The 72089-nt window shown below is 39.5% G+C and overlaps 1 pseudogene; it reads left to right on the forward strand.

Moving 5' to 3' along the window:
• Positions 1-31049: 31049 nt before the first annotated feature.
• On the forward strand, positions 31050-41971 carry LOC128113096 (ferritin heavy chain-like; annotated as a pseudogene).
• The last annotated feature ends 30118 nt before the right edge of the window (positions 41972-72089 follow it).

Here is a 72089-nt window from a genome sequence, read left to right on the forward strand (position 1 = left end):
TAACATGGACTGAAACCATGAGTGCACACAATTCATCTCTCCCTGGAACGTTATCTCAGGTACTTGTATGTTAACAATGGATAGCTTAAATGTCATCCCAAGTACTTGTTAAATCAACAGAACGCTGACAGAGAACAGGGCTGGCCTATCTCCAAATCTGTTTTCTTCCCTTTCTAATTCCATGCCTTTATTACTAGAACCCAAGGCTTGAACCTTTACCTCTCTATCAATAGCAAAAAACAAACAACAAAAACAAAACAAACAAACAAAAAACCTGGAAGGCAGAAATAGGCAGAAAGTGGGTCTTGAGAAATGAGAGAGGCCTCGACAAGGAGAGTGAAGGTCTCTTAAGGTTACCCAACAGGCTACAATGCAGGAGCAATCTTTCTCTGTAGAGCTTCTCTCTTCCTCCTTCTCTTGACTTTCTTCGTAGACCTGGAAACAGGATCGCCTATGAGCAGCCCCTGCATCTTCTTTCCACCCTAACCCTTTACTTTTCTGCAAATCAATTTATATGTGCTGGGGTGAGAGAGGAGCATGTTACAGACCTCTCTTTAGAATTGGACCATGTGAGAGGATGAGTTGTAAAGGGCTGGGGAGGGCAGGAGAAGTGAGAACATTTTCTCCCTCTGAGACATCTAACCTGGAAGTGCTTGGCCAGATCCTGTGTGTATCATCTATGTGAATAATCTCAGTTACCAAGTGGGAGCTGCTTGGTTCGGTAGCTCATCTCAAGTGATGCTCTCAACTGGTCAAGTGTGCGGGCTTTTGTGCCTTCCTTAACTGGATATGGGTTCAGCCTGTGGCAACAGACAGGGCACATTAGAATCAAATTCTTCTGAGTGTAACAGAACCACTTTAAACAAGGTGTCTATCAGATGGTTTTGTGAACTACAGAAAAATAAATCTGTTAAAGGGTTCGATTCAAACAAAGGAGCTTGCACAAAGGCCAGAAGACAGAATAGAAAGAAAAAGATGTTGGAAAAAGCCTGAATATCTAACTTAGACTCACACTTGTCAAAACCCACTTTATTAATTATAGCATACTCAATCAGAGCAGGCATAAAAATAGAAGAATTTAAACTACCATTTCACTGTGGAGTCACAGTTAAACTGATGATTGAGGGTGAAGTTCGGAGTTGCTGAGATAGGAATATTAGTGTAGGAACAGTGAGGGCTAGCAGCCTGGCATGGGACAAGAAAAGAAATCTGAACATAATGCATTTAGGTAAACCCTCTGTAATGTACAAATAGACCCCTAGTTCTACCAAGTCAATGGCTAAGAATGCCATCAGATAGGATCTAAGGCCGATCTGATGGTCCCAAGCTTTTCTGTGACTTGCCTACCTGATGTTTCCAGCAATGCATTTGAAAAGCATCCTGATTTATTATTTTCTTTTTTCCGTTACTATAAAATTTCATAGAACTGTTGCCACATTGGAAAGTGAAATTTGGCATAACCTAAATTGTTCCAGGGCCATGGTCACTTATATTTGGCTCCAGAATAAACTATCTTCACCCCTTTAAGGTGAAAGTTGCATTTTTGCATAGACATCTCTTTTTAGCTATCGGACTACTGTTTCAAATCCCAATGAATTGGAATTTCCTCAGAATCTTATGCTAGAGGAAGGAAAAGATTGAAACTCTGAACCTAGCCAGTGGAAGAACTCATCTCCCAGGAAGAAATTCGTACAGTGCTGACCATTTCCCAGACCACCTTGCAGTGGGCAGTAGAGTGAAGGCAGTGATGGATTAGTGATGGAGGGGGACAAGATGATGACTAGAACTACTTAGTTCTGCATATCTGTTCTCTGCCTAAGCTTAAACCTCATGCCAGGATCATGAAGAGACTGTGTGGGTGGGTGGAGGTGACCTCTTGATTTGTTCCTTCATCTGGTAGGATCACATTGAACAAATATCATTTCTCTGATTTTCCCTATTACTCCATCCCTATACCAGCATATTGAGAAAGAGTGGCCCTGGCTCATGCCTTGAAAACTCCAGTAATAATATCTGAACCATCAGCTCCATCTGAAAATTAAATTCCAGGAGAGCAGAGCAGATTTCACAAGACTTGTAGGAAACCAGCAATCAATCATGGATTGCCTAAAGTGGCTGCAGACCTTATTAACATTCCTTGACATCCTTGCCACCACCCAGTGAGATGGGCACCATAATCCATCATCACCAAGAGAAAACTGAAGGCAAACAATGGCCCCGGGTCACACTCGAATGGAAGAACGTGGCTTTGCAAGCCAGCACTCTTCTGCATTCCACTCAAGCCCCATAGAACCTAATCATTTTTAAATGTGGCAAAAAAAAAAAAAAGCCACATTCATACAAGCAATAAATAGCACCCAGAGGCTCCAGGTTGCTCCTTATGGGACAGAAAACTCCAGGCTCCTGGAAAAGAAAAACAAAAAATAACCCCAAAGGCTTGGTGCATATTTCAATAACAAGACTCTGCAGTAAAAGGGGCTAATGCTGCCAAAAAAAAAGAGTCCAATTTTCTCGAAGCATCAAGGTAAAGACAAAGCCCTCAGCAGCATTACACATAATGAAAACCATTAGCAGGTTCCCGCCTCCATTGCCTCTCGTTAATTCTTTTATCATGCAGATTACTTTAATTCGATTTGGGGAATTTTTTTTTTCCTCCTGTTGTTGCCAAGAACCATAAACACAATGTGATATGAGAGGGAGATATTCTGGGTCTTTACTGACATTATTATGCTCATTTAGTTTAGGATCCAAGGCTCGTCTTTGCCAGCCAAGAGCGCCAGCTCTCCATCGTTTCGTGTAAGGTGTGCCACTCAGAAACCACTTGCCACTTGCCACGTCAGTTCTGCTCATCGGCTTTGCAAAGCTGCCCTGGAGGAAAAGCTATACCAAACGGAAGACACCTGGAAAACTCATTAGAGGCTCTTGTGGAGAACGATGTTTCTCTGGGATCGAGCCACATTTATTAGGTGATGAACACACCCTCTGGGCATTCAATTTACTGGTAAAGTATGCTCTCTTGCTCAAGTCTCCTCACAGCCCGTCCTGTCTGCCTGTCATTCCTCACATAAGCATCTTTGATTTTAAAAGGCAATGTCATAATTAGGTGAATTGACCCTTGTAATAAGGAGAGGAGAATGTTGGGCACACCACAAGATTTAGAGCCTTTCATCCTTAGCTATCCAATTTGCCTTAGGCCCTGACCTGAACCAGCTAACCATTCCCAGATGAGCTACTGAGTCTCTCCTGAATTCCCACCCATGAACTGCAGCTTACAGCGCCTCAAAGGGCAGTTGTGAGTGTAAAATGAAAGCACATCTTTTAAGCACTTAGCACAATGCTTGGCAACTGTGCAAACTGAGAACAAACCTGTTTGTAACCGTATGAAAATTTAGAATCACAAGAAAAGTGATAAAGCACCATCCATTTCAAACAAGAGGACTGCATGGCCTTGTCTTAGGGTTTTTATTGCTGTGAAGAGACACCATGACTATGGCAATTCTTATAAGGAATTTAATTGGGGCAGTTCACTTATAGTTTCAGAGGTTCAGTCCATTATCATCATAGCAGGAGCATGGCAGCATGCAGGCAGACTGTAGCTGTGAGTCCTACATCTTGCAGGCAACAGGAAGTCAGCTGGCACTCTGGGAAATGTCCTGAGCATAGGAAACCTCAAAGCCTTGCCCCACGGTGACACACTTCCTCCAAGAAGACCGTACCTACTTCAGCAAAACCACACCTCCTAACAGTACCACTTCCTATGAGATTATGGGGGCCAATTACATTCAAACTGCTGAATTCCACTCCCTGGCCCCCATAAGCTTGAAACAATGTCATAACGTAAAATGTATTTAATTCAACTTCAAAAGTCTTCATAGTATATCACAATCTCAACAATGTTTTGAAGTCCCAAGGTTGAAAGTCTCTTCTGAGATTCTTGCAATCTCTTAACTGTAATCACCTATAAAAATTAAAAATCAAAAAGCAGATCACATACTTCCAACATATAATGGCACGGGAAATACATTACTATTCTAAAATGGAGGGAAGGGAGCATAACGAAAAAATATTGTACCAAAGCAAGACGAAAAACCAGCTTGGCAAACTCCAAATTCTCTATCTTCATGTCTGATGTCAAAATGCTCTTCAGATCTCCAACTCTATTCAGCTTTGTTGACTGCAACACACTGCTTTCTCTTGGGCTGTTCCCACTCCCTGATAGCAGCTCTCCTTGGCAGGCATCCTACAACTCAGGCATCTCTAACATCTGAGGTTCTCCAAAACAATCCAGATTTCAACTTTGGAGCTTCATGCAATGGCCTCTCCACTAGGCCTCCAGGGATACCCCTGTCATAGGCCTCAGCAACTTTATTCCATAACTCCTTTCTTCTATCCTTAACTCTACAGCCAGAACCACATGACCAAAGCTGCCAAGTTCTGCTCCTCGCTGGGGCTGGAACATGGCCCCCTCTTTCAAATACATCTTCACCAGCTTTCTGTCTTTTACTGCATAAGCTTGAATTTAGAGCTCTGTAGACCAGGTTGGCCTTAGACTCAGAGATCTGCCAGCCTTTGCCTTCCTAGTGCTGGGATTAAAGATATGTACTATACCCAGCTCTAAGTTTTTCTTTAGTTTTTTTTTTTTCACAAATTAGAAATTTAGCTAGGTGGGATCTTGCCCTGAGGATCACTCCCCATATTAAATTTCTTAATCTGTTTATCTCCTTGAACATGGGATTTAGCTCCATTCCACTTACTGGTGCTCTTTTTTCTCCTCAAAATTCACTTTTTGTAGTTTACCTGCTCAGCTTGCTCCTTTTCATTATCAATCTTTATTAGAGTTTCCACTAATATCCACATGACAAAGTCTATACCAGGCTGTTTTGAGATTTCTTCTGCTAACAAAACTAATCCAAAACTCTTCACTTTAGCATCAGTCAGACTCTTTGGACAAGGGCAAAAAGGCAGCCATTTTCTTCACCAAAATATCACAAGAACCATCTCTAGGCAACATACTAAAATTCTTCTTCTCTGAAACCTCTTGAATGAGTCCTTGACAGTTCAAATAATTTAGCACCCCTATCTTCCAGGCTCCTTCTAGCATGGCCCATTAAGCAATGCTTAAAGTATTCCACTGCTTTCATAACCCAAAGTACAAATTTGCTCCAAACAAACACATGGTCAGGCCTATTACAACAATACCCCAGTCCCTGGTACCACCTTCTGTCTTAGTTTGAGATTTTATTGCTATGAAGAGACACCATGACCACAGCCACTCTTATAAAAGGAAAGCATTTAATTGGAGTGGCTTGCTTACAGTTTCGGAGGTTTAGTCCATTATCATCACTGCAGGAGCATGGCAGAATGCAGGCAGGTGATAGCTGAGAGTGCTACATCTTGTAGGCAACAGGAAATCAACTGAGACGCTGGGCGGTATCCTGAGCATAGGAAACCTCAAAGCCCACCCCACAGTGACACACTTCCTCCAACAAGGCTACACCCACTTCAACAAAGCCACACCTCCTCATAGTGCCACTCCCTATGAGATTATGGGGACCAATTACATTCAAACCACCCCAGGCCTGGTAAATTGGGGAATGTTATACAGACTTAAATAAAATGAAACTGATTTCTTTATTTAAAAATTTCTATACTTTTTACTCGAATAATATACATTAGGTACCTTCTAAAGAAATGTATTAAGCTGTCACTTAAAAAAAAAAGTTTCAATGAAGCCATCAGTCAGTTGAAGAGAGATGCCCAGATGTTAAAATGGCATTCTGAAAGGCTGTCACAGAAAGACATCTCCTCTAAAGGGAGATGCAGGCCAATTCTCTATTCAATCTGAAAGAAAAGACATTAAAAACAAGCAGAGAAAGTCTGTAAGACACTTCCAGCAGATTCAGAGAAAAACAAAATCACCTAAATTGAGGATGCTACTATGCCACTTAGCCTGTGAGGCAGGGGAGTAGGGCAGAATGGGTTTCTAAAAAACTTGCACAAAGCATATGATGCATATGATAAAAGAATTTGGGAAGTAGGGAGTCTGGGACATCCTCCCACACCACCAAGATGAACTCAAACCAGCTCAACCACTGACACAGGTAGAGAGGGGCTCCAAAGTGTCTGCCAGTAGTCTGTGACTCAATATAATAATAAAATGCATGCCCCTGTGTGAAATTTAAGATGTTAATGAGATATGACATTCATGCAGTTGTATGTAGAAATACAGGAAAATGGTAGAGAATGGTTAAGAAAGTGTGCTAGGCAAATGAGCCAGACACCCCCAATCTTCTGTTAAGTGGATTCTTGGAGCTGCTCAACTCTTCTCTGCTTCGGCCTACTTCCTACATTAGATGGATATTCTTTCCTAATAAATACCCTTACTCTGCTTGCTTCTGTCTACGTGTCTCTGTCCAACTCTTTGTCCTAGGACACAAGAACCTGGAATTCCTCTAGAGGCACTGTCTTGGTTTGGGTTTCTATTCCTTGCTGCGAAGAGACACCATGACCACGGCAACTCTTATAAGGAAGACATTTAATTGGGGCTGGCTTACAGTTTCAGAGGTTCAGTCCATTATCATCATGGCTGGGAGTATGGCAGTAAGCAAGCAGATAAGGTGCTGGAGTAGTAGCTGAGAGTCTTGCATCTTGCAGGTAACAGGAAGTTAGTTGACTGAGACACTGGGCAGTATCCTGAGCACAGGACATCTCAAAGCCCATCCCCCCAGTGACACACTTCTTCCAACAAAGCTATATCCACTCCAACAAAGCCACACCTCCTAATAGTGACGCTCCCTATGAGATTATGGGGGCCAATTATATTCAAACTACCACAGGTACCCTACAAACCACACAAGCTATTATCACCTGGATGCTACCCTAGTTTCTTGAGGTAGGCAGCAGAGAGATGAAGAGGGAGAAATGGTTGGGCTTGTCTCTGTTCTCCCTTGGGGCCCTTTGTCTAAGTGAGCTAAACAGCTTTCCAAACTTACTGAGGATGATGCTGTGAGGATTAAGGAGAGTAGGTGGATGTATTTGTCTCTTTGTTTTGGGTGGCTTTGCTGTTATGTCCATTAGAAATGGCTATACTGAATTTAAGCTTAGGGTGCTTATCAACACACAGATGGAGATAAAGTCAGGTTTTCCTCTAGAAACAAGACATAATGAAATGGGCCCAGAGTTTTGCCTTATCTGAGAACTTGCTGGAATGTCCCAGACTTACAGAATTACAGACAGCATTTTCATGGGATTCATAAGTGATTCAGACACACTTGGAAGAGTGGGAAGTCCTGAGGAGAAGCCTTTCTACAGAGCACACTGAAAGCCTGGTAAAAGCTGACTGTAAGTGGTACCAGAAATTTGGGAGTCTCCCACAATAATTGTCACATGTTACCAGGAAATTTGGGGGTCACTCTTTTTCTTAGTCTCATTAATAAAAGACTTTAATAACAGACTCGGGGGGGAAAAAAGCTCAACAATTTTATTGGAGTTTAAAAGAAAAACTCCAGGGCAGCAAGCTGTAAATTTCGGCAGCTGCCCAGGGAGCAGAGATGAAGATGCAAGAGAGAAATACATGCTACCCTTTGTAAGCAGTGGGGAGGAGGGCTTCAGAGAAGACTAAAAAAGCTCAACATACCAGAGGAAGCATGCTTAGACTCTGACCAGCCTTCAAATGAAAGAGACAAGACAGAAGGCAAAGGAAAAGGTGTGCCTTTCTGAGTCCAGACACAGAAAAGTGGGGCAACTTAGAGAAGTTCTGCAGTAACTGCACAGGGTGCACGGGATTCAAAGAAGAGAAAGTACGCTGTCTCCTTAAAAGGATAATTATTCCTCCCATCCTTTTAGCATGGCTTAAGGTTAATCCTTTCACCAAGCACAAAAGGATTGGCTCTTCATGGAGGATAATGACATGTCTCTAACAGGTCAATTCTTTTTTTTTTTTTTTTTTTTTTTTTTTTTTTTTGTCCAAAAGGAAATAACTTTCCCTTAATGGACCTCTAATGCTATTGTAACATAAGGAAATGAAACAAAGAAATAAAACCATACCTTTCTGGGTAGAGTGTTTAAAATTCTCCCTCTAATTATCCGCATGTCAGAAAATAAATAGAGCTACAAATTCAGAATCGTTAGAAAATGATTAAGTACCATGTCTTCACCACGCAGAACATATAAAATACAGCTAAAGCGTTCAAAGGAAAGTCCAACATGTTCAATGCTTCACCTCATAGTGGGGCAACAAAGGGCATGGAGATAAACCATTCCAGAGATGGTTTCAGGGACCAGCATCTGCTTTACTGCACATGAGCAACCACCTGTACAGTAGAAGCCTACAGACTGTGATTGGTTAGCACGTCACCTCGGATTGGATAGTGAGTGCTCACACCACCAGGGTCTTATGCAGAATCTGCACATTAAAGGAGACACAGAGAGTGCAGATTCATCCTCAGGCCAGCCACTGGTTACCCATGCTACTTCAGAACTCTGAAGCATGGTATGCCATGCTTCTTATTTAGATGCCCAGTGTGCCAAGTAGGATGGCTGCTAGGTCATGCCTGCATTTTCTCTTACAAAAGCTCATCATAGTAAATATGTAAGATATTTAAGGAAATAAAAATTTGATTGCCAACTTGGTTGGATTAAAAATTCCTAAAAACACAAGGGAGACATACCTTTGAACTTATCTTTGAGGGTGTATCTAGGGAAGATCTCGATACACCTAGAAGGTGTGTCTAGAAGACAATCTAGAGGAGAATTGCTGGGATCCTAGACTGAATAAAGGGAGGGAGGAGAGGACCAGCTAAGTTCCAGCATTCCCAGCATTCCCTGCTTCTTGCTTTCTGCTCTACACAGACATGAGCAAGTAGCTCATGCTTCTGCTATCCCAGCTGCAAGCCACTACTACCACCACATCTCCCCCACCATGGTGACTGTCGTCGAACTATGAGTCAAAATAATTCCTTCATCCCTTCAGAGGTTCCTTGCCAGGTGTGTGGTCATATAAGAATTTAATGACTTCATCCAAGTGTATAGGAAAACCTTGAGATGATCAATTTCTGCTTGGTAACCCATTACAATGGTAGGGATAGGATAAACACAGAGTTCCATTCAAACAAGGTTAATGAATGTTGGTCAAGTGACTCTGGAAAAGAGCTGTATCATCAGTACAGCGTCGAACGCAGCACAAACAAAACTGTGCCCCTGCGAAAGAGAAAAGGAAAATTTACCCTGTCAAACTTGACATTAAATGAAAGGAAAAAGAGAGCAAATAACAATAATAACATAAAATAAATTTGAACTGGAAATAACTCAATTTATAATCAATAATCACTATAGGTTCAGATAGAATACCCATCCACCTAAAACACAGTGTTAAGTCAGGTTGGTTGTTTATAAGTATCCAAGTGTATATCTGCTGTTAAAAATCACATGTGAAGATCAAGAAGAGCACAGCAGACTGTAGGACGATTGTCCTGAAGACTGCAGACTGAGGTGGTTTTAACACTGGAGCAAAGTGGCCAAGGAAGTCTAATCATCCCTGGTGACTACATCCCAACAGGATGGCTTCCAGCTTCCTGAAAAAGATATTCTCGGGCTGTGAAAATGGCAAGAAGCTTTTTTAAAAAAAAAAAAATCTACATTTTGAGGAGGTTTAGGAAGAACCTACAAATTTGCTAAAGTGTGTGCTCTAGGAGAAGGAAGAAATCTCAGAGCCGGAAGAAAGCCCAGTGGTTTACTCAGGCAGGGAGCACCCTAAAGACCATCTTCTTTTTTTTTCCCCCTAGGTTACAGGTAATTTATTAAGGGTCTTCCCTCCAAGCCCTTGCAATCATTGTGTCCCTTTCTCTGATTGTAGATCTTTCTCCACAGCCCTGAGAAGATGACCAAGGGCCAGGGATGCAGCACACTGTTCTATGAGGCTTTAGAGGCTACGTCTGTCTTCCGACACAGGATTTCACCTGTGCCACTATCTTTAGGTTCTTCTGCCCACAATCCTCGTCTAAGATCACTGGAGACTCTTAGCATCCCGTTTCCTAGGCTCCACCAGCTCCAGGAATGTCTGCAGCAGAGTCAAACCTGATTGCACTGGCCTCCTTTGGTGTTGTATTCAATGACACCCTTGAGCCAAATAATAGCATCGTCTGTCTCTGTGTGTCTTAGCTCATCCCCAGTCAACACCTTGATGACTTGCAGGAAGGGCTACATGATATCCTGCCTTTCTTGAGTTCAAATATCCCATTTCTGGTTTTGATTCATTCTGAGAGAAGAACATATTTCTCTGTTCCTAAATGTGGGGTCAAAAGGCCATCTTGATAGAAGTAAAGAAAGCAACAGCTGGGACAAATATCACTGAAAACAGAATATTCAGAGTATCACACGTTTCACTTAATGGACATGAATAAACTGTTGTAAATATCAGTTGTGGAACTGCTCCTTGCAATCACTTTTATAACCTTGCCAGACAGAATAAATATAATCCAAAAAGACAATTGCACCCTGCCCCTTCCTTCAGCTATCAGACTATTGGGCAAATGGACACCAAAGTTTGCACATTTCCCAAAAATCCCACAAGAGACAGATACAAAGACAGACCTCATTTATATAATTTACAGCGGTATAATTCTGATTGTATTGTTAGTTATTGTTTTCCATCCCTTTCTACAACCGATTTATAAATTCAGTATTATCATGTGTGTTTATACACACCAAAGCATGTGGTAGATAGAGGGTTTAGTGTACTCCATGGTTTCACACGTTCAGTTGGTATTTGGATAAGGAAGGACTACAGTAACAGCTATTCCATCTGCAGGAAAAATGAGTTTTGATTCTGTTCCACAAATTGATTCATCAGTCCTATTTCTTTTCTTTTCTTTTTTTTTTCTTTTTTGGTTTTTAGAGACAGGGTTTCTCTGTGTAACTTTGCGCCTTTCCTGGAACTCACTCTGTAGCCCAGGCTGGCCTCCAATTCGCAGAGATCCACCTGCCTCTGCCTCCCGAGTGCCGGGATTTAAGGCATGCGCCACCACCACCGAGGTTCATCAGTCCTATTTCAACAGCTTCATTAGTAAAGAAAAAACACAGTTTGGATAAAAGTACTATCTTGCTTTTGGTAATTTTATTTATAAAAATGTAATTTGACTGAATCATAAATATATATACTTCTATTGCCTATTATTTGTCAATTATACCTCCACAACACTTACGTGTTCATCCCATTCAATTTTGCCTCTTACCCACATTATGGCATATTGCTTTTTTAAAAATCTGACATACCATAGGGCTGTTGCCCTGTTGCTAATTACCATTCGCTGAAAGAGCTCAAGGAAATCTGTGGTCTTGCAGCCAGCTGAGCAAAGAACTTTGTCACAAATGGCATTGAGTTTAGTCCAGAGAACTGACCTATTTATTTCATAGGCTAATAAATACAAAGGTGCAGTTCTGTCTCTGCTAATGTGGCAGAAACTAAGAAGGAAGCAAAGCAACATGGCAAAAGATTTTGTTCGTCTTAATGTCTAACTAAGGATGTGGAATATGATCAGACATTGCTGCTTGGAAAGTGATGCATCTGTTTTCTCCAGAGAAAGGGAGCATAATGCAAGATCATTCAGGTTGCTGTTATTCCAAAGAGAGGGTTATGTGTACTCCAGGCAGCAACTTAGTTTAAGGTTTTAACAATGACAGAATGTCAAATATGCCTCCTGAGTACCTTTAGACATTTTCACATACATGACTGGCTCTTGAACAATGTATCTTCAGGCAGAAGCTCCACTTTCCAACAGGCTGGTTGCTTCACCTTCAACTAAGTCTCTCCTTCCATTGTGTGCCTGGTTCTTACAGCCTGGCACCAGTCCTAAGCATCAGTCTGCTGCTTCTCAAGAACAGCTGCCATGGATTGCATTGAACTCTAGATTTTGGAAGATCTTGCCATTTGTTACTTCCTGGAAAGAAACAGAACCAGAGAGAAGGAAGCATCCACACATAAGCTATATATGCCCAGCCAGAGCTCTTGCTAGCATCTCTCACGAGCCAGCTCAACAGATGGAAAAGATTCTTTTTATCTCCACAGCATTATTATAAAGTCAATTCCTGAAATAAAGCATGTTTGCTCTGTCTCATACCATTTTCACCGATTATGACTTATTTGACCTTGAGTCTTCGGAAGTATGCTGGCTCTAAAAAAAAAGAGTAAATTTGCTTCCTCTGGAGCCCTTTAATCTTTACTGAAAATTTGCTCTCATTATATATATAATTATATTATATATATAATATATATATAAAGTCTTAAAAAGTAAGTGAAAATTTTTTAATTTAAATATGTAAGTTCTATATGAGATCACAAATCTTCCAATGGATTTTGAGTGAAATAACAAAACTTAAATGTAAAGGATGTGATACAAACATACAATTATTCTTTTCTCTCTATCAGCACTAAGAATTCTTATTTATACCCAAGCTCTCCATTATCCATCTCAGAAATGTGGGATCTGATTAGAAACATATAAAAATGTTTATTTTTCTTTCCCTTGATATCAATGATTTTAGGTCAGAATCCATTAGGTGAATGGAAAAGGCTATATATGACCACTGAAAAAATAGCTATAAAAACTAGAATAGTAGGGGCTGGAGATATGGCTCAGTGGTTACTAACACTGGCTGCTCCTGCAAAGGACCTGAGTTCTGTAGCCAACTCCATATTAGGCAGCTCACAAACACCGCTAACTCCAGATCCAGGGAATCTGATACCTTCTTCTGGCCTCCACAGGCACCTATAGACATGTGCCATGCACAGACACACACATACACACACACGCAGCCCAATTTTTTTTAATCTGAAAAAGGAGATTAATATCAAAAAAGAATCAGTTGATAAGGAAGTTGTGGTGATATTGTGTTCCCCAAAATATTGAGCACCCTAATAAACTTATCTGGGATCAGAGAACAGAACAGCCACTAGACAGACATAGAGGCCAGAAAATGCCTTTAATACTAGCATTCCAGAGGCAGAGATCCACCTGGATCTCTGTGAGTTCAAGGCCACACTGGAAACAGCCAGGCAAGGTAACAAGAGCCTTTAATCCCAGGAAATGATGTCAGAAAGCAGAAAGGTATATAAGGCGTGAGGACCATGAACTAGAGCAGGTTAAGCTCTTAGGCTTTTGAGCAGCAGTTCAGCTGAGATCCATTTGGATAAGGACATAGAGGCTTCCAGTCTGAGGAAACAGGAAGCCTTTGGGGAAAACCCCAATTCAGTATAACATTACCACTTTAAAGCATCATTGTTTAATTAGTAGAAAATATTTCTAAGAAAATTTGAAATCTTATAGCTATAAGAAAAGAATCTTGGAAACCAGTTCAAGCATGGCACTTCTTGTGTCTTTTGAACAAGGGATGAACAAGAAATATGGACATTTGTCACTGGGGAGTTTTGGGGGTGCCATTCCAAGAAATTTACCTCCTCCTAGCATTCACCGCTTTCCTGAAACATTCCACATTTCAAAACTCTTTGCTTCTCTGTCATTTCAACAGCACATTACTCTGTTCCAGAAGGATCCTAATGCCAGGCTTTCCTCTGGTTTCCACATCAAGCCCTTCAGCATCTCCTAACTCTGTGTTGCTCTCTTCACCACCGAGAAAAACATCCATCTTCCCTAAATACCTCCTTTTCCTGGACAAACATGGAGCACAGTTTTTCAAGATGAGCTTGCTGTTCCGTTTTTGTGAAGAGTGGAAATTGCTGAGTAAGAATGGAGAGAGATGCATATTAGCCCAGTGTAAAATCTCACAGTTCTGAGGTCTAATCAAGCAAGACTCTGAACCCAGACAACTTGTTCATCATTGAGATGTGATTAGGAACTAGTGACAACAGGAATTGGTCATTCCAGATACTTTATGTGTGACAATGTGACAGTTGTTTCTCAGCGTATATGGCAACATTAAAGGCTGAGTGTTTAAAGTGATGATGTTTCAGCAAATGGTCTGCATAATAAGCCTTTAAGTAAGACCTGAATCTTGTTTGTGGAGACATCTGCTATCAGGATATATTGCATTTGAGGAATCCTTTGCTTCTAGTTTCTGAACGTATTTTTAATATAATGAAATGGAAATCCCACAAGGAATATGGAAATTTGACTTCAAAACAATGGGAAAGGAGGGAGTGAAATGTGAGTAGGAAGGCAAACACAGCGGCTGTGCGTGCCTATGTGGTTATTTCTTGGGCTGCTTGGTGGGCACGTGAATGCGCTATGCATTACTGGACTGTGTGAGAGTGGTATATACAACTTCACCAGAACTGTTTGTGGAAATTTTAATAAAAATGTAAAGACTCTAAAAAATGGCCCAAAAGATATACAGCGAGTAAAAAAAAATACAAAACTAAAAATTTACTAAAACTTTTTAACAGCAGTAATAATCTATAACCCATTTTTGTGGTAGTGCAATATTATGAAAATATCTCTTACATGCTAAGAGACTGGAATCTTTGCTGGACCTCCTAGCTAAAGTTAATGATTTAAGATTGCTATCCTACTGTGTACCCAGCCTGCTTGTTTAACCCACTCTTAAGAGAGTAATGAAGCAATCAGCCTTACTTGCCTTGAATTTCCCATGTAATCAACTTTTATAACCTAAGCTAATGCATAGCTATAATCTTAATTATGTACTCTTCCATAACCTTGACTGAAAATAATGCATATCTATCATTTGCTAAAAACAACAAAAGGAGAGGTTGAAAGAAATCTTATAATATGAATATACACCATAAATGTTGAGCACAACAGTTGGATGGTGCTTAATAAACAATAATGTTTGCAATACTGTTGGTCATGTGGGTCATCTGAAGTCAGTGATTTAATGCCTTGTAAAACTCCATTAAAGAGTTCTGTAAAGTATCCTTCATTCTCTCTTTCTGTGATGCTTTCTGTGATAGTCAATAAACATAAAACAGTCTTTTGTTAGGGACAGACACACACAGTCACACAGAGAAAGACATACACAGTCATACAGACAGACACACAGAGACAAACAGGGACAGACACAGACACGGTGCTAAATTCACAAGACAGCCTTCAAGCAGACACAGAATCAGACTCACACAACAGACAGACAGAGGACACAAGACACAGGGAGCATGAAGTGAATAATTCAAATCTGGCCTCACTTTTGGTTAAAGGACACCAAGAGGAAATGCTTTTATTTCTCCTTAATCATCAGTATAGTATTGGTGACTCGGAGTTAATGGTTAATTCAAACCGATTGAATTTTGGTGCCCCAAGTGAGAAATGTGTGAGACTGAGTGAGAACTCTTTCATGTGTTTAATACATGCACACTCACTTCTACCCTTTCCAAGCAGTTTTCAGCAAGAACATGAGCTACTTTTACTCCACTTTCCAGTCAAGGCAATACAGAATGACCACACCTTTCATACTGCTGCAGGTTACACAACCAAGTTCCTAGTGCCTCCAAAGGCTTGGAGATATCCTTTTCCTCAGCCCCTACTTATAAGCCAAATGTTCTAAACATATGCCTAGCAAAGCATATTAGGGTACTGGTTATCCCATCCCTGGCCATTCAGAAGTCAGACGTTCCAGACTGCAGAAACCAAGCAAAGAAACCAGATGCTACCAAGCCCCACCTACTTCCAAGAAATCAAAACAAGAGCATCATTCAGAGGAAAATCTACTAAGATCTTCAACTCCAGATCCAGGAGGAGAGGCAGGCTATGCACTGAGAAGCACTGAGGTTTTAGTGAACAGAAATTAAGCACACCCTGTAACCTCATTACCGACCAGCCATCTACATGTCAGCCAGTTTACCATTCAGAACCAGGGCAGAGGAAAGCTAAGGACAGCTGCTCCCCTGGAGTTAGAACAAACAGACATGGTCCTCAAACACTAACCCTGTAAAGGAGCCTGGATTTAGATCACTCTGGAGACAAAGGTGTGCTCCACAGCATTATTAAGAAACAACAGAGTAATCAGCCAGGAATTAGAGGACCTGGCTGCAGTCAGAGAGATAGTGAGACACATTTCTAAAAGCACCTTGACAACATCCAGGGCTGCAGTTTCGAGGTATCAGTGGCTTCTCACTCAAGGAAGAGAAACCAGAATAATCTAACCGGTATCACGTATTAAATAAGCAAGCCATTGGCAACCTCCTTAGAAGAATGAGGAAACCACCCTCAGGTATTACATCATCTAAGAAGCTAATTTTAAACAACAAACAGTCAGAGATTGTCAAGAGGAATTTTTGGCTCTCACATAGGGAAACATAACAATCAATGGAAGCTGCCTGTCTCAGAGTTTCTCTTGCTGTGAAGAGACTCCATGACCACAACAAATCTTATAAAGGAAAACATTTAATTGGGGCTGGCTTACAGCTTCAGAAGTTTAGTCCATTATCATCATGGTGGGACATGGAGGCATGCAGGCAGATACGGTGCTGGAGAAGAAGCTGAGAGTTCTACATCTTGATCCTCAAGCATCAGGAAGTGAACTGCCACATTGGACATGGCTTGAGCACATATGAGACTTAAAAGCCTACCTTCTCAGCAACAAACTTCCTCCAACAAGGCCACACCTCCTAATAGTGTCATTCCCTATGAGCCAAGCATTCAAACATCTGAGTCTATGGGAGCCATACCTATTCAAATCATGACACTGCCTATAACAGAATCTCAACAATAGATCTAACTGATAAAAGCTTCAAAGTAGACATTATAAATATGCACAAAGAACTAAGGATAATCAAAATTAAGGAAATAACAAAAGAAAAACAATGTTTTATCATGTAGACAGCATCAATATAGAGATAGAAATCTCAAAAAGAAGCAAAAGGAACAAACTTCGATGTTAAAAGTTTCAATAACTAAAATAAAAAACCTCAATCACTAAAATGTTAAGTTCACAAGAAGCACACAGCTTATGTTGGAACTTGCAGAAGAAAGATTCGGCAAACTTGAAGACTGCAAATACAGATTACATAAATTTAAAAGAAAACAGAAATATTAAACATACAAAAATGAACAGAGCTGTAGAGAAATGTGGGCTAATCAACAGCATACACAAAGTAAACTATCAGAAGGAATAAGGAAGAAAATATTTCAAAAGTTGTAACTTAGCACTTACGAAGGGATCCTAATAAAATTAATAGCCAAGAGCTGGTAAGATGGCTCAGTGGGTAAAGGCACTTGCCATTAAGCCTGAAACCTGAGTTCTATCCTAAGGATCTATACGGTATCTGGAGAGGACCATATCCCAGAAGCTGTCCTCTGAGCTCCAGATACGTGCCGGACACACACAAGCCCATGTACACACAGTGAGGGAAGAAACACGGTAATATAATTGAAACAACTAAGAGTCGAAACAACAGAGACGAGAAGGCAGTAAGAGCAACATAAAGTGTACAAAGAAAAGGATGATCATCAGGGATTATAAACCCAGTAAAAGCAGACTTCAAAAACAGGGCAAAATCAAATATCGCAATCAACGCAAACTCAGATAATATACTATTAACAGAGTCACCTTATAAGGAATCCTAAAGGAAGTTTTTGAAGATGGAGAAATAACACCAGGGTTAACTTTAAATACAAAGGAGAAAAGAATTACCAGTCAGTATTATTTAATTACCAGTAAGTGTAATTAAATATTTATAAAAGACAGTGTAAATGCATACTTCTCCTCCTCTCTTCTCTATGCAATTTTAAAACCAATTGTATAAAAACAATATGCTCATAACTGTGTGGTAGGGGCTGTCGAACACACAATGGAATGCATTTTCCTATAATAACTACAAGAGAAGGTTGGAGCACAGTACATTTGATTAGAAAAATGACACCCTTTCAGCACTCTCCCCCTCCATCTCTCCTCCCAGAAAGAGGGGAGGAGGCATTTCAGGGTGAGGTAGAAAACTGGTATAAGAGAAACTCCCAGAAATCCACAAGGATAAACCCAGCTAAGATTCCAAGCAATCTGGGATATGTAGCCTGGACTGGCCGTCTCCTATGAACATGCAAAACTTCCAGTTGAGGGATTGGGACACCAACCCAGCCACAAAACCTTTGACCTACAGTCTGTCCTGCCTCTGGGATGTGCTGGGGTCAGGGTGGTGCAGAGATTGTGGGAATGGCCAACTAATGACTGGTCCAGCCTAAGACCCATGCCACAAGAGTGAGCCCACTCCTGATACCACCTGGAGCACCAGAACCCATAGGCTGGATGGCCCAGAGACCTAGGATAGAATCAAGCATGACTGAAGAAAAAAATGTCAATGTAATGATGCCTAATGATATTCTGTTATATTCATAGATTGGTACCTAGCCCAATTGTCCTCAGAGAGGCTTCACCCAGTAACTGAGGGAAACAGATGCAAAGACCCACAGCCAAACATTAGGCCAAGCTCAGGGAATCCTACTGACAAGAAGGAGGAAGGATTGTAGGAGCCAGAGAGAGTTCTAGGACATAACAAGAAAACCCACAGAATCAACTAACCTGGGCTCATAGAGCTAACAGAGACTGAACTGACAACTAGGTAGCCTGTGCAAGACTTACCTATGCCCTCTGCAGATACGTGACAGTTGTATAGCTTAGTCTTCTTATGAGACTTCTAACAGTGGGAGGAGAGGCTGTCTTTGACTCTTTTGCTGGCTTTTGGGACCCTATTCCTCATATTGGACTGCTTTGCCCAGCCTTAATACAAGAGGTGTTTAGTCTTACTGCAACTTGATATGCCACGCTTTGTTGATATTCATGGAAAGCCTGCCCTTTACTGAATAGAAATGGAGGGGGAAAGGATGGGAGAGGCAGATGGGGAGGTGAGGGAGAGGGACTGGGAGGAGGGGAGGGAGGGAAACTAGTCTGGATGAAAAATAAATTTAAAAAAATCTTTAAAATAAAAAGGAAAATGACACCCAATGGTAGCTTAAATGAACAAATGAAAAGAAGAAGAACGGCTAAATAATATGATCAGTGTATCAGATACATGCTTTTCTATTTCCTACCAAACATCAAAAGATGTGAACTTATATGAAGTGATAAATATTATAATTATTAAGTTCTTTAGGAAGGGAAAGGAAAAGTAGTTTAAGAGAGATTTAAGGATAGATTATCATTTTAGGGTGAGAAGTTGTACTTTTAAGGTTTCTTGGGGAAGATAAGGACTTAAACCCCAAGGTATAAGGACTTATACCCAAGGAAACAGATTTAGTTCATGTGTGACCTATGCCCGTAACTGAGGCTGGATGACAGGGGTCACTAGTCCTCTGGGTAGGGGAGCATGGCTTGGTTAATGTACTACCTGTAAGATATAACTGTGACCATAGTCAGGATGTCTTCAAATCCCAGCAGCTGATCTTCCTGCACTGCTTAGGGCCTGGTTACCTAGAAGGCTTCAGTTCCAACAACAACAATGTAATTTGGGTTTGTAACATATAGATGAAATGCGTAGAAGAAGAATGAAAAAAGGAAAAATAAGACAAACGTATAAAATTAACATTTCTATATCTTGTTTGAATTGGTTCTGTTCAATGTGTATGCATGTACACACAAAAAAAATTGAAAAGATTTATAAAAAATATAATTAAAACATTAAAGGAATCAGAATGTTACATCAGAAAATACTCATTTTGCACATAAGAAAGCAATAGGGGAAAAATCGAGAACTAAGACACGTGACCTGAAGAACACAAGGAGCAGGAATGGTTGCAAACACAGGCACATTCTCACTGAAGTCACTAATGTTCATGAATGAAACAAACAAGACAATAAACTGCAAAACCAAAATCTAACTATGTGTTATCCCAAAGAGACACAGATTAGATAAAAAATTATGAATATATTAAAATGATGGAAAAGCCAACATCAGACAAAAGAGAGGGAGAGAAAATTTGTAGTTATAAAATGATACATCCTTGAAAACGACATAATAAACATATATGCATCTCATAACTGAAAAATAAATATGTGAAGGAAAAAAGAAATAATTCTCATTCTTCAAAACATTCATTAAATAATGACTAAAAACCATAGAAGACAGAAAGTGGCATGAAGTTTTCAAAGACACTATGAAAAAACTAGACCTAACAACTTCCAACATTCTACCAACAATTACAGACTATGTATCTTTTCAAGTGGTCTTGAAACATTGTTTAGGACTGATCATATGCTAAGCCATGAACCTCAATAATATTTTCCAGCCACAATGAAATGAAATTAAAATCAACAAAAGAAAGAATTGGGAAATTCATGAATACATAAGAAATAAAGCATTAAATAAATCACAAGGAAGTTAAATACTTTGAGATGAAAGAAAATGAAAACACAGAATACCAGAGCATGTGGTATACATCTATAGAACAACTCTTAGAGAAAAACCTAGAGCATTAATTAAACAGTAAAAAAAACTCAGATCAACAGTTCAACCGGCTACCTGAAAACACTAGAGATAAAAGAAAAACTGAACAAGAACTGGCAGAGAAGAGTAATAGAGACTAAACAGAAGTAAAAGAATGTAAAAGAGAAAAACAAAAGAGAAGATTAGTAAAACTGACTAACAGAGAAAAATGGAGAAGACTGATATTATCAAGAACAGGATAAAAGAAGGGATATTATCAGTGCTGAACAGAAGTAAACATTATTATAGATCGATCATAAACAACATATTACATTAATTCAGAAAAATATGCAAATTCTTAAAAATAAAAAATACCAAGCTAACAACAGAAATGAACAATCTGCATAGATACATGACAACTAATAAGACTAAATTGACAAAAAAAATCTTGAATTCTGTCAGATATTGTAAGAGCACTGAGTGGGTACATACCATGTTTGTCTTTCTGAGTCTGGGTTACCTCACTCAGGATAGTATTTTCTAGTTCCATCCATTTGCCCGCAAATTTCATGATGTCATTGTTTTTATCTACTGAGTAATAATCCATTGTGTATATGTACCATATTTTCTTAATCCATTCTTCAGTTGAGGGGCATCTAGGTTGTTTCCAGGTCTGGCTATTACGAGTAATGCTGTTATGAACATAGTTGAGCATGTGTCCCTGTGGTATGATTGAGCATTCCTTGGGTATATGCCCAAGAATTGTATAGCTGGGTCTTGAGGAAGATTGCACTCCCACCAACAGTGGAGGAGTGTTCCCCTTGCTCCACATCCTCTCCAACATAAGCTGTCTGCAGTGCTTTTGATCTTAGCCATTCTGACAGGTGTAAGATGGTATCTCAGAGTCATTTTGATTTGCATCTCCCTGATGACTGAGGATGCTGAGCAATTCTTTAAATGTCTTTTGACCATTTGAAATTCTTCCTTTGAGAATTTTCTGTTTAGCTCTAATGCCCATTTTTTAATTAGATTGTTCATTATTTTGATGTCTAGTCTCTTGAGTTCTTTATAAATTTTGGAGAACAGCCCTCTGTCAGATGTGGGGTTGGTGAAAATCTTTTCCCATTCTGTAGGCCGATTGATACTAATAACTCTCAGAAAATCAAAGAAAGGGCATTTCTGAGCTCACACAGCAGTGCTCTGATAACAGAAGCCAGTGCAGGTGCATGCAATTAGGATAAGCACTAGTTCCAATGAATGCTTGTTTTGATATTGGTAATTTTTGATACCTAGTGTTTTTAAGTTTTAGCATCTCTACCTCATACAGTTAAAAAGACTTATACACATATGAAATAACCATGAAGCTGAGAATATCAATAAATGTAACTCAAGAAAAAAATGCATGCAAATCTTGCTAATGAAATATAAGCAAATACAATTCATCAATGTATGTATAGGACCAAGTGCATGATCGTGTTGGATTTATCCCAGCTAATATCATAATTAGCAATGAAGACAGGATTTCACACTACAATCAAGCCTACTTTCACTACTTATATTTGACATTGTAGGGGAGGTTCTAGCCAGTGCAGTGAGGTAACAAAATGTTAACAAAAGACATCTAAATTGTAAAATTTATTATTAACACACAATGCAATTTTTATACAGCATAATCTAAGAAATCTTGTAGGAATTATATTGCAGATAATAAATTTAGCTAGTGCAATGTTTGGTTTGACTATCAACTTGGTAGGATCTAGAATAACATAAGAAACAAGCCCTTTGGCATATCTGTGAGGGATTGTCTTGATTAGATTAATCTCTGGGTCTGCCTGAAAGAGATTTTCTTGATTACCTTACCTGAAATGGGAAGGCCCAACCTGAAAGCAGGTGGCAATGTCTAGCAATGACAGTGATATTAAAAAAAGAGGTTCAGGGGACAAGCTTTGGCCTTTTGACCATGTGTCTTGGCATCTAACTGGGGAGTTAATCTCCTCGTTCATGAGTTCATCTCCCCTGTTGCTACCACATTCCCTCTTGATGTCCCCCTTTGCTGACATCAAAACCCAGCTTCTTATGGTGTGGTTGAGCATTTCTTGGGTGTATGCCCAAGAGTGGTATAGCTGGATCTTGGGGGAGATTGATTCCCAATTTTCTAAGAAAGCGCCATATTGATTTCCAAAGTGGTTGTACAAGCTTGCATTCCCACCAGCAGTGGAGGAGAGTTCCCCTAGCTCCACATCCTCTCCAGCATAAGGTGTCTTCAGTGTTTTTGATCTTAGCCATTCTGACAGGCATAAGGTGGTATCTCAGAGTTGTTTTGATTTGCATTTCCCTGATGATTAGGGATGTTGAGCAATTCCTTAAATGTCTTTCAGCCATTTGAGTTTCCTCTGTTGAGAATTCTCTGTTTAGTTCTATAGCCCATTTCTTAATTGGACTGTTGGGCATTTTGATGTCTAATTTCTTGAATTCCTTATATATTCTGGATATCAGTCCTCTGTCAGATGTGGGGTTGGTGAAGATCTTTTCCCATTCTGTAGGCTGTCGCTTTGCCTTGTTGACCGTATCCTTTGCTCTACAAAAGCTTCTCAGTTTCAAGAGGTCCCACTGATTGATTGTTTCTCTCAGAGTCTGTGCTACTGGTGTTCTATTTAGGAAGTAGTCTCCTATGCCAATGCATTCAAGACTACTTCCTACTTTCTCTTCTAGCAGGTTCAGAGTAGCTGGATTTATGTTGAGGTCCTTGATCCACTTGGACTTAAGTTTTGTGCGCGGTGATAGATATGGATCTATTTGCAGCCTTCTACATGTTGATATCCAGTTTTGCCAGCACCATTTGTTGAAGATGCTTTCTTTTTTCCATTGTGCACTTTTGGCTTCTTTGTCAAAAATTATATGTTCATAGGTGTGCGGATTAATGTCAGGGTCTTCAATTCGATTCCATTGGTCCACATGTCGGTTTTTATGCCAGTACCAAGCTGTTTTTATTACTGTAGCTCTATAGTAGAGCTTGAAGTCAGGGATCGTGATGCCTCCAGAAGTTGTGTTATTGTACAGGATTCCTTTGGCTATCCTGGGTTTTTTGTTTTTCCATATGAAGTTGAGTATTATTCTTTCCAGGTCTGTGAAGAATTGTGTTGGTATTTTGATGGGGATTGCATTGAATCTGTAGATTGCTTTTGGTAAGATTGCCATTTTTACTATGTTAGTCCTGCCTATCCATGAGCATGGGAGATCTTTCCATTTTCTGACATCTTCTTCAGTTTCTCTTTTCAGGGACTTAAAGTTCTTGTCATATAGGTCCTTCACTTGCTTGGTTAGTGTTACCCCAAGGTATTTTATGTCATTTTTGGCTATAGTAAAGGGTGATGTATCTCTGATTTCCTTCTTCGCTTCTTTGTCCATTGTATATAGGAGGGCTACTGATTTTTTTGAGTTGATCTTGTATCCTGCTATGTTGCTGAAGGTGTTTATAAGCTGTATCAGTTCTTTGGTTCAGCTATGTTCATATCAGCATTGTTTGTAATAGCCAGAACATGGAAACAACCCAGATGCCCTTCAACTGAAGAATGGATAAACAAAATGTGGTACATATACACAATGGAATACTACTCAGCAGAGAAAAACAATGGCATCATGAGGTTTGCAGACAAATGGATTGATCTTGAAAAAATCATCCTGAGTGAGGTAACCCAGACTCAGAGAGACAAACATGGTATGTACTCACTCATGGGAGAATACTAGATGTGGAACAAGGATGACTGGACTGCTACTCACATCACTAGGGAGGCTACCTGGAAAAGAGGACCCCAAGAAAGACACAGGGATCGCCCAATGACAGAGAAATGGAATGAGATCTACATGAACAGCCTGGACATGAGTGGGGGTAATGAAAGGCGAGGGTTGAGGGAAAGAGAGCTTGGGGGAGCGGGAGATCCCAGCTGGATCAACAACAGAGAGGGAGAACAAGGAATAGGAGACCATGGTAAATGAAGACCACATGAGAATAGGAAGAAGCAAAGTGCTAGAGAGGTCCACAGAAATCCACAAAGATACCCCCACAACAGACTGCTGGCAGTGGTCGAGAGACAGCCCGAACTGACCTACTCTGGTGATGGGATGGCCAAACACCCTAATTGTCATGCTAGAAACCTCATCCAACTACTGAGGGATCTGGATGCAGAGATCCATGACTAGGCCCCGGGTGGATCTCTGGGAGTCCAATTAGCGAGAATGAGGAGGGTTTATATGAGCGAGAATTGTTGAGACCAAGGTTGGATAAAGCACAGGGACAAATAGCCAAATGAATGCAAACACATGAACTATGAACCAATGGCTGAGGGGTCCCCACTGGATCAGGCCCTCCGAATGGGTGAGACAGTTGATTGGCTTGATCTCTTTGGGAGGCATCCAGGCAGTGGGACCAGATCTTGTGCTCATTGCATGAGTTTGCTGTTTGAAACCTGGGGCCTATGCAGGGTCACTTGGCTCGGCCTGGGAGGAGGGGACTAGACCTACCTGGACTGAGTCTACCAGGTTGACCTCAGTCTGTGGGGAAGGCTTTGCCCTGGAGGAGATGGGAATGGGGGGGGGAGGTTGGGGGGAAGGTGAGGGGGACGGGAGGGGGGAGAACAAGGGAATCCGTGGCTGATATGTAGAACTGAATTGTATTGCAAAATAAATTAAAATAAATTTAAAAAAAGAAACCCAGCTTCTTCTGTGTTCTGATGTGGGCTGAAGAGCCGTGGCCCTCTAATAATCCTCCATACCTTCATTGCTAATGCATCCAACCTAGAGGACTGGGCAGCCTCAGGATATTGGCCTCTCCAGAGGGGAGATGGCCATCATTTGATTAGTCAGAGTGTATTATGCAGGGTAATGTAATACGTCCTCTTCTAATAGTCAGTCTAACAGTTCTGTTTCTCTAAAGAACCCTGGCTAATCTGACAATGTTTAAGGTTAGAAGATCAAAATGCAGAGCACTATCAGGCTTTATTCCTTTGCTGTTAGAATTGAAAAGGGAAATTAAAAATTTTAACCACAGGACTAAGGAGATGGTTCAGTGGAGTAAGAGCTTGCTGCACAAGCATGAAGATAAGAGTTTGGATTGTGAGAACCCAAGTAAAAGAAAGCCGTGCAGGAGAGACAGCTACCTGGAATCCCAGCAGGATAGAGCCAGAGAATCCCCAAGGCAAGCCTGCTAGACGTACTAACTGAATCAGGAAGCGCTGAGAGAGGGCCTATTGCAATAAACAAGGGAAAGAGCACTCGAGGAAGACAACAGATTTCATTTCTGGGCTTACACATGCACATGCACAAAGGTGCACCAGGATCTGCACACACATGCATGCCCACATATGCAAGCATGCATATACACATGCACACCAAGACATATACAAATACAAAAAGGGAAAGAAAGAATTCTACTATACTACTATCAAAAATAATAAAACATGTGTAATAGACTTAACAAAAGCTGCACAAAACGTACACACTGAAAGCAAACTACTGTTAAAAGAATTTAAGGAAAATTTAAATAAACGAAAAAGTATCCATATTCATGGATCAGAAGACTAAACACTGGAAAGATAATATTGTGGTTTGAATAAGAATAACCCCCATAGGTCCATATATTTAAGTGCTTAGGGAGTAGCACTATAAAAAGATAAAGGACGTGGCCTTGGAGGAAGTGTGTCACTTTGAGGTTTCAAAAGCCCAAACTCTCTCTTTCTGCTGCCTGCAGATCCAGATGTAGAACTCTCAGCTCCTTCTGTAGCACCATGTCTGCTGCATGCCACCATTCTTCCTGCCAGGCTGATAATGGTCTAAACCTCTGAAACTGTAAGCAAGCCCCAATTAAATGTTTTCCCTTATAAGAATTGCTGTGGTCATGGTATCTCTTCATGGTAATAAAACACTGACCAAGATAGAAGTTAGTACCAGGAGTGGGGAGATGCTGTAGTAGGCCTGATCCTTCTTGGCAGAATATGGACTTTTGAGATTCCAGATTAGGAATGCAGTTGAACACTTTAAGTGGGATTTAATTGGCCATACTAGTAGGAGAATAGAACACAATGGTGCTGAGAGCGATGTAGATTGTGACAGCTGCAGCCAAATTTCTAAATAGTCTTATTAAATAAAAAACATGGAGCCAAATATAGGGGTGAAAGCCTTAGAGATCAGGGAAATAGTGAGAGCCACCAGCTAACCTTAGCTCACCATGCCTAGCTTCCAAAGAGAGCTAATTCCTGTCTACCCAGGCTTTTATTGTCGTTCTGTTCTGCCCTCTCATTGACTCTTAGTGCAGCTACCTCATTTCCTTGCCACTGCCTGTCTGTATAGACCTCCAGGTCTCTATGGTTGGTATGGGAGTAAAGGTGTGTGTCCCCATGCTTGGCTCTGTTCCCTAGTGTGACCTTGAACACACTGAGACCCTGCCTGCCAAGTGATCGGATTAAGGGTGTGTGCTACCACTGCCTGACTTTTGTGTTAATGGCTTGCTATTTCCTCTGATCTTCAGGCAAACTTTATGTATTAACATACAAATAAAATATCACCACATTTCAAAACAAATAAAATATCACCACAAAATGGAATAAAGATAGTAGTAGCCTCAGGGCAAGAGCCTACCCAGCTAAGCTTCAACTTGTAAAAAGGAATTCAAGAAAGGCTTAATCCATGAAAGAAACCATTGAAATGATGTATTTGAATGAGGAGGGCCAGGTTCCAATGCCAGCAAGGAGCAGAACTTGGCAGCTTTGGCCACATAGTTCTAACATTAGAGTCAAGGATACAAGAAAGTGGTTATAGAATCTCCCTGTGCAGCTAAGGAAAACTGCTGAGGGGAGACTTGTGATGGGTGTCCCTGTGTGGTATTTGAGGTTTTCAAAAGCCCAACCCAGGTGCGGTGGCTCTTGCTCTTCCTGCTGCCTATGGATCCAAATGTAGAACTCTCAGCTACTCCTCCAGCACCATGTGTGCCTATGTGGGCCATATTCCCTGCCATGCTGATAATGACTAAACCTCTGAAACTGTAAGCAAGCTTCCAGTAAATACTTTCCTTTGTAAAAGTTGCTGTGGTCATGGTGTCTCTTCACAGTAATAGAACATTGATTGAGATAGATAATCTACCCATAGATATCTACCAAAACACAGTTTTGTTTTGTTTTGGTTTGGTTTGGTTTGGTTTTTCGAGACATGGTTTCTCTGTGTAGCTTTGCGCCTTTTCCTGGAACTCATTTGGTAGCCCAGGCTGGCCTTGAACTCACAGAGATCCGCCTGGCTCTGCCTCCCGAGTGCTGGGATTAAAGGCATGTGCCACTACCACCTGGCCAGTTTTATTAGATCCAGTTGTATCTATAGCTAATGTATCACAAAAAATTGTCAAATATTCAATGGAAACAACACACACACACACACACACACACACACACACACACACACACACACACACAAATTCTTATAACCAAAGAGATTGTGAAAAATAAGTTAACCAAAATTAAAATGCTTTATTTAATGTAAGAATTTTTCAGATCAACTCTAATAATTACACAAGCACTCAACATTTTCAATCTTATTTAAATTTGGAAGCATTTATTTGACCATATATTACCATATCTCCCACACAGTGATTTTGAGAAATGCTAGTGATTTTTTATTTTTGAGATATGGCCTCTATGTATTATTGACTTGTCTGAAACTTGCTATGTGGACCAAGCTGGCCTTGAACTCATAGAGATCTGCCTGCCTCTGCTTCCTGATTCAAGCCATGAGCAACCATGTCTAACTCGTTTGATTTGTCAGGCTTTGTGTGTTTTTTAGAAAGGGTATGTTAAGGAAAATTGTTACTCTGTGGGCCTCTCTCTACTCTTCTCTGGCAAAGAGTGAGGTCACCAATAGACAGAAAATCAAGTCCATGTGCATAAGAATACATACATATCTTTGCCTTTTATTAAATAAAAATACCATTGAGTATGCTATTCACAGTTACCTCTCAACATGTTTACTGAAAAGACTCTTCTAAACTCTCCATTTAAATATATATATATATATATATATATATATATATACACACACACACACACACACACACACACACACACACACATTTCTCTTACATGTTGATACAGGAAGGCTTTCATCAGCCTGGAAAGACCATGTGCAGTTACTAATGAGGATTGAATTGAGTCTTATTATTCCAAGGTTCTCATAACTTCCAAATTTCCTAAAAACTTTCCAGGAAATAATTAATATACCAACATAGGACATGTCAACACAATCAACATAACATGGGGCATGGGCTAGCTTCACATCAGAATATCTGACTTATTCCATGAGTTAAGTAGCTAGAGCATAAAAAGATATATAAGAGAATGTTTAGGTTAAGGGAAACTTTAAAATCACTTTCTAAAATTAAATTGTAGTATTTAAAGATACAACAAAGATATACATTCAGATTAAATTACTAAAATCTGAACAGTGGTTGCTCTTTACAAGGGAAAATATTGTAACTGGAATAAAGCATGGGAACAGCTTGTGGAGTAGCAGTCAAAGGTCTGTTCTCTAAATTTTAATAATTCATTGTGCTATAGTCATCTTTATTATATATAATATAACTAATGAACTATTCTTATAAATTAATTCTATGAATGTGTGTTTTATTTTGCAATAAAAATGTTTTTATTAAAAAGTTCACACCAAAGTGTGTATTTCCTCATTTCACTTCTAAAGAAAATAGCCTTTAATAGGCACATCTCAGCATGCTTTCCTATGACAGTGGACAGCTTCTCATGCCACCATATTATAGTACATACACATCTCCAGTTATACCTTCATGTAAAGCATGGTAAGGTATGCATGTGGCAATGCAATACACAACTGTATTTTTTTAAATCTTTCTTAATAGTTCTCTATGGAAGCCATCAAAATTTATTATGAAGTGATTTGTTTTATTCACTGCAATAAAACATTCATAATACGCTTTTCACTGGTATTGTACAGTAATTGAATTAAGTTTAACATTGTTAATAGTTAGGTGCTGGGATATGAAAGGACAAGCAATTCAAAACTTGACTGGTATTATTTAAAATATCACAAACACTGAAATCTATTTTGTAAATGAATACAAAAATAAAGACTTTATTATACCTAGTATAACATAAATACAACAATTTATACACTATACATACTTGAAGATTGCTAAGGTAAAATGCAAGTCCAAGCCCTGAAAATGAAACTTGTACTTAAAATGGACTTTAACACTACAGAAATGAAGAGAAATAAGTATAATATGCTAAACTACAAAGCATGTAATTGCACATCATCTTGATAATTGATGCACGTACAGGATGAAAGTGAGAGATAACAATACAGTTAAATGCCCAATATCCAAATTTAACCTAGCCAGGTTAGTCAAGCTTTTCTCACTTTGACAATTATGTAAGAGAAAAATGGTTTAAAGAAGAATTTATTTTGCTGAGGGTCTCAAAGATTTCAGTGCATGGCTGGAAGATTCCATTACTTCATGAGAATGTGGGAAAGCATAATTGCTGCACATCTCACTATGGCCAAGAAACAGAGATAGAAACAGAGGAAAGTCCAGGGTGAGATACAGCCCCAAATGGTACACCTCCAGTGACATAGTTCCTACAGCTATGCTCCGTGGACCAAAGTTTCTATCTCTCTCAAAATAGCACCACCAGATGGAAACAAATATATCAGTAAAGAAGTCTGTGGGATTCAATTCATATCTCAACCAAATGTAGAAACAATTCCTTTCTATTAGAAAATCTTCAACCAATGAAACTCATTTTTCAGAAAAGAAGATTGAAGTATGCTCTTAGTGACAGATCAACTAGAGAACTTGATCTTTATGTCACATGTAAAAAGGTGACAGAGGACAGACAAGAGTTGGGAGGATAGATATAAATACTCTGTAAAGAGCATGGTCTACAGTGCCGGGACACAGCACATTTGCAACAAGAAGTAAGTACTGCACTCTGCCCCAGAACAGGAACACAATGCATAATGACTTGAGTCCCCACTCATACCACAATCCTAGTAGCTAATATTGGTTACAAAATACTCTATATAAAGCAAAATGTCAATACATGTCTTGAAATAAAAAATGAGACCTTGTGTGGATGCCAGATTTGGAAAGAATGGCTCTTGCTAATTACCTGAAAAAGGGAAAGTTGGGAACTTACAGAGGTGTGCCCCTCTGCCATCAGGTAGCCTTCATAACAGTACCATTGGACAAAGATACCCTAGTTATGAGCTCAGTTCCAAAAAAGTTATTGTCTTTTGTTCCTGGGGAAAAGAAGAAGAAAAAGAATCCTGTGGTGAAGAGAGTTTAAGCAGCAATTAAATACTTGGATCTCATTGTTAGCCAAAGCATTTATAGAAAAGAAAATGTAAGTCACCTACTTCTCCTCCCAGAAGTCCAGTGCACTTACTAAGAATACTATTAAAAGCTGAACAAAATACAAAATCAAACTTTATTTGAAGGACTTGCAGAAAAATAAGTCACCCAGCACATGAGGGTATAGAATGCAGACAGGTGGAAAGCACATTTTTATAAATTCAATTTTCTTCACATTACTTCTCCTCTCGGGGCATTTGACAATTCTCAGGAAAACGCACCAGGCTTGGGAAACAAACCCAGGTTGGCAGAGAAGGCATTAGAGCTTGGGGCTGGGCTGCTAAGGCAGACAGAATATAGAACATGATGAACGTGGAAAGTGCAGTCAGCACCGAACACAATTACCCTGTCAAGCCATTGGCTGAGTAAGCTCTACAGGTCAAAAGATTGAGAAGCAGAGTCAAAGGGAACCGAAAACCATAGAGAGGTTTTCATAATCTCAGGTTATTGGAAGTACAAATATTGGAGTTCAGGACTTATTAAGAAGAAGAATCCAGGGAAACACCTCAGGCCCTTACTTGTAATATTGAATGTTTTCATTTCAGAAGTCAATGAAGAAATAAAAAAAGAGCCACCATACAGACTGTGCAGTGCTTCAAGTCATCCTAGGTCCTTGTCACTGTCCATCTCTCGGCTACTAGATGCAGAATTGGAGAACTAACCCTCTCTGGGCAATAAAAACCCATAAGAAGAAATGCCCCGACTCCCCACAGTAACACTGCTAGATGCAAGTAGACACAAATACTGAGACTGTCTCCCATTAATTGAAAATTCTTGTGATTATTAATGCATACAAGAAAACAAATATCAATGTCATTTTAAATGGAAATCATAAGCCAGAAAAACATGGTGACCAAAATTTAAAATTCAGTAGATTTAACATTAGACATAATTGAACTTAAGAAAGTTGTGGTCTGGGATATAGGAACTAGGTCAAGAGAAAATACTGAAACTCAAACACAGGAAGGAAAAGTAAAAGTGAAACATCAAATGCATGTAAAATATGATAGAAGCTTTTTCTTTTTAAATTTTGAATTTTATTATTCTTTAATAATTTCATACATGCATATGTTTGTTATTTTTCATGCCCCACTACTCTCTCTCCCTCCTCTCCCTCCTGCTAGACTAATTCCTCTTCCTGACAAGTCTCTTACCTATTTTCATGATTTTTTGATAGTTTGTTTGCTTTGTGGTTGTTAGGATCCACTCTGTTTAATTAGGGTTGCCTGTATGAGCATGGGTGGACTTCATTTATTAGCATATGGGCAACTTACCAGAGATTAAACCAGTGAAGAAAGTGACTTCCCCCACCCAGAAATTGTTAACTGCCTATAGCTCTTCTGGGAGGAGTGAAGCATCATGCACCCTTCCCCAACCATGATCAAATTTTAGTGTGGGGACCCATCCTGTACAACACTTGCAGGTATCCACATCTGCTGTGATTTGATGAGTGCCATGTCTACCACAGTGTTTCACATCCCTCTTCTCTATCCTCTGGCTCTATAGTCTTGCTTCCTCATCTTCTGCAGTGTTCCCTGAGCTTTGAAAGGGTTACTGTAGATGTCCCATTTAGTGATGAGCACTCAATACCCACTTATTATGAACACTTTGACCAGTTATGAGTCTCTGTATTAGCTGGCACCCACTTTAAACAGAAGTGTCTCTGACCAAGGTTGAGAAACAGCACTAATCTGTGGATACAAACAAATATTTAACAGGCGGTTTGGAATCATGTCCTTTTAGCAAAACAGCAGTAGGAGGTTGTCCCAAACCAGCTCTATGCTATCTTCAACCATGAGCTTTTGGTCAGGTTTACAGTACCAAGTATGAATTTTCTCCTGTGGTAGGAGCCTAGAATCTAATCAGAGAGCAGCTGATTATCCCTAAAACAGTCCTGACACTATCACACCAGGGGTACATCTTGTCTTGTAGGTCAGTATGTAGCCTCAGAAGGGCATTATAAGAAAGGAAAAGTAGAGACGTCTTGAGAATGAAGACAGAAAAATTAAAACAGAATGTGTCAAACTTCATAGATGAAAGCTGGCATGGCTCTAATAGTCTCCCGTGGACAGCATGCTCAGTGGTGAACAGCGAAGGCCCCAAAAGACACCATTCTTACCACCCACTCAGTGGTGGCAGACATCCTTGCAGGAGCAACTATGCATGAGAAAGAAACAACAGGCACCCATCAAGGAAAGGAGAGGGGAAATGATCACTGACTGCTGACAATGAGATGTGAAGAGTGGGAAACCCTTTCAACGCTGCCAGATACCCGTCAGAACTAACGAACAAACACAGTAAAGTTACACAAACTAGGACACAAACTAATGGGAAAGTCAACAGCACATGCTGTATAACAGTGAGGAGAACGAGCAGAAAGAATGATCGTATTTGCAGTTGAATACCAGAATAAATAAGACACTTAGCTAGAAACTACCCAAACAGATAAATGCGATATATGCTAAGACCTACAAAATAATAATGAATGAATCAAAGACACAAATAAATGGTAAGACACATTGTGTTCATAGATTGGAACAATTAATATCAACATATTTTCAACTTCAACCATTATTTTTAAAAATTGAAAATTCACATGAAAACTACATAGCTTGAGCCAACACTAGTAGAAGAACAATGCTGAAGAGATGGCCCATCGGTTAAGAGCGCATACCACTCTCACAAAAGACCCAGATTTGGTTCCTAGCATACACATTAAGGAGGTCCCAACCACCTGGAAATACAGCTCCAGAGATTCTACAGTCACCTCACACATGTGGCACGCACACACACACACACACACACACACACACACACACACACACACACACACACGAGTATATATAAAAATAAATCTATTTTTAAAGAACACAGCTGAATTTGGTTCCAAATTATACTACAATGTAGCAGGAGTGAGAATAATGTGGTGTTGATGTAAGAAGAGATACATTGACCAGTGAAACAGAATACAGAGCCCAGAAATGAATCCATACTTGTACAGTCAATTGATTTTTGACCAAAATAACAAGAATATATGATGGTAAAATATCAATCTCTTTTAGATAAAAGATGTCAAAAAAATTGGACTTCTAAATGCAAATGAGTTAAATTTAACTAGTGTACTATAAACAATAATCAACTCAAAGTGGAATATTTAAAGGTATAGATTAAAAAACTAGAAAAGTACTAAGGGAAAACATGAAAGAAAAACTGCACAACATTAGCTTAAGTGGTTTTCATTTTGTTTTGTTTCATTTTGTTTTAGATGTAAACTCCAAAGGTCAGATAATTAAAAGTAAAAACAGACAAGTGGGACTACTATCAGAATAATTAATATGTAATAAGAAAATATGAAGACTGAAAATATTTGCAAGCCAAACATCCAGACAGGGATTAATATCCATAATACAGCAGGAATTCTTCAATAGTCAGATAACAAACCAATTATAAAATTGGCAAGGAAAATGAATAGATATTTCTTAGTGGAAGTCACACAACAGGTATTAGAAAAAATGCTCAGGAGTGCTAATCACCGGGGAAATGAAAGCTGAACCAATAAAACAGGGGGCTGTGGAAATGGCTCAGTCAGTAAAGTGTTTGGTATGCAAGCATAAGGACCTGAGTTGGATTGCCAGCACCCATGAGAAAAGTTGGTTGCAGCAGCACATGCTGTAATTCCAGCACTAGGGAGGCAGAGGCAGAAGAATCCTGAGGGCTTGAGAGCCAAATCAGCAAGACCCAGGTTTAGTAAAAGAGCAGGAGAGCAACTGAGGAAGACACTTAATATCAACTACTGACTTCCAAGTGCATATGCAAACACACGTGCACACACACAAACACACACAAGATACCACTTTAAGGCAAAGATAGTGGGCTGCAGGGAATGTATGGAAAAGCTAACTCTTGTTGGTGAAACGTAACTTTGTACAGTAAGTATGAAAAAATTTATGGGGGAACTGAATGTGGCAGCACATGCCACTACTCCCAGCACTTGAGAGGAGGAGGCAGGAGGATCACAAGTTCAAGATCACTCTCTGCTACATAGCCAGTTTGAGACTATTCTGAGCTTCATGAGACTTGGGGGGAAAACTATATGGAGGTTTAGAAAAATGATGAAAATAGAATCACCAACAAATCCCACTTCTGGGTATTTTAGATTTGAAATCAGTCAAAGAGATGTCCTCTCTGCCATGTTCAGTGCAGGGCTATTCACAATAGCCAAGGCATAGAATCACTTAAGTGTTGACCAGTGGATGAATCAATAAGTGAAATGTAGTATATATACACAACCAAATGCCACTCAGCCTTTAATGGGAAAAACTTCTGAAACCATGACAACATAGGTAGGCCTGGACAGCATTACACTGAGAAAAAATGTGCCAATCACAGAAAGATTAATAATGCATGTCCTCACTTACACAGGAAATCTAAAACAACCAAGGTCACCAAAGCAGAGTTGAGTAAAGGTTCTAGGAGCTGGGGTCAGATGCAGCAGGAGGTGGGCAAGGATCACCATATCAGGAGAGGGGTAAGTTTTCTGATTTGTGGGGTCTGCTCTATTGTAGAGTGTGATGACTCCAGTCAATAACAGTGTAACCAATTTTACAGCCCTCGAAGAATAAATTTCAAATATTCTCACCATGAAAATGTCTAGAAAGGATGAATTTATTAAGTCACTTGATTAATTATTGATCATTCAACATTGTATTCATAAGTCACATCAACTCTGTAAGTACATGTAATTAATGAATGCAAGGTATCTATGCACAGTAACTTTTAAACCATGTATAAAGGTCCTCACTAATGGCATGAGCTAGAAAAAAAATAACTTACAAAGGTATGAAAAGAAGTAAGCATATCATAACTTGTATATGTCAAAAATCCAAAATAATTCACAACCAGGAAATAGTATGTGAAGTCATAGGTACAAGCTCATGTTTTGATGTAAGGACTTGTAAGAACACAGTTTATACTCTTACTCTAGATATTCTCAAATTTCCTTTATATAATGTTTTTTAGAATTAAGAGAAGTTATGTATATGAATTAAAATATCACATTGTAATTCATATATACATCTAATGTGACATAATAGCTAAACACAATTTGAAAGTAACATTTTAAAAGGCACTAAAAACTGATAAATTTCTAGAAATAGATGTGACAACTACCAAAATTAGGACAGAAAAAAATGCACATTATTAAAAGAAATCAACAATAACAGAAAACTATGAATCCATGTATCAGAAGCCTTGGCATACCTGTGTTAAACATCCATGCCTTCCAGGGGGTAATTCCATTTGCATTAGTGAGGTAATTCTGACATTTAAGTAGAAATGAATAAAGCAAAAATAGCCAGAAACCTCTACAAAGAGAATGCCCTTTGTTAGGCACTGTTTCTTGTACGTGGCACCATACTTCTCTCTGTATTGAAGGGATGAGTTCTCCACTCTAGATCTATCACAGCAACAAAGCCATGGCTAAAGTATGAAGCCAGATGTAATAATTTATTCATGTCCTCATTCAGACTCTGCTAGCTCAAATTAGAAAACATGTTGCATACAAGCCCTCAGACAAACGAAACCTTCCAGGTTTTGCAATTCTGATCCCCATAGGCACATGCAAAATCAGTTGAATGTTGGCTCTGCTATTAAAGGGTTGCAGGATTTGAATGAGTAATTTAATCTTTCAAGGTCTCAGTTTCTTCAACAATACATTTTTTTCATTAAAATTAGATTTTTTAATGCAATATATTCTGATTACAGTTTCCTCTCCCCCAGCTCTACCTAGTTCCTCCCCACTTCCCCTACCATCCAGATCCACACCCTTTCTGTCTCTCATTAGCAAACAAGCAGGCATCTAAGGAATAATAATAAAATAAGATATAACAAAACAAAAACAAATGAGTTGGACTAGGACAAAACAAACAAGAAAAAGAGCCAAAGAAAAAGCCTAAGAAACACATCTAGACACAGAGACACACATGTTTGCACACACAGGAATCCCCTAGAAACACAAAACCAGAAGCCATAATACAAAAGATCTGTAAGGTTCAGGGGATAAAGAATTCCTCACATAGTAGGAGACAAAGAACCTCCTAAGATGCCAGCGAATATTGGCCATTAGCTATTGGACATGCAGCCTACCACTAATAGTAGTTTGTTCCCCACTCTTGTGAGATTCCCTAGAAGAAAACTCACTTTTCATTTACAAGTGGTTACCAATAACAACTAGCTTCTGGGTTAAAGATGGGGGCATGTGTCTACTTTTCCTTTCAGCTCTGAGACCCCATCTAGAGCAGACCCATGCAGGCCCCTCCCTATGCATGCTGCCTCAATTTCTGTGAGTTTATGTGTGTAGGTCATGTTGATTTAGAAGGCTTTATTTCCTTGGTGTCCTTTATCCCCTCTGGGTCTTCCGCTCTTTCCTCCTCCTATCCTGCAGGGTTCCCTGAGTCCTAAAGGGAGGGATTTGATGGAGACATACCATTTAGGGCTGAGTTTTCTAAGATCTCTCACTTTCTGCACACTGGCTGACTGTGGGTATCTGTATTTGTGCCCTTTTGCTACATGAAACATCTCTGATGATAGCTGAGCACTGATATATGAGTGTAGTAAAATGTCATTAGGAGTCATTTTATTGCTATGTTATTTTAGGAGAATAGTAGTATTTGGTTTTACCTGAGGTCCCTGGGCTATTTAGTCTCAGGATCTTGGTCACAAGCAATGTCAGGTAGGAGCTCCATCTCATGGAATGGGCCTAAAGTCAAATCAGATGTTTGTTGGTTACTCCCACAAGTTTTATGTCATTATTGCATCAGCATACTTTGTAGGCAGGTCACCATTGTAAATCAAAGGGTTTATAGCTGGCTTGGTGTTCATCTTTCTTTTCTGGTAGTGTGGAGAGTACCTTCCAGTACCTGGAACATTAGTCCACAAGGGTAAAAGCTCTATATAGGCATTTGTTTAACTTCTCTGTGTTCAATGAGTTGTGTAGGTGTTATTTTCTGCAAGGGGGCCTTAACATCAGGTTGTGTAAAACAACTAAGAGCCTGGACAACAGCCTGGGTTCCCTGGGGGTTCCCATTGGACTCCTTTTGCCAACAAGTCAATTAGATGTAACCATTCCCATTCTAGAAGCTTCGTTTGGTGATGAGAGATGGCCAGTTGGGACTATTTCTACCATATTATTTGGCAAATTCATTTCATTTAGATAGCCTTCACATATGTGTATATCCTAGGAAGTTTCTACTGTATTAGGCTTCCATATGACCCCTCAAATGGCCCTTAGTTTTAGCTGTGTCTTCCCAATAGGTGAGGGATCCTCAATGCCCTTTCACCTCCCCCTCTCCTTTTCACCCCCCCCATTCTAGTACCTCCCCTCAACCATCTAAATCTATTTCACTTTCCTAAGGAAATCCATCTTCCCCTACTAGTCCCTTACTCTTTACCTAGCTTCAGTCGTTCTATAGATTGTAGCTTACTTATCAATGACCTAATGGCTAACAACCACATATAAGTGAATACAAACCATATTTGTCCTTCTAGGTCTGGGTTACCTCACGCAGGATAATTTCTTGCTAGCTCCACCCATTTACCTATGAATTTCATGATTTCAGTTTTTAAAGACTGAGTAATATTCCATTGTATAATTGTACCACGTTTTATTTATTCATTCATCTGTTGATAGACATTTAGGATGCTTCCAGCTTCTGGCTATTATGAATGGAGCAGCAATGAACATCACTGAGCAAGTCTTTTCATAGTGGGATGAACCATCCTTTGGCTATATACTCAAGTGTTATGGCTGTATCCTAAGGTAGATCAATTGATTCCCAACTTTCTGCGGAATTGCCACACTGATTCCATCATAGCTTTACAAATTTACACTCTCCAAAAAGTGGATGAGTGTTTCCCTTATTCCACATCCTCATCAGCATGAGCTGTCATTTATTTTATTGACCTTGACTGTTCTGACAGGTATAAGAAGGAAATCTCAAAGTAGTTTTGATTTGCATTCCTTGATAACTAAGAATACTGAACGTTTCTTTAAGCGCTTCTCAGTCATTTGAGTTTCCTCTTTTGAGAATACTCTGTTTAGATCTGTACCCCCTTTTTGATTGGGTTATTTGTTTTCTGGATGTCCAGTTATTTTAGTTTTTTATATATTTTGAATATCAGCTCTCTATTGGGTGTGTAGTTGGTGAAAATATTTTTTCCATTCTTTAGGCTGCTGCTTTGTCCAAAAGATGGTGTCCTTTACCATGTAGACGCTTTTCAGTTTCATGAGGTCCCATTTGTTAATTGTTGATCTATATCAGTGCCTGTACTGTGTTCTGTTCAGAAAGTCTCCTCTTGTGCCAGTGAGTTCAAGGCTATCCTCCATTTTGTCTTCTATCAGGTTCAATTTATCTGATTTTATGTTGAAGTCTTTGATCCATTTGGACTTAGTTTTGTGCTGGGTGATAAGTTTAGATCCATTTGGATTCTTTTACATGTAGCTGTCCAGTTTCACCAGCACCATTTATTAAAGATGCTATCCCTCCCCCAATGGGTATTACTGGATTCTTTGTCAAAAACCAGGCATCCATATATGTGTGGACTTTTGTCTGGGTTTTCAGTTTAATTCCATTGATCAATGTGTCTGTTTTGTGGCAAAACCATGCTGTTTTTATTACTAAACCTCTGTAATACAATTTGAGATCAGGATGGTGATAAAAGACCTCCAGCAGTTCTTTTTTCATTCAAGAATGTTTCAGCTATTTGGATTTTATGTTTCCATATGAAGCTGAAAATTGTTCTGTGTTCCAGTTCTGTGAAGAATTGTGTTAGAATTTTGATGGAGAATTCATTGAATCTATAGATTGCTTTTGATAGGATGGCCATTTTTACTATATAAATCCATGGTCATGGGAGATCTTTCCATCTTCTGATATCCTATTCAATTTCTTCCTTCAATATCTTAAAGTTTTTATCATATAAGCCTTTCACTTGCTCATTTAGAGTTACCCCAAGGTATTTCATATTGTTTGAGGTTATATTGTGAAAGGTGTTATTTTTCCGTTCAGTCCATTTGTCCTTTGCATATAGGAAGGCTACTGATTTTGTGTGTTAAATTGGTAACCTGCTACTTTGCTGAAAGTGTTTATCAGCTGTACGAGTTTCCTGGTGAAGTGTTTAGGATCACTTATTTATACTATTATATCACCTGCAAATAAAAATACTTTGATTTCTTCCCTTCCTATTTGTGTTCCCTTGAATAGTTATCATATTGTTCTAGCTAAGACTTCAAGTACTATCTTAAGTAGGTACAGAAAGAGTGAATAACCTTTTCTTGTTCCTGATTTTAGTGGAAGTGCTTTGAGTTTCTCTTCATTTAAGTGGCTATTGATTTGCTATAAATTATCTTTATTATGTTAAGGTATATATAATTGTATCCATAGTTTCTCCAGGGGTTTTATAATGAAGGGCTGTTGGATTTTGTCAATAACTTATTGCTCCATGGAATAGTTGTTTTGCAAAAAAAAAATGCTGAAAAATTTTAGATGTAAGTTCCTGGCAAATAAAAAATATTCAATATTAGTTTTGTTTCTTCCCAATTCAAGTCAACATACTAACCTACAAAAAAAGAAGGTTGAAAAAAGTAAATGTCATTCAATTATCTGGGTGTATGACAATTAAACCCAGACTTTCAAGTTAGATTAAAAAGTAAAAATACCTAAGACTCATTTCCCTGTAATATAAAGTCTGTCAAGTAGTTTTTGAAGTTTTAAGGAATGATGCTTCAATTTTTTTTTTTATAAATTTTGCTCCAGGGTCTTTGGATCTCACATGCTGGTTAAGAGAGAATGAAAACTTCAACTGAGATGAAAATGTAAGGGTTTTGTTGCCATCACTAATGAACTGATGAAGGCCTCCTGAGGATGCCGAAACTACTGATGAAGACCTCCTGAAGGATGCTGAGACAAAGTCTCAGTTCACCAGAAAAAGCATCAGCAGCTGTTATGAACGTGGGAGGTGCGGATAGCAGCAAGCATGCTGTGTTCTTTACAATCCTACCCTTCCCTAATGGTTTACGACATCCAGCATGTGAAAGTCCTGTTAATGAGAAAATTGATCTCCAAGCTCCCACCTACAGTAGAAGAATTATCACTTGAATGTACACTGAGTACCAAAATATTTTATTATCACAGTTATGCTCAGAATGATTTCATTTTATTAATGAAATAAAAACCCACAAGCACTTGAAAGATACTTTATATTTTCTGTTTTCTGTCATATTCTTTACACAAACTGCCCTCAATTAGTTGGTTTTGTGTTTCATTTCAGCTACTTGTAAGGACACAATTTATACCCTTTCCCCAAATGTTGTAAAAAAAAATGTGTTATGTGATATGTTTCAGAATTAAGAGATGTTGTATACACGAATCAAAACATCACATTGTAATTTATAAATATGTACCAATATTATGTGTCAATCTAAAATATGTTTAAGGTCTGAGGTTCTCGGCCCAGAGTCACTTTGGTTTCCTGCTTCAGCAATTCTTGAACAGAACCAGGTGCTCAAACCAGCCAACCCCAGCTAGCTGCTCCAAATCAGAGCCCTCAACCACCTCACCGCACACACCTACACACACTGCCAGCCACAGCTCTAGAGTCGCCATAGCCTCTCGCTCTGCCTCATGAGCAGTGATCATTGAGTCTCCCTTGCAAGTGTGCCAGGGCTGCCACTAAGACTGCCATTAAATGCCAGATCAATCTGGAGCTGAATGTCTCCTGTGTCTATCTCTTCATGTTGATATTTCAACTAGGATGGTGAGGCTTTAAAGAACTTTCCTAAATACTTTTCCCGCCAGTCTCATCAGGAGAGGGAACACGCTGAGAAACTGAGAAAGCTGCAACACTCAGGAGGTAGCCAAATCTTCCTGCAGGATTATCAAGTCATTATCATAATGACTGGGAGAGTGGGCTGAACGCAATGGAGTGTGCACTGCCCCTGGGAAAGAATGTGAATCAGTCACTATTGGAACTGTGCAAACTGGCTACTGATAAAAACAACCCCCACTTGTGTGACTTCCTTGAGAGTCATTACCTGAATGAGCAGGTGAAATTCATCAAAGAACTGGGTAGCCACGTAACCAACTTGAGAAAGATGTGAACCCCAAATCTGGCATGGCAGAATTTGTCTTTGACAATATACCCTGGGTCACAGTGATAATGAGAGGTAAGCTGACTTTCCCAAGCCACTGGTGATGTCACTGGCCACCAAGGCAGTGCATGCAGGTTGGGGCTGCCTTTGTCTTTTCTGTAAGTCGCTCCAAAACATCCATGTAAGTTCTTTAATTTGTACCATTCCTTCAAATAAAGAATTTTGGTATCTCCCCCCCCCCTAAAAAAAATAGTTTTTAAGCTGTGGCATTTTCTAATGAGCATAAGATAAGATGAGAATGTTGTGCAAGTAATGCTGCTTTGTGTAACAGCTATTATACAAGATACATACAATTAAAGTCCATTGGATAAACAATATTGTGATTCAGGTCTATTTCAGAATGAGTCAATCACATGTGACAGAAAATGGAAAAAAAATGAATGTCACTTGTAGCCTTTAATTAATTACAGAATCCAAATACCTAAGGTTTCTATTTTCCCTCTTTTCAGCAAAAATAAATGGCTTCTTGCCAGTCGTGGTATTTACATCCTAGAAAGCATTGATACCACAAGATATTTTCTTTTTTCATGTGTATGTTCTGCATGCATGTGTATATTAACGTTTGCTGTGTGTGGGAACACATGCATGTGTGCTCACACAGAGGCCAGAAATTGATGCCGCATTTCTTCCCTCATTCCTCTCCACTGTATACATTGAGGCAGGGTCTCTCAGTTGATCTGGCTCTCTAGATTTCTGCTGGACTCTCCTCTTTTTACCTCCTGAGTGCTTGAATTACAGGGTGGGGGAACCCAGATGCCCATCTGGCATTTATGTGGATGCTGGGTTTCCATACTCTGGTCCTTGCACATTTGTCCATTAAGCAAATCTCCAAGGCAGAACTTTTTAAGCATCCCTCCATAACATCTCTTCTCACATACCAGCCTCTTCCAAACTTAGAGAACAGAATGCTGCCAAAGCTAATGAGGCACGCCTGCAGGGAATAATTCTGCTGGGGACACTAGCCAGTGCACACTTCAGTAGTTCATGTTAAACATCCACAAATCCTCTGGTTGTTGGAAGGAAAAAATGACTCTCGGTCTCTGATCTCGTGTCCTTTTAATCATTCTCTGCTTTGCTTGTATTAAGACCTTTTTTTTCCTTTCTCAATAAAAGGGCAAATTTAGTGTGGTGGCTCAACAGAATCACAGGATAATTTTACTAGTAAAAGCATATATATAATTCATTGGAACAACATATGACCTGGAGAATTTGACCATGGTGATCTTGTTCAGTTATAATTTCACCTTAACATGTCTTACTAGAGTATCAGCTAAGACTATGGCTCTCTATTGAGGTCTGTGGTTGTTGTGGCTGTTTAAAATGGCAAGAGTGCAGTTTCTAGACCTTAGCAGAGATTCTAACTTGAGGTTTATTAGCCTGAGGTTTCTCTTTTTTAAAAGTAATGAATCATTTATAAGGCTAAAATTCCTTGGAATTGAATGTTAATACTGGGAACTTCAAGGTGAGTATTTATTTGTGTGAAGGACACTGTCTGAGATGTAAAGGGTGTACATGTGAGTAGTATAAGGTCCCTGCCTTCAGAGACCTTCTACATGACCATCAGATTGTAACATTAAGTTCAGTCATGTCTTGTTGATCATGTGGAATGAATGGGATGTTTCACAAGACTGAACAAGACAGTCTGTTGTCCACAGCCTGATTAGGGCTGTGTTCGGCATAAAGTGTTCAATGGGCTCATTAATATGTGCTTAAACTTCCACTATTCTCTAGAATGATGCCACAGACAGAACAAAAGAAATAACAGAGGAAGACAACCATCTGGATGTCATCACACAGATTTCAAAGTCAATGGGCCAAGGTTGGAAGCCTCAAAATTTTCTCGATTGGTTATAGGTTTAAGTCAACGTGTGTGTGTGTGTGTGTGTGTGTGTGTGTGTGTGTGTGTGTGTGTGTGTGTGTGTGTTTAACAAAACAAGTTCTTCCATTCACGGGCCTGTTTGGACTTACTACAAATTTCCCTCAAATTCTTCCTCAAAACTTTTCCAAAGGAACTGAGACACGTAGATTCACCACTAGAAAAACATCTCCTGGCATGCAAGTGTGGAGCTCATGGGAAATGGAAGAGTGTATAGAAAGTCCTCTGAAGGAAACAAGAAGGACATCTGTTCTTTTCTGTAAGGTGGGGGCTAGCTTCCCAACACTGGTCCTAAGGAAACCATTGTTGTTTATCTCAATAATTCTACTGTAGGTGTGTTTGAAACAATGTGGAGAAGTTAAATGACCATGCTTATAAGAAATTGTGATATTTTTATTTGGATGTTTTTAGTGAAAAATCAAAGGAATCAAGTCATGGTGGCTGGAAATTTATCTGGCAAAAGAAGCACTCAGGACAAATGGATTTCTGTCACTTCATTATGTTGTCCCTCATGTCTCTTTCTTCCCTCCTGCCTACCCTCCCCACCCCAACTCTTTCCTTGTTATGAGCAATATGTTAGTAAAGGCAAATAAAGACTCAGCAGAATCCAACCACTATATGTGACTTTTACATAATAAAATGAGATCATCTCTGCAGAAGAGTCAATCATTTCTTCTGCTTCTGCCTCTTGACAGAGTCCTTTGGGAATGTAATTCATTGATTCCATCTGGTTTATTGCCATTGGGGCTGCTTGAGTGTTTATTTGTTGGAGGCAGGTGTAAATACAGCAAAGTTACGATCTAGAAAAGATGCAAAGTGAAGTTATAAACCTGTGGTTTAATTCTCCTCTTCCAGATGCCACCCCAGTCATAGACATCCACACAAGACAAATCTGCTCGGCTAATGAGCTGAGAGGAAAACAGCCAAACTTCAAGTGGAGTTAAGAAATCTGACAGTCTTTCTCAATGGCAAAGGAAAGTTGCTTTATATTATTTCTGATTTTTTTTTCTCTTTTTAATGATGGGAATTAGGATATGTCTGACAAAGCTGCTTAAAGATGAAGGGTTTGTCCTTAGCCTTAGTCAGGCTGGTGGAGCTCTTCTCAGTGCTCACCATTTTTTCCTCTACCTATTTTTGTGTCTGTCATCCACAGACATGAAGCTTAGCCACCATACTACATCATTTCCAAGTTACATACAACACAGTGAGGAAAAACACTTACGTCTTACCTTTACATCCCTGACAGAAGAGCAAATGCAAAGGGCCAACTCGCTCTCATTTCCAAAGGTGGATGGTATTTTTCTGCTCTAATTAGAAAAGGTATCATTTATGAATCAACAGTTTGCTCGTCGCCTTTTTTAATTAATGGGCTTGAAATACGATTTTAAACTATTAAAGTTGAAAGCAACATTGTAGTGTAGAAGAAATCATCTGTTCACACATTTAAAAGACACATATAGTTTCTACATTGCTAAAGACATGAAAAAAATATGTGTATTCTGGGCAATGGCCCAGCATAATAATTGTGACTTCGATAAGTAGGCAAGATACCTTGACAATTATCAAAATCTGTCAGATGGATCATGATCATGCAGATGAGAAGCACTCTTTGTGGTTATGTTAGAACCTCTATAATTTAATAACTATTCAGTAGGGACAAGTTTCTGGATCTTTGCTATGGGTATTATGGTTTTACTCTTACATGTTCTGTACAACTTCTGTCAGTAAATAATTTTGAAGTCTCCTCTTAATTAACTGATTTTTCAGGAAGGAAAAAAACCTAAAAGAATCAAGGTGAGAGGAAGTAAATGAAATTTTACCCTCATTTTGATACTTTACAGAAGGCCTTAGGTTTAGACCCAAATGGAGATGAGTTCATATCCAGTCTCTGTCACTTATTGCCAGGGTGACATTGGAACAATGTCTTAATTCCCAAGAGTCTCAGTTGAAAATTTAAATGGTTTGGAGACTGCTTTAAGTAGTTTTACTTAAATAACTATATGTCAAACACCTTGTAATAAGTCCTCACATACTAATATCCGTCTCTTCCTATCCCTTGTCTCTTCCCTATTACCAGGTCAAAAGGACCTTGACCTTTAAAGATAAGGGCACATCCCTGCATTCTCTAAATGCATTTAGCAGAAGAGAGATTCTGGAGGAATATGAGCTCCTTGTCTAACTTTCCTTGAGTCTCTCTAGACTGTAGGCATTCACCAAGCACAATCTCTCTCAGTGTTACCTGTCTCCATCCACACAGGAACTGTGAAACACCCCAGAGCAGTAACGTAGCCTTAGATAAATAGTGGAGCTCCCACTGCAAAACTGGTTAAAATTTACCCATTTCTGGAACAAATAAACACAAAGGGGTATCAATGCAAATATGTATATTGAGGAAAAGAGTGTGGAATTGTAAAAAAAAAAATTGTTTGTTGGTTAAACCTCCTATTTACCCTAAACTAGAGCTATCATTGTGGGTAAAGCTAGGATTCATTAAAAAAATGATGTTCCTTGAGTTTTCAAAAGCTGAATCTGAATTTGTGTCATACTTTCAGCAACAATAGAGCTAAGATTAGCAGAGAAGGAATTAATTTTGCATCTCTTAGTCATAAAATTTATATGCTGTATTACCCATAAAGTTAAGCATCAGAGCCTCAAGAATTATGCTTTATTTGTGCTATTTATCACTGGATATGTGAATAAGAGTCTATTTTAAGATACTCGGTTTGTGATAGCATTGTAAAAGTGATAATACTTTTAAAAAAACATTAAAACAGTATACTTTCATTCATCATCAATCCACTTCCTATGATTCCTCACCCATTAAATGAGTAATATTCGTGACTCCAGGGTGTTGTTGGCTATTTTCTAGAACAAATAAGTCATTATTCAACTTTCAGCCCCAAACTAGATTATTCCTGACTTCACAGCTAGATGACAGCCTTGGGAGCTAAGTTTTTCTAGAAGGAATATGCTTTCTAAATTCCAAAGTCTTCATCTTACGTTGCGAAAGCAAACTGAGATGTGAGAGCCTGCTGTCCACTCCCAGCTTAAGTGCATACAGAAATAAGGCTTTGTTCTCACTTTGAATTTTTATTGGTAGTCAAGCATGCATACCATAAAATGTTTTAACCATATTTTAACCATTCTTACACTCATGGCTCAGTAGTATTAGGTAGGTCATATCATTGTGTAATCACCACCATCATCATTTATCTCCAGAACTGTCCATCATCCCTTTCCAAACTCCAGCTCTACTCAATCATAACTCCACATTCCCTTTCAGAGACTTCTTGACTTTATGAATTATTTTTTTTCCTTTTTTCTTTTATTATTTCTTTGAGAATTTTGCACAATGTATTTTCATCATATTTACCACCTCTCCCTGCTCCACATAGGTTTACCTCTTCCCCACCCACCCAACTTTGTGTTCTTTCTTTTCTTTTCTTAACCCATCAAATACAGTTCTTGTTGCCCATATATTATTGGATGTGTGGCCTTCAGTAGAGGATAGTCTACCAACCAGGGCCCATACCCTTTAAAAAAACCAACCCTACCTCTCCCAGCAGCTATCAGCTGCCAATAGCTGGGGGTGGGATTTGTACTGACCTGACCTGCTCCATGCTGGGATTTTTGTCTGCCTTGAACTTGGCAGGTCTTATAAATGAATGTAGTCCTAATTGCTGTGAATTTGTATATGCAACTTCCTTGCTGTGTCTAGGGAAAATAAATGTTTGCCTGTAGTTATCCACAACCTCCAGCTCTTACACTCTTTCCATCTCTCTTCTGTAATGATCCTTGAGCCTTGGAAGAAAGTATTTTGATAAAGGTGTCCAATTTAGGGCTGAGCATTCCATGGTCTCTTATTCTCTGAACGTTTATCAGTTGTGGGTCTCTGTGTTAATCAGATTTTACTGCAAAAAAAGAAACTTCTATAATGAGGACTGAGAAATATACTAATCTATGTATACATCGATGATAAGTCATTAGGAGTTGGTTTAAGTAGTCCCATTCAGCAGAGTAATAGTGGCAGGTTCTCCCCTGGGATCTGTGACATATCTATTCGTAGGTTCTTGGTCCTAATACCATTGTCAGGTGTGTATTTCAACCTATGGAGCAGGCACTCAATCTAATAAGAAAGTGACTGGCTGAACCCATGATGTTGATGTCAATATTGTATCAATGGGCATGTCTTACCAGGCCAGTCTTATGCAGCTTGCAAGATTCATAGTTGGATGATAGATGATTACTTTTTCTCTACTGGTAGTTCATAGTACCTCCTAGCAGTATGAAACCTAGCCAGTAGGGACACAATTTGCAGGCAGGTAACAGCTTCATTTCTATATAATTTTATGATTTAAGTATGAGGTTTCTTCAGCAAGAAGAGAAAGAATAACAAAGCCCTTCTGTGTAAAGAGGGCTTTAAGGAGCCCAGAGGACATTGACGTAGGACAACAATGCCTGAGTCATTGAGATAGAACCTAATGTTTCCACCACTCTGGACCAAATATGGAAGAAGAGAATGGGGACAGTAAGAGGTGAGAAGGAATAAGAGAATACACCCCTTTAACATTCGGAGCTACAGTCAGAGAATACCTCCGAGATGATCTGCACCCTTTGAACTGAGCATAGTGCAGGAGACACAACAGACACTTAGGCAGAGAAGGCACTGGCCATCCCCCACACATCCATTTGCATGACAGATACTCAGGTACAAAGCATTTGAGAGACAGAAGATGAGATACTTAGCAGAGGACTGAGAGTTAAGAACAGCTTACCTTCCAAGAGGCTGAAGAACTGGTAAGGAAAGCAGTGAGATGGAAGATAGAATATGTATTGAGTCCCAGAGAGGCTACCATTAAAATGGGTACCAGACTGCTACATCCCAACCCAAAAGTCAGTGACAGCCCATACAAGGAACATTTTCCTTCTACCATCAATCAGAGTGCTATGCAAACCTTGGCAATGTCAAGGAGCCATTTAAAAATGAGTGTTTTATACACTGAAGAAAATTGAGTCATACTGAGTAGAATATATCATAATGGGCACTGATGGATGCCTGTTACTGAGTGGAAATCAATAGTATTGAGCATGGTAAATTATATATATTAATATTATGCACATCTGAATTATACCCTTCTCTAGCCTTTAAAGGGCCTCAACTTTAACTATGAATCAGGAATTCAAGGTACTATCATTGTACTCACCTTGCAAGATTATAGAGCATGTCAGAGTTTTCAGAACAGAAAAGTTTTAATGAATTCTATCAAATGCTATCAAGTGTTGATGCATGTATTGACTTAACTGTGTGTGTTGTGCTTTAGTACTTCAAATAAAATTCATTATATCTCATTCAGAAGATATCAACGGCATGAATATGGAGAGGCTGTCATCAGCAAAACACCTGGAGTTGCAAAGTTATAAACTAGGCTGGAATATTTAATTGAATAGTACAAGAGCTTCAAACAGAGCAGCCTTAAAAGAAATAAATATGCCAAATCATAACACATCTACTGCAAATCAACACTAGTGGTCTAAAATGAGTATCTTTAACTCAGTAGGTCTCAGTACTCAAATTCTCAAAAGTAACCTATTAAAAACTAGAGTCATTGGAAACATGCTGTGCTGAGCCAGCCCCATGCTTCACTGGCCCTAGGATGGCTAGTCCTGCCTCTCCCTGGATATTGCAACAGGAGAGCTGGACCTACCCCTCAGAGGAGAGCTGACCCCTCACCCCTTGCACTCAGGAAAGATGGCCCCACCCCTCACCATAGACATGCACATCACCTGTGAAGCACACTAGAGGTGACCCTGTTGTCAGGGACTCAGGTGGGCCAGCCCTGAGGGCATGAGATCAACAGAGATGACCCTGCCCCTCTCCACTGCCCCAGTCTGCTCTGCAGAGCCAGGAGTGAGAGAAAGATGCCCTCTTCCCTCTGTCCCTTGCTACCTGTGGCAGGCCAGAGAGCTGGTCCAGGGGTCACGAGAGTAAGAGAACTAGCCCTGCCCTATACCAGGTACAACCCATAGGAGAGTGGGCCCAAAGCCTGACCTGAGTAGCACACTAGAACTGACCCTATTGTCCACCAAGGTGAGCCAGCTGTGAGGGTATGAGAGCAGGAGAGCTGTCCCCACCCCACCCCCAGATGCCCCCTACAATAGTTGGGAGAGAGGGCCCTGCAGTTTGCCTGGGCACAACAATAGAACTGACCCTGTCATATGAGTAAGGGGGATCCAGATCTGAGGGCCCAAGAGCAAGATAACTGGCCCCGCTCCTTACTGTAGGCTGCATTGGGTGAGCTAGCCAAGGTAGTGCTGGAGAGCTCATCCAGGGAGTGAAGATGAGGGAAAGCTAGCAGGGTGACCAACCCAGCTACCACCCAGGCCAAGAGCCAGGGCTATGAGTTGGCCTGCCCCAACATCCACAGAATCTATGAACTATTGGAGCATGTGAAGGGGATGAACCTACAGATCCAAAACTGCAAGATATCCAAGAGGAGCCCCAGTGAGAGTCCATTATTGTGGTGTAGCAGAAACCAGAGGCCTTGAGCCAGACTAACGATTCATGGCAATAAACACTTGCAAGTAAAGATGAACAGACTAAAGAGTAAACTGTCTCAACAGGCCATACTACAGCTTCCAAGACAAGATGATGATGATGATGATGATATGATGATGATGATGATGGGGTGGTGGTGGTGGTGGTGGTGGTGGTGATAATGGTGATGATTATGATGATGATGATATCTTGTTTTTTGTTTTGTCTTCTTTGGGGGGGATTGGTTTTTCTTTTAAATTTGGTTTTGATTTGGAGGAGGTGGGGTTGCAAGGGCAGAGTCGATGCAATGGGACAGGGAAATGAGTAGAAATGAGTCACATGATATGAAATCCACAAATAATCAATAAAAGAAAAAAAGAAAGAGAAAAAGAAAAACTAGTGACTTAAGGTGAGCTGCTCTAGAAACTAAAAACAAGGTTTATCAGGGATGGATTCCAGCAAGGCCAGGTAGAAAGTGGTAAAGGAGATAGGAGATTAATACAGGGTAAGATAATATGCAGGTGATCATTGTGGTTAACTGAAGTTCAATCTCCCTGGGACTTTCTCAGGGAATAGATCCCTCCTTCGAGTCATATTACATAATGAGGAAGTCAGTAATTTATTCTCCAATGTCCATTCCTGATTGGCTGAGGCATGCTCATAGGCGCATTAATACCTCAACCCTTCAGACATGTCCCACTGTACCAGGCTTTCTTTTTTTTGCCACCAACCAGCTCCCAAATCATGACACGGACACTTCTTATTAGTTATGAATGCTCAGCCCAGCTTAGATGAATTTTTGGCTAGCTCTTTTAACTTAAATTAACCTGTTTCTCTTTATCTACCTTTTGCCTCAGGGCTTTTTACCTTTCTTCCTTCTGTATATCTTACTTCCACTGCTTCTCATGTCTAGCTGGCTGGTAGCTGCCTGACTGGCCCTGGACTGTCCTTCTCTTTCTCCTCCTTCTCTTCATTTTTCTTTTTTCCCTTCTTGATCCTAGATTTCTCTTCCTATTCATTCTCCGTTCCTGCCAGCCCTGAATACCCTTCTCCTGCCTAGCTATTGGCCATTCAGCTTTTTATTAGACCAATCAAGTACTTTAGGCAGGCAAGGTGAAACAGCAACACATCTTTTCATAATTAAACAAATGCAGCAAAAACAGCACATCCTTGCGTTGTTAAACAAATGCAGGATAAACAGATGTAACACACCTTTACATAGTTAAAATAATATTCCACAACATCCCACCCAGGGGACATGCTAAAGAAAACACCATAAAGGAGTAAAGGACACATGCAGTGTGGAGCGTCAGTGCAGGGAGGGTGACTGAGTCCAGTAGACATCCAGGTGACCCGAAAGTAGAAAAGCATGAATTAGGAACTTCTGGAAAAAGAAACAAAAATCTATGTGGGGTAAAAGTGAACATAAGAAGACACCATTCTTCTGTTTGTTTGTTAAGACTGTGCCTCCCTGATTTTTTCTAGACTAGCCTGAAATTTGCAAATTCCCTACTTCTGTCTCCCAAGTGCTTGGATTACAGGCAGTGCCACCACACCCACCTTTGAAGGCATTATTCTGGAAAATTATAAAGTATAATTTTGCTTAACTTGTACATTTGTGCTACAATTTCACTTAATTATTCTTTGCCACCCAACTCAATTGGGTGGATCTGCTGAAAGGATGCATAAATTTTGGAAAATTGCCTGCTGAAGTCTAGTGTAAGCTGTGGAAGCTTAATTCCTTTTCTTCACATTCCTAATAAGATCGTGTCTAAAGAAGATAAGTTGTATTTGAGAATGATAATAAAAAAAGAAATTTAAATTATTTGATTTCTTACATGTTTCAAATTGATAGCACTAATTATGGAACAGTGAGTTTTATATCATTAGAATTGAAATTCAAAATTTTATTATTAATGGTTTAGGAATATGCATCTGCTCTCAAATAATTCATATTAAATATATAAATATGGTTGAACAGAGGTATAAAAATCTATTTAGTAGGGGAACTTGGGATAATGAGGTTCCAGGAAGTACTGATAAGGAAAGGTATGTGTGGATGTGCCTGTGTGTGTGCATGTTATAAGCATGTGTGTACTTCCTTTTCTCTTTTCTCATCATCCTCCCACCCCCAAAGAAAAATTAGTGTTAGCACTGACTCTTGCCTCTACTATCTCTGTAGTGATATTATCAATAACTTACTGTTGGTTCTTTTTTCTGTGTAGACAAAATAATGATTACACAAAGGGGTGGCTTCCTCATTGTCAGTGACCCTGGGCCCATGGATGTCAAGAAGACCATTGGCTAGACCAGCAAACTCAGAGGATTGTAGATTTTGGCACAAAGAACTAGAGGCTTTTGACTCAAAGATCTAGATGGTGCAGACTTATGGTCCGTGTACACAGATCAGAAGCTTATTGCTCTGGACTTTGACTGTTGACCATCCTACCGATATCTAGCAGCCACTGATTTATGGCTTGTAGAAGCAGTTAGTGTGGGTAACAGCAGGTCATATCCAATGTTTAGGCTCCCAAGCACCTCTCTAGAGCTCCTGGATCTTAATAATAAGCAGTGTTGTAGATCTTGAGTTCTTAGTGTCTGGAGGTTCTACTGTGAGGCCTTAACATCTTTCTGGAATTCCTTCGGTGCCTGGGACCCATGGGTTCTCACCTTTGATGCTTTATAGCCAACATATATGCGCGCGCGCGCACACACACACACACCTTTCCAATCCTTAGCTCTTCATTTCCTCTTATCTCTTCTATGTTTCCATTATTGTTTAATCTTCTATTCATCATAATTTCTACCTCTGGAAATTGGATACCATCTGTCACATTCCTTGCTGCTTTTGCTTCATATCATCACCTTGGTGTTCTCTACCTATGATAAGGACCACAGGAGTAAAAGACCATCTGGAAGAGTGTATAGTATTAGAACCCAGTATTGCAATATCAAGAGGGGCCATGTAGGGAGGGCCAGCCTGTAAAGCAAAGACAACAGCCTGGTTATATAATCAGGAGAAAAGTGTGAAATGGGTATGACATGTAAGTTCAGATTATATTTTGCACCAATTATAACACAGCTCTAATTCAAACAATTAGAAACTTTACTTAAGAACAGATCAGAAGGCTCAATTAAAGACCAATCACTTGTCTCACCTGTACCAATCACAAGCTTTCTGTTGAATTAGGTGAAGAAGTTCTCCCCACTAGCCTGAGAATAACTAAAGGATGAGTAGGGTAATCTAGAGTTTACAAACTACTGTGATGGCTAAAGCTGGCACAAGCTATCTGAACCAGTCAAATGGAGTAGGGCTTTCTGGAGCAGATGCCAGGGCACAGTTGTAGTGTTCCTTATAGCTGGAATATGGTTTCCTCAAGGCATCCATGGAGTATTCAGAGCAGCCAGGAACTGTTATAATGACAGTCCCGCTGGTTACAATAAAAGTGACTGCTCAGTTGACAGTTCTTGGCCCAAGAAAAATGGCCCAGATCACAAGAGATAGGTCTGACAACTTCAAAGAGTCAAGCCCAAAGATCTCCAACTAAGCATATCCAAAGGAAAAGAAAATACTAAAAGGTATTTAAAATAAAAGCCTATAATTGGCCAGGAGAGGTGGCACATGCCTTTAATCCCAGCACTCAGGAGGCAGAGGCAGGTGGATCTCTGAGTTTGAGGCCAGCCTGGGCTACAAAGAGAGTTCCAGGACAGCTAGGACTATTGTACAGAGAAACCCTGTCTCAAAAAACAAAAACAAAAAACAAAAAGCCTATAACTGATACTCTTCTTTTTCTTCCTGAAGGTTTTTTTTTTTTTTTGCTGTTTGTTGTTTTTCTGTTTTACATGCAACATATTTTGATCACATTTTCTCCCTCCCATAACTTCTCCCAGATTTTTTCCACCTCCCTATCTACTCAACTTCATGGTCATTGACATTTTTTTGCTGTTTTTGTTTTTTTGTTTGTTTTGGAGTTTTTCTTTTTCTGGTGATTTTTTTTGTTGTTTGTTTGTTGGGGTTTTTGTTTGTTTGTTTTGTTTTTGAGGGAAAGGGTTTATTTTGGCTTACAGTAGTTTGATGGTACCATTCATCATGATGGGGATGGCCTGGTGGCAAAAGCATGAGGCAGCTGGTCACATTGCCTCCAGGAAACAGAGAAGTGCATGCTGGCACTCAGATCACTTTCTCCTTTTTATTCAGTTTGGAACCCCAGACCATGGATGATGGAGAGAAGTGCATGCTGGTGCTCAGCTCACTTTCTCCTTTTTATTCAGTTTGGGACCCCAGATCATGGATGGTGCAACCACATTCAGGGCAGGTCTTCCCTTTTCAGTTTAAATCTTTCTGGAAACCCCCTTAATAGACTTACCCAGAGATGTATTTCCATGTTGATTATAAACCTATAAGGTTGACAATCAAGATTGATGATCACAACCAGGTATTAAATGTTACATCTATTATAATGCTCACCATTCAGTAGTTGTTAATAAGTGGAATATGAAAACTACTTGAGTTGTTTGCCTTCCTACATCCAGCCAGCCACACTTTCTATGTGGTCTGTATTTTTTCTTTTTTAGAAATTTATTCTTCTCTCACACATTACATCCCGACCACAGTTCTCCCTCCCTCTACTTAACAGTGCTTAATTCAGCCAAACGTCCTTTGGGATACTTGGGTTACTCTGTCTCAGTGAGAATGGTGTGCTCAATTTACTTCAAATCTAAAGCAAAGGTAAAACTCCAAATTTACTAAGGATAAATGGTGACAATAAGAAGGAACAGAGACAAAGTTCTAAAGAAATACCCGAGGAACATGCCCACTGCCCAAGTACCATTCCCAGTTGAGTGACCCAGATACTTAGGAGAAAATAGCTACTGTAACACATGTTAAGCATTACTAAGCCTCAGAAACTAGGCAAGTTCTAGCTACTCTCCTCAGATTACACTATGATGAGAAAATAGTTCCCGTTTACTAGAAGAGAAAATTTTATTTTAAAAGTTTAGATTTGACCAAATACTTTAATATCATATATTAATACTGACAGATTTATTTAACTCAATAATCATTTTAACTCTCTAGCTAATAAGATCTTAAAATACATTTAAAATTTTTTGAGTAATTTTTGTAAGCCTGCATCGTCTAGAAAAAAAACTTATAAAATAAAACAAGCACATCCTTAAAATTGCTTTAACTGTTGTTAAATACAGTTTAATACAATACAGGATAATTAACATATTATAAAAAGCATATAAACCATTAATAGGACCTATAGAAATTACAGTACCAGTAAGCAGAATGAGGAAAGAGGAGGGCCTGGGACCAGAAAGATTCCCCCATTGTGTGATGCAAGTGGCTGGACTATTTGATACAGAAGCATACTCATGATTCCTACTACTGCCTTCATATAATGAATAGGACCAAATGTTCTACATATAACATAAAAATGTTTTAAAATCCATAAGTCATTTTAAAGTAATAAACTATGTGGTTGAATTAGCAACTGGTTTATCATACTTTAAAAAAGAAGGCTATTTACTAATTATTACATCATGTATGAGGCACATACCTAAAACTCTAGGACTCTGAAAGTTTAAGCAGAAGAACAAGTTCAAGGCCAGACTTAGTGACATAACATAAAGCCCCGTCTCAAAAAAAAAAAAAAAAATAGGAACTGAAGACATAGCTCAGTGGTTAAGAGGACTTCCTGCACCAGAAGAGGACTCAAGTTCAGTTCCCATCATCCATGTCCAGTGGCTCACAACCTCCTAAAACTCTACTTTCAAGGGATCCCACACCCCCTGAGGCAGGCAAGCATAGGACATAGTTAGCCTAGGACTCCCATTTGCTTTGGAGTTATACACAGCCTTTCTTCTAGTAATAATGCACTTGGCAGCCTAGTTTCTTCACTCAAACCCATTAGGCATATACACCCCTCATCAAACAATTCACCTAGCAATCTCAGAACCTCTTGACCCCCAACCCACTTTGAGCTACACATAATTGCATCTTCAAACAATAGTATAAGCTTCTTACCTCTGGTAACAACCCAATTTAGACAGTTTCTAGTCAAGCATATTCCCAAAATATCCAAGTAAGAAGGCGAGGAGGGATTATTATCTGGCCTGAACTGGTTTGGGGTGCATGTGTAATGAGGCAAAACTGTGTCCTCTAGTAACCTTATAGAGAGACTCAATATATACCATCTCATTCTTATGCACAATTGGATGTGCAGATGATTAAATTCAGATGCATTGTTGGTCAGTGGCATGCCTAGTATGACCTAATAGACCAATCAAAATAGAGAGCCACCCAAGCCACACCCCTTAATAACCATCTCTTCCTCCTCTTGAACCTTATAAAAGGAAGCCCAGAACAAGGCCCCTGAGTACTTCCACTCACATGACCTGTTGTCAATCAGGTCTTTTACAATATGTATATGAGAGTTTTGGTTGCATGTATGTCTGTGCACCATGTGTGTTCAGCATCTGAGGGTATCAAAAGAGGGCATCAGATATGTTGAAATGAAACTGTAGTTACAGATAGTTGTAAGTGGTTATGTGGGTGCTGGAAAATAGACTGTTGTAAAATAGACAAAGTTTGTACAAATCTAATACTAAATGAACATTGTCACCTCATGCAGAGTATTAAGCTAGGTATTTAATAGGATTCTCATATAGGCGCTAATCTTCACAGTGAGTCTGAAAATTAGCAATCATTACATTATTCCTAAAGATAAGATAAGGAAATTGAATTATAATTAGTTTCTTAAGAACAACAGCTGGCAATTAACAAGATGGAGGACTCAAAGTCTGGACTGTTTGCACTGTCTCCACTCTTCCAAATTCATGTGCCTGCTCCCTTAGTACTGACGCTCATGTAGTTTATGAATGAAATTAACACACAAAATACACTGTAGTGAAAAGAAGCTAAAATCCAGAGAGCAGTGGAAGAAACACTCCTGTGTCCTTCATATCCACCTAAGTATTCAGAAAGCTGGTCCCAGTGAGGAATGAAAAAACATCACCTAGGTGAAGCAAATGAACAGGGGCTGTAAGACTCCACAGCGGTTAGAACAGGAGAAGAGGCATTTATCATTCTGTACACCTCGGCATGCGTGATTGATGTCACTTTAGGCTTTACAGAGAAAAAGCGCTGACAAACAAGTGAATCTCTTTATTAAGGTGCTATAAAAGGATAAATGAAGCTTGAGAAACTTTGTTTGCCCTAGACTCAGCACTACAAGAAGGCTGGCAAAAACAAACATCTCCCCAGTGTGGGTGAGCCATGACTTGGCCAGTTTCATTCTTTGTAGGCCATCTTCCCTTTAGATTTCCTAAAAATCTCTAGATTTTAAATTTTCTCTAGATTCACAGATTCAAAATGCTTGATCTCACTTTGACACATGTCAAAATATTTAGCTGCTATTATAGTCGTTATATACCTAAAAGCCTTTGTTAACCCTTTATTAAAATAATAATAACAACAACCACATATTTCTTAACCCCTCAAATAAATGAGAAATTGTGTGTCTTAAAAGGAATCACTAACTGTATACATATTCATTGGGGTGTGTAGACTTTGGGTTTGGTTAATTTTTGTGTGTGATGTTTTTCATTCACAAGTTTTTTTATAATAAAGTTTATTTAAAAAAAATAGGTAAACCACAATTCCCTCTCCCTAGCCAGGCTCCCATGAAGGTCCTTTGGAACTCTAAATTGTTGGGGATCTTATTTTTATTATTCAGTGACTTGGGGTTTCTTGTTTTGGGTTTGTATTTTGTTTTATTGTCCTATCATGCAGCACAAGTTCACCTTGAGCTCTCCAGAGCGTGCTGAAAGAACAGGCAGGCACCACCCTAACCGTTCTGTGTTAGAGTTTTATGTTCTTCAAAGTTTCCTTCTACAAATCCAAGCTCCCCAAACATTAGCATATACTGCACCTGGGCAAATCTAGGGCACAAAGCAAAAACACAGTAGAACTTTAGGAAGCATACAAACAGAAAACACAGATTTTTCAAGACAAAGGATAAATGTCAACTTTGGCTTCTAAGTTCTTTTGGAGAACTTTCCAACATTCTTGGGTCCCAGATGAGCCATTTCTTTCATTGATAATAAAAGTTTTCCTTTAAACTGAGAGAAAAGGCACCCGGTGAGAGGAAACTGCACGTTCTTCCACAGAGATGGGTGCACATTCATACCACAGGCAGGAAACAAGTTGCAGAAAAACAACACTATAAAGGCTACACTGGGTTTCAAGGCGTTGTTATTCAATAAGAAAACCACTGGCACCCTTCTGAGTCGTGGGCCTATCTATAGCTAGCAAATAGAGAAAGATGGGTTTCATCCTTGATTCCTGTCTTTGCCTGGAGAAATTATGCAGTACAAACAGAAACTATACAACATTATATGAGATTTTCTAGAATATGCCTAAAAAACACATCTGTGAATTTTTATCAGGGACTAACTTATAATTTGTTTCTCCCCTTAGATAGCTTCCATTTGTTCAAAATTTCTAATCAATTTGAAACCTCTTCAAATCAAATTTAAAAATGTTGCAAACAATTGTACACTCCCCCCAATCAATCTCATTTAAGCATTCCCAGCATTTGCCAATCAATTGGTGTAAACAAACTGTGTCACTTTTCAGAATAACAAGGAGATCACGGAGGTTTGAAGGAGGCTGAAAAAAAATGGTACTCTTCAGCCTGTCAGATATCAGCCTGTTAAAACTTGAAACATTAGCTAGGAGAGCTAAAAATATATCATATGAATTAAACTAGGTTAGAAGAGATGGTTTGAAAACAAAGATCAACTTAAAGCTCCCTTGTCCAGAATTACATACTCACATTCTGCTAATTAGCAGCCCTGGACAGTGGCAGCCTTTCTTCACACAACCAAGAGCAAACAAAACTCAGAAGGAAAAGAAAAAGTCTCATAAATGAGAAGGCAAAAGAATGCCAAGCAACCTAGTCCTTATCCTCAAATCCCCATGAGTGTTAGTCCATGCAATTTCTATCAAAATCCCATTAACATCTTACTGAGACACAGAAAAGGAATCTTAAAGATTGCATGGAAACACACAGAAATTCCAAATAGAAGGATCTTGAATGAAAAAATACAATCTGGTCATCACATTGTTTCACTTTGAAATATGCTCTAATACAGCAATCAGACAGATAGTGCTGGCATAGAAACAAACATAGACTGTGGCAGCATTACAGATGGTCAAGAAATAAGTATTTCCATTTACAGCCAACTGATGCTCAGCAAAGATAATCAAAAATACCCAATGGAGAAAGGATTTGTTTTCAATAAATGGTATTACAATAGTCAGTATTTCCATGAGAAAGTATAAAACTAGGCCCTTATCTTACATCAAGTCCAAACAAAGTCCATCAATGAAAGATAAAACTAAAATCTAATGTCTGAAATTGCAAAAATACTAGAGACAACAAATTCCAGTGAGGGTTGGTCCAGGTTATATTGCACTGTGATATGACAAGTGACTATCTCAGTTAATGTTTCAATTGTTGTGATAAAACACCATGACTAGAATCAACTTGGGGAAGAAGGAATTTATTTCATCTTACAACTCTCAGAGCACACTCACCATTGAGGGAAGCCAGGAGAGGAACTCAAGGCAGAACCTGGAGGCAGTGACTGAAGCAGAGGCCTTAAAGCGGTGGTTCTCAACCTGTGGGTTGTGATCCCCACAGAGATCACATTATCAGACATCCTACACATCAGATATTTACATTATGATTTGTATCAGTAGCAAAATTATAGTTATGAAATAACAACGGGATAATTTTATGGGTTGGGGGTAACCACAACACGAGGACTGCATTAGGAAGGATGAGAACTACTGCCTTAGAGGAATGCTGTTGTTTACTGGCTTGCTTGCTCATGGCTTGTTCACCTTGCTTTCTTATGCACCTAGGACTACCAAACTGCACAGCAAGCTAGATCTTCCCACGTCAATCATCAATCAAAAAAATGTACCACAGTTTTTCCCATACACAATCTGGTTCAGTAATTTTTTCATTTGAGATTCCTTCTTGCAAAATGACTCTAGCTTGTGTCACATTGACATGAAACTAGCTAGCCAGCACAGAGGCTATCATGGAACTCAATGTGGAGCTTTCTCAAGACATAAAATATAAATCTACCAGATGACACAGAAACCATACATTTAGATAGTCAAATAAAATAAACAAACATGCCAAAAAGATACCTGCACTCACTCATTACAGCATTGTTTTTTAATAGCCAATACATTGAAACAGCCGAAGTGTACACTCGGTGATTTAATGGATACAGGAAATGTGACATATATAATTAAATAATACTCTTACAAAAAGAAAGAAAGAAATAGTGTCATTTGCAAGAACACTGATGAACCTGTAAGACATGCTAAGTGAAATAAGACAGGCAGAGAAACTTAAGTACTGCTCGACATCACTCACTTGTGGGATCTTAAAAAGTCAAATTCGTTAAAGCAGAGTGAAATCGTGGTTGCCAAAAGCTGGCAAATGGGGGATGAGATGTTGGTCAAAGAGTACAAAGATTCCATTATATATGATGAACAATACACGGAGAACCAATGAACAGTATGCATTACGCATTTGAAACCTGCTAAAAGAGTAGATCATATGTGTTCTCATCACTAAAAAATAATAACTGTTGATTGTGGTAATCATTTCCCAATGAGTATATACATCAGTGCACTATATTTTACACCTTAAAATATGTGTGGTTTTATTTGTCAATAAATACAGAGAAAGAAAAAAAGGAGAGAAAGACAGGTAGAGATGAGCAAGAAATAACCCACTTGACTGGCATTAGAGGAAGAGAGCTTCATCTGGCAGGAATCTATAATTGCTACTCTCACCTCCAAGCTGGAGCATTTGATCTCTGGTGGAAAGAGACTATGGTGGTTAATCTTGATGGGATCTGGGATCAGCTAGGAGACCCATCTCTGTGCATTACTGTTAGGGCATTTCCAGAAAGGAATTACTTAGGGATAAAAACTTTGACTAGGACTGGATGGCACCTATCAACAATAGACCAGATTTCAGGACATGAGAGGAAATAATAGCATGGCCTTCACTCCTTCCTGTACAAGTGCTTACATCACTGCAAGTGTATACATTGCTGCTGCTGCTGCTGCTGCTGCTGCTGCTGCTGCTGCCATCATCAGCTGAAATTAGACTCCATCTTCTTCAGCATTCCAATATGAACTGAACAGTCACAGTACTCCAGGAATCTTACAGGCCTTCAGCTCCAAATCAGGACTGCTGAGACATTCATTTTCATGGGATGAGAAGATAAACACTTCTCAGACTATGCAGCATGCAGATGGCCATTATTGTTCTACCCAGATCCTATCTTGTAAGTTAATCAAAAAAAAAATCACACACACATACACACACACACACACACACACACACACACACACACACACACACACACACACACACAAATGCAGGAGGGATTACAGAGATCAATGTCACCATCAAGGACTTGAAAGATACAGATGTGGTGACTCCCACCTCTCCCTTTAACTCTCCTATTTGGTCTATGGGGAATATAGATGAGTTGTGAAAAATGACAGGTCATTCTCTTAAGTTTAACCAAGTAGTTATTCCAGTTGCAGCTGCACTATATGTGGTTTCCTTGACTGAGCAGGTTAGTACCTCTTCTGGTATCTAATATGCAACTACTGGTCTTCCCAGCGATTTTCCCCATATATGTTCATTAGATGCATCAGAAGCAATTTTCTTCTAGCTGGCAAAGACATCAATCCACATTTACCATTCTGCCTCAAGGCTTTATTAATTCCACAGTCCCGTGTCTAATTCAGTTTACAGGTATCTTGATCACCTGCCTCTCCCACATAGTTCACACTGATCCATTACATTGATGGCATTATGTTGAATAAAACAAGTGTTCCAAAGATAGGAACAATTTTGAACTTGTTAGTAAAGAATGTATGCACTAGAAGATGAGAGAGAAAAAAGGTAACCACAATTCAAGAATTTTCTGCTTCACATAATTTCTAGAAGTCTAGTGGTATGGGGCACGTAAAGATATTCTTTCTAAAATGAAGGATAGTTGTTATACACAGCCCATCCTACCACCAAGAAATAAACACAATGCTTAGTGAGCCTATGTGGATTTCGGAAGAGACTTAGACCTCACTGTGTTATTGTAGTACATATGCCAAGTCTCTTATGAAGCTAGTTTTGAGTGGGCACATAGCAAGAGAAAGCTCAGCTACAGGGTCAGGCTGCTATACAGACTGCTCTAACTCTTGAGTAATATGAAGTGTCAACAACAGATGGGGATGGTGTTTGGGGTCCTTGTCAGGATCACATAGGTTAATCACAGAAAAGGCCCTTAGGCATTTGTCACAATGTCTTTCCATCATACACAGATAACTACTCTCCCTTTTAGAGATCGTTCTTGGCCTGCTACTGGGCATCTGTGAAAATGGAATGCTTGACAAGTTCCCATGTGAGTTGAGCTTCTCTCATCAGATGGTTTAACCTGACTGACTAAGCCATAAAAGTTGGACATTCACAGCAGTGACCTCTCATCAGTTATAAATGATATAGACATGACTAACCCAAGCAGACTCCAAAGGCATAAATAAATCACATGAAGTGCCCCAAATGCTATGGGTCCAACTCCAGCTAAAATGTCTTCTGTTCCCAAGAATAGACCTATGGCCTCATAGGGTAAGTCCAGTGACTGGTTGATGGAGGTCTGATCTTCAGATGATTCTGCAGACTTCTCATGCACCACCTGGAAATGGAAAGCTACAGCATGAGAACACCTTTCTAGAAAACACCTGAGGGGCAGCAATGAAAGAAAATCTCTATTGTGGACAGAACAGAATTTTTACATCGCACATGGTACATTTTTCTTGGAAGAAAAAAAATGGCTATCTATATTATTGTATATTGATTCTCAGGCTGTAATCAATGATTTGGCTGGATGGGAAGGGACTTAGAAAGCATATTTCTGAAAACTTGTAAGAAAGGTATTTGGGGAAGGAATATTTGGACAGATCTCTCTAAATTTAGAAAAGATGTGAAGGTACTCGAGTCCTGTGTAAATACAAAATGAAAGATGACCCTATTACAGGACATCAATAGTCAAATATAAAGTATAATACAGTGGCTAGGAATCCCTGTTATTGCCCAATTGGTTCATAACAAAGTGGTCATGGTAGTAAAGATGGAGGTTGTACATGGGCTCAACATCATTGATTTCCACTCACCACTGCTAACCTAGCTACCACTGCTGCTACCAGTCAAGTTAGCCAGCAGCAGGAACTAATGCTGAATGAGTCTCTGATATGCTACCATCCCCAAGAGTGATTATCCAAGGTATGATTGCATATTGAGTTCATAACTACTTCCAGCATGGAAAGAGAAGTGCTTTTTCCTTTTTGGAATACACGTTTATTCTGGGTATGGAATTGCCTTTCCTATGTGTAATGCTTCCCCCAACACTATCACCCAGGGACTTACAGAATGCCTCAAGAGGATAATGTCTAACCAAGGAACTTGCTTCACATCTGAAGTGTACCAGTGGGCTCATGCTCATGGGATTCACTCAACTTACCATATCCTCCACCATCCTATAGCAGGTGGCTTTATAGAACAATAGAATGACTTTTTAATGATTCAGTTACAGCAGCAACTAAGCAGCAACAGCTTTCAGAACAGAGGCAAGATTCTCCAGAAAGCGTTATTTGCTCTGAATCAGCATCCAGTGTCTTGCACTATTTCTCCCACAGCTAAGATTCATGCGTCCAGGAATCAAGGGAGTGGACCTGGGAATGGTATTACTCTCATCATTTCATCATTTCCCCTCATGGCCCACTAGCAAAATTCCTGTTTCCATAACCGTATGCTCTGCTGGCCTAGAGATCTTGGTTCCAGGAGGAGTGTGCTTCTGCCAGGAGGTACAACCAACATTCCATTTAAGTAGAAGTTAGGACCTGCCTCTGGTCATTTGTGGTTCCTGCTGTCCCTTAGTCATCAGGCTAAACAGAGTTTCAGTGTTAGCAGGGTTGATTGATCCAAATAAACAATGGGAATATGGGCTATTACAAAGATCATCTGAAATGCAAGAGGTCCTTCAGATCTGGAGTCTCTAGGTGTTATTACATCTCATGATTAAAGTCAATGGAAAATACAACTTTGTCCTGGCAGGATGAAAAATAGCTCAGACCCTCCAGGAATGAAGATGTGAATCACCTCTTTAAATAAAGAACCAAGAAGAGGATAAGACCCACTGAGGTGCTTACTAATGGAGAGAGGAATATAGAATGGGTTGAAGAATGTTGTACTAAATACCACATAAAGAATTACAGAAATGAGGATTGTAATTATCATGAGTGGGAAGTAGCAGCTCAAGACACCCCAAGACCAAGTTCTCAGCACAAAGAAGATTTCTTTGCTCCAGAGGGACAGAGGGCAGGGATAAGGGACAAAGACAGGAGATAGATAAAGAGGGAGAAGGGGAAGGGAACAAGGGAGAGGAGGGAGGGCTATTTGTCCCAGGGGTGGGAGGTTGGGCAAAGGACTGCCTCTGGATAGAGGGGAGACAGATGCAACCCATAGGCAAATGGCAGTTTATAAAGGTAAAAGGGAGTAAGATCAAGGGAGTGGAAATAGGAGGAGATGTTTGATTTTTATTGGGCATGTTAATTAGGGCAGCCACAAGGGGCTTTTTATTGCTGGACTTCAACACTTTGGTAACTGGACCTTAATTGTCAGCCTCAAGGGGAGGAAGTAGCCAAATAAGGGAATAGACTTTGGTGGCTTTAGGAATGTAATCTAATGGCTTTAAGCAAGGCAGACGGAGTGAGGGAGAAGGACAAGGCCTGCCAGGGCCATGTTTGCCATGCTTGGGTAAGTAGAATCCCTTCAGAGTGTTTCTATCTTATTTTGCTAAGAATGTTTACATATATGTGTGTGTGTGTGTGTGTGTGTGTGTGTGTACCCAAATATATATATACACTTATATTTTATTTTCTTCCTTTTCCTTTACCATGTAATATAGTATTGACTGAGTTAATATAAGTACTTAAACATTGTTAAATCTGCTATCATGTTTAAGTTATAGGGTATTTAAAAAGCAAGCATTTCTCAAGGGATTTTAGTATATATTTGACAGGAAAGAAATAGTGTGGTTTGAGCTCTGCGCAGGACATATATATCACGTCTGACAGAATTATGACCTTGTTATTGCCTTCACTTGGAAATTGAACATGACCTAAAAGAGATATAGTGAATGTCAAACTAACAGGGGGTGAACTAGAGAAGGTTAATCTTTACTTTCAACTTAATAGGATCTGTAATCAACTAGGAAAGAGAGATCTGAGTGTGTCTGTTAGGGGATTCCTAGAAAGGATCAACTGAGGTTGGAAGAACTTTTCAGAAACTGGGTGTAACCTTCCAGTGGGTGGTCAAGATACAGAGAGGGCTGAGAAGAAATCAATGTTGCCTGTGCCATGAATCGTTAAAAAAAAAAAAAAAAAAAAAAAAAAAAAAAAAAAAAAAAAAAAAAAACAGAGTCAGATATTGAGGTGAAAGCTGAACGGTCAGAGAAACAGAACAGCCAGCCACTAGCTTACCTCTACAAAATCCTCAGCCTCAAGAGAGTGAGTTCCTGTTTCCTCATGCCTTATATACCTCTGTGTCCTGCCATATTACTTCCTGGGATTAAAGGCATGTGTCACCACTACCTGATTCTGTTTCTCTCATGTAGCCTAGTGTGGCCTTGAACTCACAGAGATCCAGACAGATCTCTGCCTCCTGAGTAATAGGATTAAAGGTGTGTGCCACCACTGCCTGACCTCTATGTCTAATTTAGTGGCTGGCTCTGTCCTCTGATCCTCAGGTAAGCTTTATTAGGGTACACAATATATCATCACAGTTGCCATGTATCCATAGCAAGGGTATCTACCCATGTTGTTTCTGTTTCTCTGTTTCAGACACCCTCCATTCACACCAGACTCTAGCTTTTCAGTTTTCCAATGTGGGCTGAACACCAGCAATACTCCAGGAATGTTCCAGGCTTTCAGGGCTAGATTGAAGTTCTGAGACGTTCAGCTTCACTGGCCAAGTTAATATCAGTACTCAAACATTGCTAAAACTGCTATTATATTTAAGTTGCAGAACATTTCAAAGCAAGCATTTCTCAATGATTTTACCAGCTACTGGGTTCTCAGGCTCTTCTGCTTGCAAACAGCCATTGTTGGACTACCAAGATCCTATTGTCTAAGCCAACTGAATAAACTCCCCTGTGTAATATATATTTGCCTTCTATTAGTTCTCTTCCTTTAGGAAACGTTGCCTGATATAGAGATCTTCAAGTGCTCTTTCCCTCTGCATCAGCAATTTCCATTTTCCAGGTAGTGGTTAATACGTCAGCTTGTATCCCTTGAATAAGGAGCATGTGGCACATCAATGCCAGCCATGTCACAACAAAAATATACATGAAAACCTAAAAACAAAATTTTGTTATTTTTATCCACTGAGATTGAGCATTAACAGTACCGAAACAACCCTGTCACTATACTTGATCAACCTCCCATTCTCCAATTTTTTTCCTCCTTTCATTTTTTTTTTTTGTTTTTTTAGAGACAGGGTTTCTCTGTGTACATTTGCGCCTTTCCTAGATCTCGCTCTGTAGACCAGGCTGGCCTCGAACTCACAAAGATTCGCCTGCCTCTGCCTCCCAGAGTGCTGGGATTAAAGGCGTGCACCACCACTGCCTGGCCTCCTTTCGTATTTTTACTCATAACAAAAGTTACTTCCAGGCATTCGGGCCTATCATCATTATTACTCTCTTCTTCTTTCCCTGAATCTCTTGCCAATTGTCAAGAGTCAACTGATTAAATCCTCCAGAATGGGTCCAGCAACTCTGTTCTCTTTGTTTCTGGAGTAGCCTGTATTGGTGCTCTCACCATTAGTAAACTGATATTGCCAACTATGAAACTGTTTTCCTTCTTAGCCTCTTACCCTTATTGGTACCTTTTACCTACATACCCTTCTTAGGGTGCATTTAACAAGCCTTGGACAACAATGGGCATTAAGTTATCTCCCTATTTTAGGAGTAAGGACAGAAGTGAAGCTCAAGGCTTTTCTGTTGTTATCTAAGTCTCAGTGATTTTTCTTCACAGGAATTCCTGCTGGTTTAAAAACTTCCCTATTCCTGCGTCTCAGATTTTCTAGAACACATGCTCTTTAAGACAGTGGGTACTCCATATCTGAGGTGGAAACCCAAGACCCTTCCCTCCTGGGAAAGCCGATCCTCATTGCCAACTCAATTGTATCAAGAACTCTTTAGAGTGAGCACACCTTTGGGTAGATCTGACAGGGTTTCAGAAGAGGATTTGTGAGATCTGTCCTGAGTGTCACTGGAAACACCAATAGACTGGGTTCCTGGGACTGAATCAACATGGAAGAAGGAGAAAGCCCACTGAGCATCAGCAATAATCTCTCTGCTACCTGGTCTGTCAAGATGTGAGCGAGTTCCTAGGCCACAGTTGTGACCGCTTCCGCAGCCATGCCTTCCCATCTATGGTGGGCTCTGTCCACTGAACAATGGCCCCAAATCAACCCTTCCCCCTAAAGTCGCTTCTTGTTACACATTTGTTCACAACAGTGAGAAAAAGAACTAATTTTTTCCATTCAACGAATATTTAGTGATCACCAAATGATCACTAAATGATGTAATTATATTATAATTTCAAAAAAACTAAAAATACAAATTTTTAAAGGTATATTTTCAAGTGCATTTTAATCACACAGTCCTAATTGGTGCAATCTGGTTGCCTTTGAGTAAAATATTTTATTGAGATTTTTAACAGCCAAATGATCTTATTTCTAGTCAACAAGTCTGAGTCATTTAAAATGATTAAGGACTAAGGAGGCATAAAATTGTTCCAGTGAATTAACTAGGTCAAGGCTGATGGTTACTGCTTTATCAACAGTTTCCCACAGATCTGTCATTCCTAGGCTCAGCAATATTCTCTCAAGGCCAAACTGATCTCTAAGAGCTAGTGAGTATACACGCCTTCCATTCCTGAGACTCTTTGGCTCCTGTCTCTGTATTGAGCCCAACAATTCATCAGACTACTTCCAAATTTCACACTTAAATATCTGTGGTAGTGCCATTTTTAAAAGGCCCCTTTCAGTTATTACAGGCATGCAAGTTGCTGCTAATAACAACTGAAATACAACTACCTCAAAAATAATGAGTCTTGTGAGCCAAAGCAACATTTGCTGTTGACTAGAACTCTAGGCAGAAAGTAGAGCACTAGCAAGTATGAGAGATTCTTACAGCGTCCTAGCCTTGATCCGAGGAAGCATAATCACCTTCTGGGTTCTTAGGAATACAGGTCAACTCCACCAAGACAGGATGAACAAAAAAAAGTCTTGAAGCCATCTAACTCTTGTCCACATTTCTTTCCAAATGGGGAGGTATAGTAGGAAAATGTGCACCATGTTATAAGAACCACGTGTAATCTAACTGAGATACAAATTCCGAGCTCCTCCGCCAGATGACATTTATCTCAGCAGGGAGGTTAGTGAAGAATAATTAATTGCATAATCATTTGCAAAAGGACAAGAGCTAGAATGGAGGAATTCTTGGCAGTACTTCAATAAAAGACACATGAATAATGGTTGTCCCAAGCGGGCTTCCTGTGGAGGAAGGAACACAGCCAATCCTGTCCCTGTGTATTTAAACAAAAGGATTCCTTAGCTTTGCCCTTTTGGATTCAGTGGGGGTTCCTTTGGGAGAGACTTTTTCAAGTAACTTTCAAAACACATCATTGTTACAAGGTATCCTTTAATCTTAAACTTCATGCTATTTTACTTAGAGGAAAGTAATCAAAACAATCCCCTACAGTGGACACATACAGATTTCATAGCATAAAGAGCCTGACAAAAACGCATTGAATAAATGAGCAAGTATATAAAAACCTTGAAGGCCTATTGTTACACTTCCCGATTTGTGCAAATGATGCAGAAAGGGTTTAAGACGTTCAATTAGGCATACCTAAAGATTAACACAATGTGGTGCCTCTGCTTGAGATAGGAATGCAAAATAAATGGTCACCTTCTTTAACAATGCTCACAATTACCATCTATCAGAAGTCTGAGTAAAATGTATGGGTTCTCTGCTGGGGTTTCACTGAAGCAAAGTCATGATATTATCCAAATGAGTTCTTATCTAGGTTCTTGGGAAAATACACTTGCAGACTTATTATCATCGTTATTCCTTTTCCAGAGTTCTCAAAGGACTGAGGTCCCTGTTCCCTTGCTGGCTATCACAGGTGCTGCTTTTAGCCCCCAGAGGCTTCTCACATCCCCTGTTACATGGTTCTCTACATCTTGCACCCGGCAGCAATATGTTCTATTTTCTCATTATTCAAACATGACTTCCCTGTCTCTTACCAATAGATCTAGATTTTAAGGGTTCATGGAATTAGATCAGGCTGGTCCAGGCAATTTCCCTTTCTGAAAATCAAATGTGCCGTATTGTATAAACACAGGAGTAACATTCATCATTTCCACAGCCCAGAAACAATACAGTGCCCCCAAAGTGTGGCAATACCAAGGACAGACTCAGATTTTTGCCTACCACAAACACCAAAATCAAAACCTTCGTGGGAAAATAAAACTGGAGACCTACAGTCTTCAAAAAACCTAAATGTTGGGCTGAAGAGATGGCTCAGAGATTTAGAGTACTTGTCGCTCTTACAGAGGACTCAAATTCAATCCTGTGTATTGGTGAAATTATTAAGGCCACTCCACGTAGATAAAAGGAGATTTATTTAATGGCGTAACTTACAAATTAAGGGATAGGTAGGTCGCGGAGTCTGGGGAAGGTGTATCGCAGTCCAGCGGTGTTCTCTGGAGCTCTGCTTGGTACACCTCTCTAGTCCAGGGTCCCGCAACAGAGAGAGAGAGCCCGCCGATCCAGATCTCAGGTCCCCAGGCGCCTCCTTTCGCCCCGCCTTGTAGGCGTGACAGTTGCCGAAGTCTCAATGGGGGTTGGAACTTACAGATCAAAGCTGGAATGGCTACCCACTACACCTGTGCATCCATGTGGTGGCTCACAACCAACTGTAACTCCATTTCCAGGGGCACCTGATGCCATTTTCTGGTTTCCACAGGCATCAAGCACACATGTGGCGCACATATGTACAATCAGGCAAACATTCACACACATTAAAAATAAATTTTAAAATAAAATTTAAAAATGAATGTAAACAATTCTTTAAGTCTTAGGGAACAAAATTCAACAATATAAAAAATATTACATGAAGTAATAAAAGTAAAAATAAATAACACATTTTATAAAGACATTAGATAATAACTATTTTCTTAATTTTTTATTTTATGTGCATGGGTGTTTTTCCTGCATGTGTGTCTATGCATCATGTGTGTCTGGTGCCTATGGAGGCTAGAAGAGGGTGTCAGATCCCCTGGGACTAGAGTTAAAGGATGTTGTGAGTCACCATGTGGGTGCTGGGAATCAAACCCAGGTGCTCTGGAAGAGCAGCTAGTGTTCTCAACTGCTGAGCTATCTCTCTAGATCCATAAAAAAAATATTTTAAAAGCAACTAATAAACAGTAAATTCTTGATAATCTTTATGACTATAAGGGGTGGAGACCAGGAGAGTAAACAGAAGAGAATAGAAAATTCCATATCACAGAACTTTTATGGCATTTTATTTGGGTGGCATTAATGGGTCTACATTATATTTTTGTCTCTACATAAGAATATCAACTACAATCTTAAGTTTTGGGTTGGTCATGAAATTCATCCATCTTATCTCCTACAAAACTGCATATCTACAGCTTCAATTGCATAGCGGACTGAAATCCCTCTTGTGGTCCCGAATATTCACACTGTAGGTTCTTATTTGGTGTTTCCAGCCAACAACCCAGAATGATAATGGAACTAAAAAGACTCAATCACATGAGACCCAGAAGCATATTAACAAACAGTTTTGCCTCACGGGCCTGGCCAATGACTTCTTAGAACTATGCTCCAACGTATTATTCTACCCAGTCCTCCTCCTAACTTTACTTCAGGTTTATTAGGCTTAAACTGGGTGGTCTGAAAGCTTTCTCTGTTGTCTACCTGCTGTAGCCCCCGCCCCTTTGCCTAGCTGTTGAACACAAACCCATTTTATCATCTGTTTGTCAGAGGATCCAAACTAACACTCTTTTTTTCAAATGTTACACTAGAGAAAGTAATAGCAAAAATAAACACAAGAAAATAAAAGATTTTATAAGGTAATTTTTCAACAAAGAGTAAAATTTCATTGATGATAAGACAAGAACTGTTAGAATTCACAACACAAGTAAATAACATCATGTATCAAAATGACTAACTTCCATGCCAGGCAGGGAGGCAGAGGCAGGTGGATCTCTGTGAGTTCAAGGCCACCTGGTCTACAGAGTGAGTTCCATGACAGCCAGGAGTGTTTCACAGAGAACCTTGTCTCAAAAAACAAAACAAAACAAAGCAAAGCAAAACAAAACAAAAGACTATAAATCTACACTGTTTACAAACAATATTCTTAAACAGAAACAAAACTAAGTAAGAGATTAAAATATATAAATTAAAATAAAAATAGATATACTAGATAATGAAAGCTAGCAATGATAAAATGTGTACATTTTATAT

The sequence above is a fragment of the Peromyscus californicus genome, unplaced genomic scaffold (genome assembly GCF_007827085.1).
Source record: "Peromyscus californicus insignis strain IS unplaced genomic scaffold, ASM782708v3 Scaffold_17__1_contigs__length_78620276, whole genome shotgun sequence".
Lineage (NCBI taxonomy): Eukaryota > Metazoa > Chordata > Mammalia > Rodentia > Cricetidae > Peromyscus > Peromyscus californicus.